Source organism: Dermacentor albipictus, unplaced genomic scaffold (assembly GCF_038994185.2).
Source record: "Dermacentor albipictus isolate Rhodes 1998 colony unplaced genomic scaffold, USDA_Dalb.pri_finalv2 scaffold_173, whole genome shotgun sequence".
Classification (NCBI taxonomy): Eukaryota; Metazoa; Arthropoda; class Arachnida; order Ixodida; family Ixodidae; genus Dermacentor; species Dermacentor albipictus.
The window spans coordinates 20,081-90,484 of record NW_027225727.1 but is presented as its reverse complement, the minus strand read 5'-3'; the positions used below and the strand labels follow the sequence as shown (position 1 = coordinate 90,484).

Sequence of the window (70,404 nt, the reverse complement as noted above, 5' to 3'; positions counted from 1 at the left end):
ACCGACGCCGGAGTTCTACGGCAGACATCCGTTATCCTTGCCTTGAACTAATCTGACTCTATCTCAATTACGTAAGCAAGATCATTCACATAAATAACCCCAAAGAAAGAAATCGAGTGGAGAGAGGTCACATGACCTAGCGGGCCAATTCACAGGCCTGTGCCTTCCAATCTATCGCGCACTGAAAGTCGCATCCAGCCAGTTTCGTGCTTGGCTGCTGCTGTGTGCGGGTGCCCTATCTTGCTGATACCACAGAAGTGGAAGAGGTGACAGCGGGACTTCACAGAGAAACTCATCCACCACTCCTTCAAGGATTTTGTTGATGTAACACTGTCCAGTGAGTATGTGATCAAAGAAGATGGGACCGATTATAGCACCAGCATAAATTCTGAATCACAATTTGGGCAACTACTGGTACTGGTGCCTATTGCACTTCACACAGCGTGCATTGGAGTCCCTCCACTAGTGCGCATTATGCAAATGTACCTAGGCGTTTCGGCGAAAATTGGCTTCATCTGTGCACATGATGTTGCTCAAAAGGTATGATGACTCATGGGCTTTTGCGAGAAATTTAAACGATTCTACGGGTCCCTATCTTCCAAGCATTGTTGCTGGTTAAGGTGGGACGGGTGAAAGGCTGTCATTTAGAATTCTCCAAACTGACTTGGAAATTGGTACCTGGGCGGCCACGTTCCGCATGCTAGCATGAGGATTTGAGGCCATAAATGCTAGAACATCCCTGCGTAGGCTAGGACTCAAACGTGGAGTCCTCAGCCGGTTTGTTGAAGCTGCCGGTTTGTCTCAGGTTTTCACAACTTCTGATGATAGTCGATGCATTTGGTCTACCGCCACACTTCCATTAGTGATATACATATTTGCAGTCTTCCTCTTGTTGCCATTTGCAGATGGCAAGGCGAGGATCATGCTTACTGGGTGCTCATTAGAGAAACACATGGCAAATGGGATGGAACAAAACGTACCTTTAAATCTTTGCACTGACGTCAATTCACTTTTGTGGTGACAGGTTCTGTAGCAAAAAAATAAAAAATCCGTGCACTTTATCTACGCTAAAACAACAGCTATCACAACTTTTTTCCAGGTAACACCAAACGAGACGTGTTACTTCAGCAGGGATGCGGCAGATGAGGCATTAGGTCGATCACAATGTTTTTCTTTATTTCCTTTATTGCATCCTGGACTACTCAGAGGGAGCATGTTCGAGGGCGCTGCTTTATGATGCAAGTGGGAGCACAGTCATGTGGTATTCTCCATATTTCACAGGGTTTATTTATCTATCATAAAAAATTAGTACGCAATTAGTACGTCGCTGAAAATATCGCAGTTAGATGTCCCTTGGCTGTGCCTTTAGATGCCTCATTTATAATTTGATAATTAGGATAGTACATGTCGACTTAGATAATTAATTAAATGATCAAATTAAATCTGTAACGAAAAAATTACTAGCAGCTACTGCAATGTACTGTAAACAATATTCGCTAGGTTTTCTTCGAGTAACGCATTGCTCTCTTTTTAAATCTTGGTGCATTATAATTAATTGGGACACTCTGTATATATTTACGTTTGCATGTAAGTGATGATGTTACCATCCGTAATAAATGTTGTAAGTTATTAGAAATGTTCTTTTTTTCATGAGTCGTTGACATTACTTACTGTAAAAAGAAGCAACACCGAGACACACAACATTCACGTGCATTTCATACGCCGTTGATAAAAGAGTCTGCTGACGGGGTCAGTGAAGTTTATAGGTTTCATTCATGATCAAAAAAGCACGCAAAACAATTTGAAGCGTCGTGAGCATACAACAACATATTCATTCTCTAGACATAGGCTATCCATACCGTTATAAATAATTCTTGATTGGCTGCCTCCATCTCTTTCAAAAATATTATAAACTTTGTCCTGTGTGTATATTTAAATATATTGCATATGTGCATGGTGTTTACAGTGGAAATTTAAAATAATGTTGAAGTGAGAAAGTATGGATAAGGCAGCCACCGCGAGTGCTTCTGATGGCCGTGTCGCCCTATTGTCAGGATTTGAAGAAATAAAGTGACCCGCCGTGGTTGCTTTGTGGCTATGGGGTTAAGCTCGAGATCGCTAGATCTCGAGCTTAACAGCCATGTTATCTCGTGTTAAGCTCGAGATAATATGGCTGCTAAGCTCGATATCGCCACATCTAATCCCGGCCACGACGGCCGCATTTCGATGGGGGCGAAATGTGAAAACACCAATGTACTTAGATTTAGGTACATGTTAAAGAGCCCCCCGTGGTCCAAGTTTCCGGAGTCCCCCACTATGCGGTGCCTCACAATGAGATCGTGGTTTCGGCAAATAAAACCGCATAATTTAACATTCTTTTTTGCAGAAATAATCGAAAATATTAATTAAAAGCCGTTCAAGTCTGCGCCAACAAGGATGCAGTAAGCTATTAGCCTCAGTAAAATTTCAAGGGAAAAAGTCGAGGAAAGTGAAAAGAAACCTCAAATGATGTGGGTGACAAAGCACTGGTATTGGCACTTTAGGTGTGTGTGGGGGGGGGGGGGGTAAGGGGGAGGGAGGCTTCGGCTTCGCCTAGGGTGGGGGGCTCAGCCCCCCCCTCCCCCGGGAAATCTCCGGAGGGGGCTCGGGCCCCTGAGCCCCCCACATAGTCTCCGCCTATGCTGCTATGTTAACATGGATGGTATTATATGTGCATTTCTCAAGTGAATAAATTAAACAAAGTACAAGTAGTTCATTTTCAGGGGAAGCAACACTGAAGCAATCAATTTTGCATCCTTCCATTTTAAGGTGAAAGCCTTAGATGCCTATGCTTCAAGGTCTCATTGTGAGGTACAGAAAATATCATGTGACCCAAGGAAGGCCAGAAGCGAACGAAAACATGTCCAGCCATGTATAAGACATGATTAATGATTATCGAAGTTATCACTATGTGGTACCTGTTTCCAAGTTCCTGTGATGATGTCAAAGGTTATTTCAGATGCACTGCTTCATCACTATCATTATATACAGTTCTTAGATATGTGAATGCATTGCTTGTAGAAAACAGGTAGGTAGAACCATAACGCAGAATGGACCATTTGTTAAAGAATTGGTTTTCTTCAAATGACGATCCATCTAGTATAAGATTTTTATAATGAGTGGGACATTGCACCAAACTGGTAGCCCATGACTGTGAGGTGCTCATTGTTACCAACCTTCTAGTGAAAAAAATATACTTTCAAAGAACTACCAAGAAAAGAAATGTATAGATATTGTTTTATGATGGCCCTTGAGAGTGCGCTTTATGCATGAGAGGGTGAATGTTGCAAGTTTACAGAGATGCTGAGTGCATAATTGAATCATAGTGTCCGTAATTATGTATGTTGATGCTAGTTTTTCATGATAGATATAGAATGGAGCAAAAGTGCTTAATAGCTAGTGCTGGGGTAGCTGAACAGTGAGAGAGAGAGAGAAGGGAAGACGGAAAGGCAGGGAGGTTAACCAGACTGAGTCCAGTTTGCTACCCTACATGTGGGGAGGGGAATGGGGAGTGAAAGAGAGAGAGAGAGAGAACATAGGTGTGGGATGTCTATAGTCGGGCACTCAAGTCTGTTCAGCGCTTTTTCACTGAACAGTGAAATGCACATTATTGCAAGGACCTGAACTTTAATCAAAGTGGTGACAATAGTGGTCAAAGTTTTCTTATTATTTGTACTAATGCAATGTGAAGTTGGGGATCACGATCCTGGCAACGAAAAATGAAAATTAATATGACAGCGGCCATTGTCAGCTTAAAGAACTGGGTGGACAGACAGACATGGGAAACCAGCACTTAAGTGGTGTCGGAGCAAAGCTGGAACTTATGGCTGAGCCAAATAACTTATAAGGGCTGTGGCGCACACGATAGCTGCGCGCGGGTATGATATACTAGAAATCATCAAGCAGTATCTGCCACATGGTGTTAGCACATGCTGCCTGCACTGATAGATCTCCCACCGAGCTCCTACATCTATACGAATACACAGCTACAAAATACATGCCGAGATGCAGGATCCGTCCAGTAAAGAGAACAAATTCACCAGTCGCCTAATATGACATTGACCGACACCTACAGAAGTCGCTTAATCATTTAAATAATTAGGTGAGAATGACTTGGTTCGACAGGCAAGGTTCTGACTGGTGTTGTATAAGTCGCAGGTCGCTTTTTAAGTCGCGACGATAGATTGGATTTTTTACAAGCACTGCTCCAGGAGGGCACATGCAACCGGAGGCCTCAGGAGAGGACCTGAGGTTATAATAAAGCAGGCGGCGCAGGATCCCCAGGGCACCCAAGGGGTAGTGGGGAGATCAAAGCTGGAAGCAGGATAGTCCGTAGATTGGAGTGGCGGAGGCCTAAGCGTGCTGGACTTAAAATAAATATTATTACGTCCAGCCGCCAACTTGTGACGCCAAGACTTCTGCAACAGCAGTCAGAAGTTTGCCGTTTGACATACTAAGGCAGCAGCGGAAGCGGACGAAGACACAGAAACGTGAAAAAAAAGGACCCCACGCTACAAGTTAGTAGTATTTTAAAGTTTAAATTATGGCAATTGAATAACGCGCAACTGAGCCCTCTCGAAGCGTTCGACGCATGGAAAAATTCGCGAGGACGGTAAGATACCAGTGTGACAGAGGCACAAGCAAGGAACGAAAACGCGCACACAGGGCAAACTGTAAAGATGCTATATATTTTGCTATATATGTAATATATGCTATATCTATCAAGTGACTAGTGCCATGCTCTAATCTTCAAAGGTCGCAATGCTTTCGCAATGAAATTGTTGACAGTGTGCGCTGTGTGTGTATCTTGTGTTCTGGCTCACCGCTGATCGCGATCACGCCCGATCCTGATCGAATTTCGCGGTCGTGATTGCCTCCTTTGGACAAAATGAGCGAGAGACCCAATCACAGTCGAGAATTTCGATCCGGATCGGTGCCGATCGCGATCAGAAGTATACGTGTGACACTGGTAGTGACAGGGCAACGCCATATCATACTCGCCTTCACGGGAGACCACTGACCAAACGACAACAATCGTTCGCGCCATTGCACTGTGCCAGCAACACCCAAGGAGACGCACGAGGAAAACTTGTACACGACGCACGGATCGCCAGCCGACACATGGCAAAATGCCGCCAAGCCAAGGCACGCCTAGGGACAGAACGAGCAAAGAAACTGCTCCTCCGTGGTACCTAGGTAAAGGGAGAAATTTAAGGCGCAAACGCCCCCAGATTTTCTCTCTTGCACCCGCTGAAACGACTGGCCAATCCCGTGAACTGGCGATTCCGCAAATGACCGTCTCGTGGCGTCACGCTTGCAGTGTTGCGATGTGTGCGTGCAGCCGTGTGTTTGGGCTTCATAAGTCCGTTCTTTTTTCTATGTTGCGGGATGGCGTGGGTGTGGTCCATGTTGGCCGTACAGCTGGCAGTTATGCAATCGAGGGATGATCCTGTTCACGTTTCCGGCGGTATGCGGTTTTCAGCGGTCACGCCTGTTGCAGGAGTGTCACTCGACGACGTTACGAGCTCGAAGCTGTGGTCAGATTCCTCGTTGGCGTTCCGTAATTCTCTTCGCACGGGCGCGCTATGTTGCAAAAGCCGCTTTCGCGATCTATCGTCGTGACGATAGATCAAGTTTTTTAATTATTATTAGTAATGATCCAGCTGTAGGGCACATGTAACCGACAAACGGAAGTCTCAGGAGAGCACCTGAGATGATAGTAGAGCAGGCGGCGCGGGAACTCCAGGGCACCCGAGGGACAGTGGGGGGATCAAAGCTCGAAGCAGAACGGTACGTAGGTTGGGGCCGCCGAGGCAGGTGTGTGCCAGGGAATGTTCGCACAGACAGCTCCCCTGGCACGCGCAGCCGTGCCTCGCAAGGTCGAGATACTTTAAAGGCACCTGCGCCCATTATCTTTCTTTTGCCTCGGCGCAGTGAGCACGATTAACGAGAATAATGTGGAGGGCATCCGGTGCAGTCGCGAATGCATCATGAGAAATGTAGCTCGCGTCGCCTGGCGTCTGTAGTAATATCAGAGTTGGTTGTATGAACTTTATGCATAATACGCTTTGTTAATGTACCTTAACGGAATGGGTCTAGAAGACGGTGTTGGTACATTTTTTCGTACCGCCCTAATCCTATACCCCCACTACAAACACACACATACCCCCTTTTTTTATGTATACATACAATTCCTTGCCATGACGGATCATAGCCTCCTTTATTTTTGAAAAATAGAGGAGGCTATGGACCGATCGACCAGTTCAAGTAGCCAACTTGTCAGTAACTGTCGTAGGAATCACTGTAATAAACACAATTCCACGATCGGATTGTTTACTTTCATTTTTGTTGTAACACTGAGGACTACATAGAACTTTATTTTGTATATGTGAGAGAAGTATGTGGATATCACGAGCTTAAGCCAGTGTGCGATACACAGACAAAGCAGCTGCTACAACATGAACTGCATTGAGGGCCACACAACACATACGTAATTAAAGGTGCGAAATATAGGGGGAAGCTTCAAAATAAGCTCTGTAGCACTGCAAAGTATAACATATATTGTATGTGTACAATAAATGTTCAAAAATACAATGCATCAATGTCCCATTTGCCTTCAAGTTTATTATGAAGTTCAAGTTTACTGAAGTTTATTATGAGCATATGTACAACAAGAATCCACTAACACACCCGCAGTCAAGGTGGCTGTTCGAGGTGTGCTGGCTGCCTCAGTGTAAGAAAAAGAAATTGGGTAAATGTCGACACCAGTGCCACTGCTTCTTGCCTCTGACCTGCACGTGTCTCTGCGGCATCTTTGTGCACAAGTGTGCTGGCGTGGCGAGGCGTAGGAGTCATCCGAGAGAAAGAGTGTTGTTTACATGGAGAAGTGGCTGTTCACATTGCCTGTCACTTTCCCTCAAATGTTTCCTTGGCGACTAGGGTGACACACCCGCAGTCAAGGTGGCTGTTCGAGGTGTGCTGGCTGCCTAAACGAAATAAAAAGAAATTAGATGAATGTCGATACCAGTGCTATTGCTTATTGCCTCTTACCTGCATTTGCCTCCACGGCCTCTTGGCTTGCGGAGTGTGTATGAGGGAGCTGCTGTGGCTAGGCGTAGGCATTGTCTAAGCAAAAAGAAAAGGCCATTTAAATGGGGAATTATGGAAATAAATGCAGTTGTTAGGTCTGCTTCTTGCACTCTTCTTGCCTAAAAGTTTTCAAACATAGTGTCCAGAACACACCAGCACTTTGACTGCTTCTGCTTTTTACCTGCAGGTGTTGCTGCGAGATCCTTAGTATGGCTGCGTGCAGCATTGTAACACTTGGTGGAGGCATTTGAAGTGGTAGCCAAAAATATAAAGAATCATCCTTGTCTGCACGAATGCTTTCAATTTCTAATTGCAGTGGTAACTATCACTATTGGTGCAAGGCCCCCCCACATCTATGCGGCAAGTGCCATAGCTCGAAACTGGATTGTTCCTTTAGTGTTTCACAAGGCATCTGATATGTCCACATTAGATGTGATGTGTTTGTTTTTATTTATCCCAGTGTGGAGACAGCATCATTAAATTGTTTTTTTTATTTTTGCGTGTCCTGTTTTTTGGTTTATTTCTGAATTTATCAAGCAGCAGTCTCATGATGCTAAAGTGACTTATGTAATGACAATCAGCTTTTGTTTTGCAGAAACACAACGGATTTCCTAACCCATTGTTTGACATCCCCTCACTCGCATAATTTTGCAGAGTATTCTACCTACATTGACTTGCTTGACCTCCACTAAAGAGTCTTGCATTTTCTAATACGACTCTTTCCTTAAAATCATTCGGCACTTCTAATAATGTCTGTACCTTGGGCTTCTGATACTCTGCATTCACCATTTTTGCTTGTTTCTGACTGGAAATGTCTTCTTTAATTTAGAGCTTAAATTTTACCTTTGGAACACACGGAAGGGCTTGCCATTGCATATCTGCATAAAAGGGAAACATGTTTCATTAAGCATTTGCAAAATCCAATTGAAGATTGATGAATGCAGCTTGCAGTGTGATATGACTGAATGAGCCATAAAAGTAACTCGTCTCACATGGTAAATTAAAGGACATATTATGGGTTTTCTTGCTTATACAGCAAAATAATCGGTGCGCGAGAAAAAGATTATTTTTGCATACCCCTTGTACACACTGATTTAAAGAAAATGAGTTGGAGCTGTCCACATGATCTACTTATTTTACCTGCGAGTATGGTTACAAAAATGTGTCCCAGCTGCTTAGTGGTATTTGAGATTATGTCAGTATTGCATATGTGCCTGTTGTCTAAAATAATTGAATTTTGAAAATGCTCGCAGGGATCTGATGTGCATATCTGCAGTTTATGGATACATGTAAAATACTCGGCATCAAGGGCAAGTGAACGGTCCCACAAGCCCGGAGTCGATCATGCAAATAGATTCGCTGCACAAATTTGTGACCAAGAAAGATATTCCACATGAGATGGCATGCAAGGAAGCGTTGAAAATATTGCACAGTTAATAAAACGCCTACGCTATTAATATGTGGGTTGATCCACGCGTCATGCAAAACGGAGGTGAGGCGTGCAGACAGGACACAAGAGTAGAATATTTACAAGCAAACAACACGAGCGCCGCCCACTTCTCTACTCTTGTGTCCTGTCTGCACGCCTCACCTGTTTTGCATAATGAATCCTTACCAACTAGTTCAGCTTTCTGTCGTTCTAAGTCTCGATGCACTCGATTTCGTCCGCATTATGCGCTCGCCTCTTGATTACTTCGTGGCACAGAAATACTCGGCATCATGGCTGTTTTTCTGCTGCGTCCTTTGTAGAAGCATGATTGTTCAAAGTGCAACAATTAAACAGATTCTCTGAGTTGCTTGTGGCTTCCAGTACAATTCCGGTGCGCTGGTCCGCCTGTCCAGCAATTTCCAACTGAAGGGAAACCAGCAAATAAAAACACCACTCCGCATGTAGAAAAATGCTCTACTGTGACGCTTCTCAAACGATTGTGATGCACCACAGGAGCTGCCTACTCGCGTGATATTCTCAACAAGGAGATACATTCGTTTACTTACATGTGAAGGTATATGCCAGAGCACTTCGGGGCTTCGGTGGCACATAAGGCACGAGTGTGCCATAGCGTCCGATGTCGACGCGCGATCGCATGTCAAACCAACGCCTCAAACCTAAACCGTACAAAACCACTACGCATCCAAAAAACAGATTCGAAACCGAAATTCGCGTCATCCTTTATTGCATGAATGCGTACATCATGTTTTACATAAGTCACGGACTCAGCGATCGCTTTCTGTAAACTTAATATTAACGCACCACCTTCATAAAGCCATCAGGTATGCGTATTTAGATGACAAAGTATAAGGTGACCTGTACTTGTTTTCAGCTTTTTCAATAGTAATTGCGCTGGCCACATTGACCAGTAGCAACAGGGCGGCGCCCTAGAGGTTACCACTTTTCCAGCCCAGCTTTTCCTCTAGAGTTGTTCTACTAACGCTATGTGGTCGACGACTCCTCGCGCAGCTCTATGGGCCGACTCGTTGAGGTTTGGCATAGCGCCCACGATCTGCCCGATGTGGGCGAGGAACCAGATAATCGTTTACTCATAGCCTCCGAACAAAATATTGCATGAAACTCTATGCAGGGTGACACAGTGGGCGGAAGTTGCAGAATACTCCTAAACCGAAAAAACGGAAGTTCAACCAGCCTCCTAGCGTCTACTTTTGGAGTCACAGACGTTGCTGCTGAGCGCCGACACTGGCAACCCTCTTTTCCGGCTCTCTTCGTGGGCAGGCAGAATGGTAAGGCTGTTGTATTGTATAAAATCCACTTTAATCATCCATTACACTCAATAAGATATGATGAGTGAATTATATTTGCCCGTACAACTAACCTGTACATTACTTAATTTGATTATTACGTTATTCAACTTCAGATGACAGATTTTTTGCCTGTTGTCCTCGCCATTCAGTCGCTGTTGATGTGTGCTCTCTGGGTGCGTGTTAATGTAAAGGTGGTGTCTACGATCAGCGAACTGTCTGTCTTTTCGCAGTAGGGTAACAACGTTTTGCTGTGGGTAATCTTGCTTATTGAATTAATGCCTCTTAGTACGATGCCGATGCTTAAGTCCATGACTCTTTGTTTCAGGCCGACTCGTCAGTTACAGTGCGCACCCGAAAATACATGACTAACCGTCTGCTGTGCAGAAAACAAATGGTAAGAGCACTCTTGCTGCATATTGGTCGTTTCTCGGCAGTCGTCCGAGCAGCAGACAGCTGTTGCACGCCTAGCCTCAAATGCACAGCCGTTAACATGGCGCAAAGCACGTGTGCAGTGCTGTCGAGATCGGAGCGCTGTGGTAGTATCGCGTCAACTACCGCTCCTGACTTGCATTGAAGTCGTTCAGTGCATGTCAGACACACGATCCGATCGAAAAAGAGAAGCATGGTGCACGTTCTTGGGGACTGGGTGGAATTTCTCTCGTGAACTACAGTAACTTCCCTCGCAGCTCGTCGTCGTTCAGGCCCTGAGTCGCGCTGATTTTGTTGAACAAGCCTAGGCGAGTGTCAGGCAAGCCCCGCGGTAAATGATTTCGCGCCGACGGCTAACCCCACTTGAGGTTCTTGAGACTAATGAGCCACGCCGAAATGCAAGTGAACGCTGGCAAGCGAGGTAATCGCGCTTAGTTAATTTTGCTTGCCCTTTTTTTGTTACATAATGGCGACATCACATTTCATAACACTTGCCTCGAAGCCAGCTCCGACGGCTGTAAGTGTACTGTGGAGGAAAAGTTTGAGAATGTCTAGTTTTCATTAAGTGAAGAGTTTGCAAGTGAAAAAAAAGTAGGCAAAGTGTTACGGCAGTGGTGCTTAATGTATGATTATGGAAACAAAGACATGCTGTGAATTTGCATTTGTAGTACTTGCAACTTGAAATCAATATAAGATAACGCACATGGAGAAATAAACAATTGACTGTGGGCATTTCGCTTATAAGAAATCATTTGGTGTTTTGTGGAGCATAGTAGTCTTAGAGAATTGTCACAACTTCGTCTTTTTTTGCAGCATGTATATTGTATTCCCATTATGTAATTTGCTTTATCAGCTGCTTTGATACTTGCCACATGAAATGGTGCAACCCTGCCATGCCTTCATGATTTAATGGCCTGCATAAACCTGCTGCTATTGCTCAGTGACTACCACTATGGTGCTGCGCACCTGGTCAGTTTAGATTGCTAGCCACATTCCTGTGGGGATAGAAGGCTAAAAAGAAAAGCATTTGTTTTGCAACGATTTCAGTACATAAAGAATCCCAGACAGTCTCAAAATTAGCCCAGTTGTTTACACGTCTTTATTCACATTTTCGCCCTTAAAGGGCTGCAGTGAATTGGCTTGGGAAGAGGCGGGAATGAGAAGGTAAGGGAAGCAGTAAGAAGGGGGACCTAATTATCTTAATCATGGTGTCTGGTGCTTCCGCTGGTACGCTCGAGATGAAGCCTGGTCCCAGTGGCTGGAGCCTCAGGATCATCCAGGAATTGGTACAGTGACCGCCAGAGCTCGTTGGCGGTCGCAGCACTGCAGTGTCTCGGTGGCGCCCAGGTCTGTAGGGAGGTTGGTCACCATATCATTGGGAGCGAAGCAAGGGCCCTTTGCCTGGGGCCAGAATACCGCGTGCATTCCCAGATTAAGAGCTCGAGGTCCGCCCTGGTATTGCAGGGGCTGCAGGTACCTGCACGCAAACATTCCAGGCCACGAGGGTCTTCCTTCCTGCAAAAAAACTGCATGAGGAAAGGAGTAAGGAGGCTGCCAGTCTGTACCTGCTGCCGATGAGTAGCAGCTAGGAGGGAAGGGGAGGAATGTCCATGGGATTGGACGTAGTGAAGAGATAGCTGCGACACTGGTGCTTGGCTTCGGCTATTGCTTCCGTGGGATCATACCGCTGACTGTGTATTTCCGTGTCTTCAGGTACGTTGTTCAGTAATTGTTCGGGCGGTTTCGACTGCATGGATAGTAGCGTGGCACGCGCTAGTCGATGGGCCCATTCATTTTCTGGTATACCCGTGTGCCTCGGGATCCAGTGCAACAAAAAATCATGACCTTGGTCACGCAGACTACGCACGTGGAGGCGGAGTTGTTAACCCTAAGCAATGGTTGTACGATTGTCCTTAGAAGCTCCAAAGGCATTTTGTGAGTCCGTAAACACTCTTGTGGTGCTTAGCATCTCTTATAAATTTGTTGGCAGTGTGCTCAGCTTTCTTGGCAAAGTCTAGGATGGCGTACACTTGTGCCGTAGAGCTGTGAACGACCTGTCTTGTGAGGTGGAGTTTACTGCCCCTTTTGGTTGCTTCCATATTTGCCATAGTGAACATTGGCTCCTTCTCTGGTCCTCCGATAGAAGCATCCACATAGACTATATGGCACCTGCCAGAGTGGTTTCCCTAACCTAGTTTGTGCGTATATTTCTTATGGTGTTTGGTGTGGGCCTGTCTTGCCAATTGATCTTGTCCCAGGTTCTTCGGCAGTGGCTTGGGATCCACAATTGGTACGTGCTCCCATAGGGGAGATATCCGTGGGAGTGCCGGAAAGGTAGACATGGCATACCCAATTTTAACCAATGTGGCCCTTCCTGCGTTTGTGAGCTTGAGGTGTGTCACATGAGTATGCTCGTGCGTTGAAATAAGATCAGCGATGTCACCCAAAGCGCTGAAGCTCTTGAGTGCGGGGAGTGGCGTGTACTTTGGCAATCCTGTCATTACTCCTTGCCTCGTTGAAGCGTTCTAGAGTATGTAGCTGTGTTCGAGTGATGGGGTGAAAAGGGACGCCATACAGGATGCGAGAATGTAGGAAAGCCTGCACGAAGTGTCCCATTTCTTTTTCTTTAATGCCCCTTGTACGCTTGGCAAACCTGTGGAGGATTTGGGTGTCCTGCTTGGTGACCTTTACTGTTTGATTCTGCCATGTTATGGATATACACTGCTCGTCTAAAAATTAGGAACAGCGCCAACTAAGACTATCACGAGAGGGAGAACAACACAGGACAAGCGCCAATGAAAATCCGATGATATGCTGTCACATAAAAAAGACCCTGTGTTTTCGAAACATAGTTCAGGACAACATTCATTTGGGCTAGACGCTGCATACTTGAATTAGAAAGGAACAGCGCCAACTAAGACGATCACGAGAGGTTCGTTCGAGGTCGTTCTCCCTCGTGATTGCCTTATTTGGCGCTGTTCCTTCCTAATGCAAGTATGCACCATCTACCCCAAATGAACGTTGTCCTGAACTATCGTCTAAAAACATTCCGAGTATGCAGATGACCTGCTTCCTGAGAATGGGTGTCTGTCCGATCGAGAGATGGACGCCGGCTTTCTCCTTGTCCTTTGACTTTGACCTTTTCTCACCATGGATAACGACAAACTCGGTCTTCTCTGGTGCTAGCATAAGCCCTATCTCCCTCTTGAAACTCTCGATGTTATTCAATGCCGTCTGCAGGGCCTCCTGTTGTTCTCCCCGGGAACCTCGCGTAGTCCACAGCGTCAAATCATCTGCGTAGATAGCGTGCTCAATGCCTGTGATTGTCTCTAGTTTTGCAGGAAAAGCTGCAAAGATGATGTTAAATAATATCGGAGAGATTACGGCTCCCTGTGGGACTCCAACCCCATTATGATGATAGGAGCTGAGGTCGTTGCCTACTTGAACTTGAAACTGTCCTGCAGGAACGCCGCAATAAAGTTGTGCATGTCGCCTTTGATGCCCATTTCTTGTATCGCCTGCATGATAGAGGTGTGGGGAAGCCTATCGAAAGCTTTCCTAATGTCCACCCCACTAACTATGCGAGGACACGACGAGGCATCGGGCACGTCCTCTTTTAGGCGGAGCATAATATCCTGAGTAGAAAGACCAGACCGGAATCCGTACGGAGTGTGAGGCATAAAAAAACTTACCTCCAACCACCATATTAACTTTGCGTTCACCGTGCTCTCCAAAAGTTTGCACAGACATGACGTGAGCGAAACTGGTCTCAAGTTTCCCAGGCAATTCGGGGGCTTCTTCGGTTTTGAAATAGGCTTGACAATCGAGTGGCGCCATTTTTGTGAGAGTTCCTTCTTTCCATATACAGTTAAGCTCTGCGAGAACAACAACTTTATATCCTTCAGTAAGGTTTTGGATGTGTGCTGCCATGATTCCATCAACCCGTGGTGTGCCACTGGTGTTCATTCTGCATATGGAGTTTTCGAACTCGCTGGCCATGAAGAGCTGGTTTAGATCGTGTCTGTCTTGGGCATCGTCCGTCGCATAGGTTCTATTTATCATACTATTAGACTGGGGAAAAAAAAGATACTGCCGCTTTTTCTGCGAGTTCGGCATTGGTGATGCCTTCTTTCAAGGCAACACGGGCTGCGGCTTTATGGTGCCCAAAGAGATAGCTCAATATAGCCCACGCCCTGCTTGAATTAGTCGATCCATTGATTTGCTCGCACACCTGTGTCCAATGTTGGGAAGCTAGCTTTCCCGTATACGTCTAGATTTCCTCTCGTAAAGAGCGCAGTTTAGTTTGTAGTGTCTAGGGGTGCCCCTTCGCTCCATAAGAAACCAGAAGTCTGAGCCTGCGGTTCCATAGATGCAGGAGGTGCCTATCCGGATCTGGATGGTCCAGAGAAACCCGCAGTGTCTTAGTTGCTGTGCTCTTGGCGTGCGTCATAGCTTGCGTTAAGGAGTCAAGAGTACTAATTGGGCCGTTTTCTTCTACCAGCATCCAATATTTGTCCCAGTGCGTAATTGTACAATCCCCTTTGTAAAACGTCGAGCAGCACCGGGAACCATGTGTTCTCACTGTGATGACAATTGGAAGATGGTCACTGCCAAGAGGGTACTCTAGAAGTTTCCATTGGCGGGTTCTGGGTCCTGAGGACCATGTTAGGTCTGGCGTCGTGTCTGCTTGCCTTGTGTCTTGTCTGAGCCTCTTATGGGATTGTGGCAGATTAAGGAGTGATAGTCCATAATGGTAAAACTCTTCCATGATACGACGACCATGTGGGCTGCACTTATTGTAGTTCCAGGCTACGTGTTGAGCATTGAAGTCTCCACAGATTAGAATTGTATCCTTGGGATAGATTTTCCGAAAATGTTGTATGTAGCTGCAACCACCGAGGCTTGCTTAGTCTTCCTTCGTGCATTTTCAGGACGTATGTACACGGAAAAAACAATTATTATTCTTTCAGGCACGAGTTGAATCCGGCATCCAGTAACATTAGCAGTACTCGAACACCAGGGCTCAGTGTCCAGCTTTTTGTGGGCGAGTCTTCGATCCACATACACAGCTGTGTACGCAGGTGTGTTGGTATCTTCGGGGAAGCCATAGCCCTCATAGGATGGTAAGCGTGGCATGAAGCAGTTCACCTCCTGCAATGCCAGGACGGCGGGTCTGAGACTGTTATGCGTCAGCTCCCTGCCTAAAATCATGTCCACCTTTTTCTTCTTGAGGGAGTGGCAGTTCCACTGAATCACGGTGGGGATGGCTCTCCCCACTTCCCGACCATGACCGCGAACGTTAACTTGAGTGATTAACTCAGCCATGTTGTGTGTGGGCCATATGCATTGGAGCTGTTTGCACAGACAGCAAAGGAGCCGTATTACCGATGCGGCCATGGTAAGACCTCCGAAGGAGAGCGGTCCATTGAGCATTAGGTGCTCCTTGACGGTGCGTACGCATGTTTCAATAGCTCGTTCTCATAGTTTGTCATGATGATGTGACATGATGTTGTGTTCCATTTGTGCCAGGCGTGCAGAGAAGAGGGCCTCGTAATCGGGCTGAATTTGTGGCTTTGACTGCGTTTCTAGCAGCTTATTCTGGCTCTGCTTTGGTGCCCCGACAGTGAGGGCTCGAGAAGTGGTTTCGTGGACTTGTCTGTGAACTCGTGCACCTTCATTCGCTGAGAGTGAGGCGGGGACAGATTGACCTGTAATTTTATCGTGACTCACCTTCACATGTTCTAACGCTTCGCTGCTAGCCATCTTGACATTAGGTTTGTTCGATTCAGAAAAAGGTGCACGGCACCTCAAACGAAAAAGTGCAGGGGTGCCGGGCTGCACCCACTCGCTGCAAGGTTCACGGGTGCAGTGCACCACGGTGGCACCTTGCCTTGCACCCCGTTCAATCGAGCACGGGGGTGCAGGGTGCACTGCTGCACCTCGGGGAATCGAGGCTCTAGGTGTGTGCAGTGAACCATGAATAGGTGCAGAGAAACTTGGCTGAATCGAATGGACCTATTAGCAAAGGTATATTTGCCATGGTGGAAAAGCGGTTTATTTTCCGCCGGCATCGCTAGAGTTGATGTTGATGGAGCGTGGGGAGGCCCAGTGTAAAAGCTGTGTCTCATGGTCACTGTCTTTTGAGGGCGCTCATGAACTTGTGGTTGTGACCCCCATGGAGTTCTGGCTTTGCTTTTGAGAGCGTTTTGACTTCACGCGGAGCTGTTTGTTGATCTTGATGCGCTGGGGGCAGTCTCGAGCCGTTGCAAGGTGTTTACCTCTGCAATTGCGGCATTTTGGCCCCTGGTTGGGACAACCCTCGTCACTGCCATGCTGCTTTCTGCCGCATGTGGCACAACGCGGGCTGTTAAAATTTGGACAGTGCTGTTTTCCATGTCCTAATTTGTGGCACGTCTCACAAGCATAGACCTGCTACTTAACGGGTAGACTCGTATTGTCCAAGGCTTGAGCCCGATTTTGTATGGAAGGTTAGTCCCTTTAAAAGTGACTACAGCTGTGCCTTTCTCCTCAATGGGGCGAGCGCTGATAATGTCGCATTTTCGGCAGTGCAGGTTCATCATAAGCTGCTCGGCAGTCATTCCTCCTGCGTTGCGGATAATGCCCCGGATTTGATCCTTTTGTATGGCCTCGTGTGCTTGAAATTCAGTTGGCTTGCCATTTATTGGAAGCTGTATTAAAGTCAGAAGGACATCTCGCGTAAAATGAGTTCAGCGCACCCTTCTTAAGTGTTCACTCAAATGCTAGGTGTAACTCTGGGGCATATGCCCCTTCACTCACCGCCTTCCATAAAGTTTGGGGTCATTACATGACTATTCTGCTAACTGGAACTTTAGCACATATGCTAATACACTGCCGCAACTTGCACTATTCTTTAATTTTATGGCCTCTCCTTAGTAGTGGCTGTAGCAGCTCTCCTTCATTTTTTTAGACGAGTGTGAAGCAACATATATAGCGCACATCCTTATACAGACTTCACTGTGACAAATTCACGTGTACGTGTGGGAGCAGTTACCTATGTTTGGGCAACACATGACTACATGCTCCGGAGGGCTGTGTGGGCCACATACAACACTTCTCTGGCCAGAGAGTGAGAACCCTGTTCTAACAGATTTTTCTAATTTCCTAATAAAATCTGTGCATAAGGTAGCAATGATGTGAATAAACCAAATCGCAACATAGAGCCATTTGCCAGTGTTGTACGGGTACCACATGGCACACTTTTAATTTTGATATAGCCCGATTAGAATCTAATTTTTTGGCAGTGATAGGCCCCTTTGCGCAATCTGCAGTAGGGAGCCAATCACAGTAAAAAAATTCTATCTGTATCGGGCTTGATCGCGATCTAGTGTGGACGTGTGACACCGGTATTAAGCACTGCTGTTAATTAGGCTTTGACACGATGTTGCAATGTATAGGGTGTTATGTAGCTCTTTTGAGAAGTTATTGTAATGCATATTATGGTCAGGATCTTAGAATGGGCACCACTACGCATAGTGGGAAAATTGCTAAAATATGCTGATTTATTACAATAAAATTCATCAGAACAGTTAATTGGGTGATGTTGTTTTGCTTATAAAATGTGTGGTGCAACCTAATAATCTTTTCTTCTATGTTAAGCACATCATGTCTCATTATGTTTGACCAGCTCATCATTGCCAGACTAGCTGTTTTCAGCAACATTATGTTGTGGTCTTGTGTTAAGCTGAAAGCACAGTTATAGTGTCCCAGCCTTTGTGACTGCATATGCTGCTTGTGCGTCTGACATGAGCACCACTGACATGAGCACCAGTTAAGGCTGAGACATTGTGCTCGCAGCTTTTGGTGTATTTGTCTCCCAAGAAAGAAAGTGCAGTTCTTATCTAAGAGCATATGCTAAATAAGCACTGTACAGCTTTGATGCTGTGATGTTCTCCCAGGGCCATGTTTGAACACAGAAACCTGTTAAACAGAAACCTGTTAAATGACTGTCCATTGGGCAAACTAGATGTCAATGAAAGGTTCTCATTTTCAGTGTTTTTATTTTATCGTTTAAATATATTCAGTAAAACATCAGTGGCCTTGTTTTTTTAAGCGTTATAGCAATTGGCTTGTATGCGTAGTTTTTTTTGCATAATGCACTTTTTGCACTGTTTTTTGCATAATGAATTTTTACCAACTGGCTCAGCTGTCTGTCATCCTAAGGTTTAAATGCCTGTGTTAGTTGTGTATCAGAAACAGCACAAGAGAACACAGATGACACATTTGGTGCTAAACGTGTCTGTGAGTGCCAAACATGTGTCGTGTGTGTTCTTCTTTTGTCCCGTTTCTGATGCGCTACGCCTTTTGCCTCCATCTGTGTTTGTAACTGCAGATCTTGCAGAAGTGGGACTCCTGCGCCAAAAGTAGCAAGTTGATCGAAATTGTGTCACGCTGCTTCAGAACGGCCTCGGCATATGTGCTCCGACAGTGGCCGCAAACAGTGAATGGATTTATTCTCTGAAAAAGTGTACAACCATTCGCATTTCGCAAACCGTGCAATGGCGCCTCCCGCACAGTTTCTTGTCATTTTCGAGCTTACAACATGACTTTTTTGGCGCTTCTGCCAAGTGAATGGCGTGCGCGGCCACTCCTGATTGTCGTCGGTGCTGCTGGAATGGCCAGGGTGACTGTGTTTCGAGCGTAGCAGAACATGATTGAGCAGGTGGAGCGGCACGGTGCTCCCTAGCTGATGTGCAGAACAACGAAAAATAGGGTGAGGGCGCTGCCAGTGAACTAAATATTGGGGATGTGCGTGCTGCAGTGGGTTCAGCGGTCAGGCCTCTTTGTTCCCGTGGTCGGTATAGCGTAAAACTTTCAACTTGACCTATGCCCATATGGGTGACGCCTGAGCAGTTTTCACCTTTCACGAAGGGCTAATGGTGGATTTGGAATAAAAACAAATTGGAATAGTTTACATTACACCAGAAAGTTCAGCATTAGGTGATTTGGGATCGCCCTGGTCTATTATGTAGAAATGGTCTTGAAGAAAGTCAGTTTCGTCCGAAAGGCGAAGCATCGATTGCAATAGCAAATTAGTAGGCAGCTGTATGGATAAAGATAGTTTTGTCAGCCATATAAACTTGTGAACATTCGCTTACTAAATTAACAAGCATGTGTCATGTGTGCACTCGCAGTCAAAACGCTGGAGTGAGGAAGCGCAGCAACAGTAGCAAGTGAAGTGACCTTCGTGCTGCCTCTCTTCAACGCGAATGAAGCGGGGGGAAAGACAGTGCATACGAAGCTACCAGCAGTCGACGCAAGCACTCTGGCCCCACGGCAGATCGCTTTCAAGATAGAGCCCATGCGCTCGCACCATACGCAGCAGCCTCTAGCCCTGGCGCCTTGTGCATCTGTTCGTGAAGCACATTTCCAGGCACTTCACCCACACTGTCGAGACATTAAAGGAGCCCTGAACCACTTTCCATCAAAGTTGAGAAAGGCATTTGAATTGAAAATAGGCTATTTCCGAAACACTTCGTGGCAAAAAGTACATCAATGCGTTCAGAAGTAGCGAGTTATTGGCAATCGAACATGACCTTCGCTGTGCTCAGGGCCCACGATGCGGCGGTCGGGCAAGGCCTGACTGTCCCAACGTGGGTGCGGCCCGCAGCGCGCTGAGTCGCGTACCTCAGGACCTTATTAAAGTTTTGCATCCATCCATCCATCCATTCGCTGTGCTCCCATTTCTTTTTTAGTGCCTTGCACTGCGAAAGCTACGGCGCAGTGGGGTGCGCTCTTCAAATTTCATTTTGGATGTTAATGTAGATGCAATGACATTGCCTTTGGTGCCTACGATGCGCTAAACATAAGCCAAACGCTGTTATCTTTAGCGAGCCGCTGTACGCTTAGCCAGTGGACTCGTGGCAGCACCCCGCAGTGGCTGCGGTATCTACGCCATGTAGCCGACCGCAGCTTAATGTCAGCTATCGGCCAATAGTAGCCGTCTAAGGAAATAACGAAATAGTGCATAAAGAAGAGAGTGAGGACAGGGCCTTCTGTTGAAAAGAGAGCGTTTCAGAGAAAGGTGACTTCGTGATCTGCTTGGAGCTCTGTGCATTGCATACAACAGCAAAACTTGTATGTTCACAGCAGCACATGCTATCCATGGGCTGTTATTTCACCAAGCCCGAGGGGTGGTTGAGGGCTCCTTTGAAGAAAATTGTGTTTATAAAAAATGTCTTTTGCTACATTTCGAAATTTTAGACACACTATTGCAGAATGCATTTTCTTTTTATTGTGATTGCTACCACAAATTAAAAATTTACAGGCACTACTACACTACTACCAATATTTGCACCAACTGGACGGTTTCAGTATCGGGGTGGTCTGTTTCAAAATTCAGCTGAAGACGTTGCTTAAGACAGTTGCAGTACTCCACTTGTGTTGGTTTATTCTGTTTCTTTGTGGTTTTGAAGTGCACTGCCTGATTCAAAATTTCATTATTCTACCAGAATTCAGATTGGCCTGCTCCAAACTGCTTCAACGGGAAATTTTACTGATTCTTCAAACTGCTCCAAAATGTAACTTTGCCCCAAAAATTGCTTCAAAATAACTTTGGGCGGTCCTACCCCTGAGCTTGTGACCGTGCTCTAAATTTTTCATTTGATACTACAAGGGACTTTGGGAGTAGTAATTGACCATCAGCCTATTTTTATGTCCACTGCAGGACGGAAGGCCTCTCCCAGTGATCTCCAATTGGCCCTGTCTTGCACTAGCTGATTCCAACTTGCACCTGAAGATTTTTTTCAATTTCATCATCCCACTTAATTTTCTGCCATCCTTGACTGCGCTTCTTTTGGCACCCATTCTGTAAATAATGGTCCACTGGTTATCTGCCCTGTGCATTACATGGCCTGCCCAGCTCCATTTCTGTCTCTTAATGTCAGTTCGAATACTGGCTATCCCTGTTTGCCCTCTGGTCCACATTGCTCTCTTCCTGTCTCTTAATGTTATGCTTACCATTTTTTCTTCCATTGCTCTTCGCCCAGTCCTTAACTTGGTCTTGAGCTTCTTTGTTAACCTTGCAAGTTTTTGCCCCGTATGTTAGCACCGGTCGAACGCAATGATTGTGCACTTTTAAACAACAATGGTAAGCTCTCACTCAGGATTTGTTAATGACTGCCATATGCACTCCAGCTGTTGGAGCTAGGGTGGTGTTCAGGGCGTGGAATCCACAAGGCCCATCGACTGCGATGTCCATTCGTAGAAAATGAAGGAAAAAGGGTTTATTAGCTTAGTTGCACGGCTCCAGTAAGGAAGCCCACTCCATCAGCTGCAAGTTAAACGTCTCAGTTCACATCAGGACCCTCTGTCCTCACTCTCGAAAAGTATCTGCTTTTAATCCCGTTGTCTTCTCTAAGCGAGTCGACTAGCGAATCTGAAGACTGTCCAACAGCAAATGCTATCGTCGACTCCGTTGCAGTACTATGCCCATGCTATCCATAACCCGCAGTAACTCTGCCTCGAAGAAACTGGTTTGGAGTTTGTGGAAGAAAGAAATGATCCGGTGACACCTGGTTCGTTCATCATTGCCCACCCCGTTCTTCGCTCAGTCGGGTGGGTGAAGCGCAGGCCCGAGAGCCTTTTATGGAATCCTGCAATTGCTGGTTTGCCTACTGTCGTCTTTGCTCAGCCTGCAAGGTGAAGCGCGGTCTGAGGTCCTTTTGTGGAATTTTGCAGTAGCCGGTTTACACGCTGTCTTTCTTCTTTGCTCAGTCGGCCAGGGAAAGGGCGGCTGACGTCTTTATGTGAATCGCTGCAACAGCCGGCTTACACGCTGTCTTGACGGCTGGATAAGTGCCAGGGGATGGGTGGTGATTTGACTCATCTAAATAACTGCACTTATCCATTCGCTGTGGTTCCCTTCCATTCATCCTTTTCTCCGGTTTCGAGGTAATGGTGGGGTGAGGGCTTTTAGTCCACACTGCGCTGACGTCTGGTTGGGAGGTACGGTGGTTTGACATGTGGCAAACTTTCAATTAACTCCCTTGGGGGTGTTGAGACGTAACATAACCCATCGTTATTATTCTCTAAATTTCCTTCTCATGATCAGGGTCTCCTGTGAGTATATTGACCTAGCTAAATGCACCTTCCCAGTCTAATGGCTTGAATACTGTCCATTTCGTCTACTGCTGTAGTTCTGATTGGCTGGGGTACGAGTCATAAGACAGCCCCCGCCCCTCCAGGAAGCTTTTCACTCTGCACTCAAAGCAGTCCAGGTGTCCTGAAAGCAAGCTTGAACTACTGATGGAAAATAGGAAACATTTCCCAGTGCATGCACCACAAGTACTTTTGGAGTGCACCTGTTTGCTTGTTGGTAAATGTGTAAGAGTAGTCAGCACCCCTTGTGTTACTGTTTGGGAAACTGACATTTGTTTTCTAGCGTGTGACTTAATTAAACTGTATATACAACACATTCTTTTTGAACAGCACAGCCCCCACTTTCTATAGACCGTTTTGTTGAGGGCGCCGCCATCTATCGTCCGGTGCCGTGCTTGTATGTGGGATCGCGCTGGAAGGTGCACTGCGAACATGCTGTTGATGACAAGTGGCAAGTTTTCTTGCTTTCCCGAGAGGTGTCAAGTTGTTTTGAGTTGGCAAACTCGTTAGCGTGTCTTCACTAAAATTTTAGCTTCAATATAGCCGCAATATAGAACTAGGACAGACCTAGAGGTGCTCCCGCAGCTCTGCCCACGATCGAAATAGGCGAGTTGATACGTAAACATTGTTGATACGTAACGTTTACATGTGGCCTGTTATTACTGTATGTCTCTATCAAGGTATCCCTCAGGCGACAACACTCGGAAGCGTCTCCATGTGTCATGCGGTATGCCGCACTAGCATACATCCCAATCCAGGTAACCGCGAAGCTTATGAGGAACAGCAGACACTTGATGTGGGCGAGTTGGTTTTGCGACCTCCCTCTCAATGAGATAGGGAGGTCGTGATGTCACGATGGGCCATTCTAGGTTGTATCTATTTAAAGTCCTGTTTATTCAAAAAAACATTTAGTTGGACGTAGTGCCTTGTCTGTCGTACATGTTTCTTCTTTTAGTCCGCGTCTTCGTAGCGCTCTTTTCTTCAAGAACTTATGAGGAAACGCCTTTTGCTAGCTTTTGTGCCCCTAAAATTTTTGCAGTACCATTTTCTAAACATTATCTGGCACCCGAGCATCAAACTTTACAAAAATAAAAAAGTGTGAAATAACTATGATCAAAAGAGCCCTTTCGATAAGCTCATTTTGTCCATGTTAACAGCCGCCTGTGAACATGAATAAAATGAGCTTATGATAGTGGCCGTGAATATGCCACGATCAATCAGACGCATGCGACGTGTTGAAAGGTTATGTGCACTCTTAGGTCTCGAATGGTGCCCGTGTGTGCAAGGGCACCTTGCCTACTCAAGAGAGATGAAAAACGAACCTCTTTGCAAAAGCAACTTTATTTTCGGCAGTAATACAGCGCGCTATGAGCGGCGTCGACAGATTGCCGGCGAGATTCGGAAGCAGGGGAGAGCCCTTGTGAACAGAGCCGGTCGGCACACGGTAGGCATGGCTTTGGTTATAGAATGGTAAAAAACACACTTTCATTTCTTAGTCGGCACATGCTGTTTCATAATACGTCCTTGGTCAACTTCCACCAAAACGTTGCTTGCCAAGCACGATAATCTTAGAGCATGTTTGCACAGAATAAGTTTAATGTACATGCACGAATAGTTAATAACATTCGCAATGGTTGATCGACTTGACTACGCACCTTTCTTTCGTATCCCAGTTTGATCATGGGGGCTGAGTTCAGAGTTCGTTGGGAGAGCTCACTGGGAACAAAACCTTCCGGACATAGACGTGATGGCATCAAGTCCTTTCTGTTTATGCTGGCAATACAAAGCAGACGCATCTTGCTATTGCAGCACGGCGTTCACGAAGTTGCCACGGCTGAAGATGCATTTCACGCTTGCTTCCAAAAGTTATTTTTGCAGCCGAACACAGCCAAGTGGTAGCCCGACCTGGAGTCATCTGACCTTGCAGAAATCCCAGACAGAACACGTTAAAATCGCACTAATTCGGAATTAAACCACTACCTTTCCAAGCTGAATCCACATATACTAGTGCAAGGAGGAGAGCGGAGCAGCGCGCTGGTTCGAGTCTTATGTTCCTCCTCACCGAAAAAACGGTATATAGTGCGGGAATGGCGTGCTTCCGAGATCCCTGCACTGCCTACAGGAGCAAGCTGCAATGACATACAGTCAAACCTCGATATAACGAACTACATGCAGTGAAAAACTTATTAATTCGTGAGTTTTGTTAATTCGAGGTTTTAAAGCTTCAGCATTAAAAACTTCACAAGTTCCCAGAGCATTCCGGGTGTATAATATGTTGTTAGTAAGCACTTATGAACAAATCGCAAGAAGGTCGGGCCATAATAGCACAGTTACTAGCACCAGCGCATGTGGTGCAAATCACACTGAGAGCAATGTATTGACGTGGCTCACGGCATCGAAGATTTACGCGTGTTGCATCGCACGCTGCCGTAAATCTTGGATGCCATAGCTGACCGCGCTTAGTGCCTGCAGCCGGAGCCCAAAAATTAAAAGCAAAAGTGTAAAGAGTTAGTTTCGTCGGTAAGATAGAGCATTGATGGCAATATGAAAGAGACTACACGAAATGAGGTTCGTAGTTTTATTAGTGCCACGCACACTCAGCAAACATTAACAGATTTCATTCGATGACCAGGAACTCAGTCGCAACACGAGCTAGCGCTTCGTACCGTGTCTCGTGTCTCAGAAACTTTGAGATTACGTGACCGCCAACACTAGATGCGCAGGAAACGGGAGCAACAAAGTGCGCATGAACGCACCAAGCACTTTCGGCTTGCTGCGTAGAAATTACCTCCAAGATCACCAGTGTGTGCTTGATCACGTTACCGTTCATTCACTCTCTCCCCATTCCTTTTGGCAGAAGGGATCATCAGCTCTCATCCTTCTTCGAGTTTTGCACTGCGACCAATGGCACAGTAGTGTTAACCTGCCTACTGCGTCGCAGCCATCCTTCCGCGCGCGCTTTGACATCTGTTTTGCCGCTCAACTTGCAATAGGACACTTGAAGTAACTTATGCCTCGACCGACATAGTTTTTTACTAAATTTACTAGCCATACAGGCTCCAAATACATGATTGAAATGGCCGAAAACTTCCTTAAATTGTGAAACTGTCGCGAAGTTACTTCGTTAAGTCAGGAAACGTAAATATACGGTTTTGAATGCAACTAAGGAAAACGAAACTAGTTCTTTACATCGCGAATTTCGTTAAATCGAAGTTTGACTGTAGTAGCTTCTGAGCATGCGCTCCCAGATGGACAGGGCTTCTCCAATTGCTGTCATTCCATGTGCTTTCAGCTCCCAATTTCTGATAATTTTACGCAATGATAGTGGGAGCCGGGGTAGGTGCTGGGCAGCAGGGACAGTTCTTTATGAGCATGCACATCCTGTCATGAAAACGTAACCCCTTGCCGCGCGACAAAAAAAAAAAAGTAACCATTCCACTCCGTGAAGATAGAATTGTAGCAAAAGCTGACAGTCAAAGCGCTTTCGCTGCCATTCTATCTTCACGGAGTGGAATGGTTGCTCGGACTCGCGCTTGTTTTTGTTCAGCATCGCGAGAACATTCCTCGGTGGTCGTTTTGTGCTGGCTCTATAAAGACATTCAGCAAGAGCAGATGCTCCCATAGAGCCCAGCGGCCGAATTGACTATAGTGCACCAAGCTGATGGGATTAACTCGTTTCGGTTTTGGGCATGCACGTTTTGAACGATAGCTGGCACGCACCATGCCGTCTGCGCTACTCGGCGCCTTTTTTTTTTTTTTGATTTTGCTGTTCAGTCGCGCGTGGTCTTGGGGCGGACTTGCTTATTTAATTAAAATGATTGCGAACGATCTTTACGAGCCTCCATCAAATCTGTGCCACGTGCAATTTCATAAAGTAGATGCAACGCGCCTTGTAAATGAGGAAATGTTCATTTCACTCTTCATAAATGATCGTTCCAGGCTTTTTGAGCATTCGTCCAATGTTGTGGCTCCAGGTAAGCAGCAGTAGTTCCCGTACGAAGCCCGCCCCACAGGACCGCGTCAGCTGAAAAAAAGTAAATTACAAGCATTTGTCATTTTGGTATTTAGCCCTTACAGGAATACTCTGTGTAGAGGGGAAATGTGCGAAAGTGTTGATTGGGCGGCATTACAAACAAAAGCAATTTGCTTTTACATTTATGGTGTCGAAAATACCCGACTCATTTCAAGTCGTGCGGTAAATTATGAAAACATCAGATTTCCTTGCATTCCCCCATTCCCAGGCATTATTTCCTGCACTTTTTAGAGCACACATGCACGGGCGGCTGCGCATGCGCATTTACAAAAAAACTTGGCCTCAGCCGACATATAGTACGCTACATACACAGAGCTGGCCACAGCACAGCCTAGGCTCTCAGCCAGACCATGCTAGACGCTCGCAGAATGCCATCTACTCGCACTCAAGACAAATGCGTGGGTGCAACACCTGTTTTCAGTCGTTCAGAAGACGGGATTTTCGAGTTCTTGGTTTTTGAGGTTATCGGCATAATCATTTGTGCGTTCTGCCGGCGCAAGCAACACACTCGCGTGTTATCACAATGGGCGATCGCTTGTCGTGTTTTCGACCAGCGTGAGTACTGAAAGAAGGTACACTCACTCACAAAATATTGTGGGGCACGTGGTAAACGGTCCTCCTAGCGGCGCACCCCGGGTGTCGAGACAGACGCCTTCGCGTCCCTCCGAGACTGCAAGCTTGCATGTTTCCGCGCTTCCGCCTTACGCGCCGGCGATATCCGAATGTAGCCGTGAGGTGCCCCTCTTGCGATTGGCGTTATTGGGCAATTGTCACGGGACACGGTACGTATTCCATCATTATACGCACGTGCACCCGCTGTCTCCTGTCACAGTACGAGTGCCGATATGCCAAATAAGTGAACTGGCAGGCCTTCAGAGCTTTTTCAGATGTGCCTGTGAGGATTGTGTAATGGGACATGCATTCATTTTTTCGGACTGCCCGATTTGATTTTTCGGATGTTTTCGTGGCCCTTAGAGTGTGCGAAAAATCGGACGTTGACTGTACAACTCGTCAAGAGGATACTTCAAATGGTCCGTGGGGCGAACGGGCGGCGGAATGAGGACAAGAACAGAAATGACCGTCTCATTGAGGAATGATCAGGAAAGGAACTGTGCGGCTTCTTCTTTGAAGGAGCTTGAGCTCAAAAAGCACTGTTGGCTGACGCAAAGATGGAGGTGACCCTCATCCAAGCCAAAATAAATTGTTAAAAGCAGTGAAAAACAATATGGAGGCATTGTGCATGCGCTAAGAGTATGTGAGGACAGTAGAAGTTGACTTTCCAACTGCTGAGAAAATCTCACTTGTGACAAAGTTCGGGCCTAATACCAATGATCTTGCTATTATTTGATAGAAGCAGCTCATTTTCGAAAATATTTGCTTCTGTATGCATCTCTTTATTTGTATTTGAATATGTTCGACTCAATGTACAATGGGATTTATCAGTTTTCTTTTTTGAAGATATATTATTTGCTGTGCATTTTACTATCCCCTACCTTCAATTTTCTATTTTGAATAAAATAAACCCTGTTCCTTACTGTTCGAAGTGGATTGTTTTTTCTTTTTAAATGCTTACTTGAGAGCGACAGCACTGGGCGACGTGGTGTCTGCCTGTCTTGACAAAGTTTTATGTCGCTCAGGGAAAACCTGGAAAACTCTGGGAATTTGAAAATGTCAACTTGGTAGACACCCTGGGGATTGGCATGACCACATGTGGCATCGCCGCATTCACCTTGCCGAGCATGCTAGCAAGGATGACGTTCCAGCTTTTTCCAGTAGGTGGTGCCAAGGTTCTCTGAAGCGGACCGCTCTCACACTCTTGACATCTGTGATGGGGGCTGTACTTGTGGCACTGCACAAGTGAATTGCAGTTATCCCTGCCCAGTCATAGGCCCACTGAGTGACATATCGCACTTGCTTTGAAGTATAATCTCCGTAGTGTGACCAGTGGCACTCGAGCTTTGCTGGCCATGTCACAAGGCCCCTTTGTGCTTTGATGAGTGGAACTCTTGTATACAATGCACTAAGGGCACTAAGGGCAACATTTAAGGCGAATCAGATTTGTAGATAGGGCTTTTGAATGCTGCATAAATGACTTCAATGAAAGGATATGCTGATATGCCAGGAAACGTCGAGTATGTGTGTGCACATGCTCTTTGTATGGTTAGTTAATAAGCACCAGATGCTTTCAGAACAAGCTTCACTCCACTGAAGGATTCTTGGATCACTATGGCACCTTTGAAGACTTCTTGGGTAAAGGCTACCATATAGGCACAAAAGAAAGCATGAAATAAAAAGAAAGTGAGGGAACTTTTTCATTTGGCTTATAATTAATTTTTTTGCATTGCTTAACTGCACGAGTTCCAAAACAAATTCACCAGTCTAGGCTGATTTATTGTCCTTATGATCCTTTAAGCTCACAGTTCAACAATTGGTGGACTAAGTGTGAAGTGTGTGTGATGTGGAATGGTTTGATGATTCATAACATTTGTTGGAAGTTTGCAATGGGCTGTTGCAATCTTTGAATCTAGTGACTGGTTTGTTTGTAATGGGGTCTGTTTTCAGTCTACAACTTGTAGACTGAATAGTGGTGGGTCATCTTGCTCCTTTATGCTGGTTGTGTCTGGATAGGTGGTGGACATCATCCATCCCAACCGTGGCACCGTCTCCAAGAACGAGGTGCGTGAGAAGCTCGGCACCATGTACAACACAACACCTGATGTGGTCTTCTGCTTTGGCTTCCGCACACAATTTGGCGGTGGCAAGACCTCTGGTTTTGCCCTGATCTACGACACTCTGGACTTTGCCAAGAAGTTCGAGCCGAAGTACAGGTTGTGCAGGGTAAGTGCTTGCATCAGCAAATACAGCTGGCATTTAAATATGCTTAAGTTTATTTAATTTTTGATAGCTTTTAACATGGCAACTACAGTAAGACCAGGTCAATACAATAGCCAAGTGCACTGTTGCCTTGTGCTTAAGAGGGCAGTAGGGGATCGAAACTAACTTTTTTGTTTCTTGACAGAGTACGAAATTTGGCACACACACTCCTAATTGCATAAGAGACAGTTAAGAATTTTTATGCGTATATATCAATTACTTTTTGCGTTTTAAAAGTTTAGTACAAATTCCCTGCTCATGGAAAGCCTGGCACAGTGATGAAACGTGAGGGCTGAAATTACTGTTCGGTAAAACGTCATGTTTACATCAAGACAGGGTTAGATTTCTTTTAAACTGCTTTAATAATGTTGTGCTCAATGTAATATGCATGCAACCATATTGCATTATGTAATACATCATAATTGTTACATAATAATATAATGTAGGTCTGAACAATAATGTGAAGAATGTCTATGTGCAGCACAGTATGGGTTATAACAAAAATGGTATCAAAATTGGTTCACCCGTCGTTCTGCTATGCTTTCCACAAGCAAAGTTTCTGACAAAAAAAAAAACGAGAAAATGGGACCCAATGTCTTGGAACCAGTTGACCTGAACTAAATTGTGTCAGGACTTTAATACGGCGTCTCCTGGTCAGTAGGGATCCCTTGGCACATGTGCTGTTCAATTTGGCATGGTATGGGGAAGCGCCAGGACACCCAAGTCATACGACAACATAGGGCACATGGGATGATTGTGCCATCTTTTGTGGCTCTGTTAATAGCCTGGCATTGGTTTGGCAAAGTGTCTCGATCATCTCTGGCAACTGCCTGTGCTTCAAAATGTTTAAAGTAAGAACCCATAGCCACATACAGGGCACATAATTACTTCTGAAAATGTTTGTAATAATTCATATTTTAGGCCTACTGCCCTCTAATTATCTACTTTTCTGGCAAAAAGAAAAATTACATTTATATTGCAATAGGATTAACGGCCAGATATATCATCACTTTATAACTGTGACACCATCACAAATACTCATTTGAGAAAACAAGGAAAAATGATTTACAATATAGTCATGGTGATATGGCAAAGGGTAAATCAGAGTGATATGGGGGTGCAGTAGAGCAAAAATGCTTTGCCCCAAAACATGTGAAAATATATTTTATCTAATTTCTGGGTTCAAGGAGCAGTCTTCCCCCTTAAATTTTGAATGAATATGTTACATAGTCGCCTCTACAAGCCTTTTTGAAAAGGGTTGAAGGCAATGTGCAATAAACCATAAGAACTCGTGTATACGAGGATTTCTTCCTATTATTCGCATCACAAATTTCCTCTTTGTGTACTATATGCGGATCGAAAAAAATTTCAGTTGGAAAGTTTAGCTTGATGTTTCGGTTTCGTAATTGCTGCGTGGCTGTGGCATCATTCCTTTGTTGTTGAGTGCACACCTTGGTAGCAAGTGTTAACCATGCTTTGCGAAGTACTTTTTTGAATGAGCAACAAAAACAACACTTGGCTGCTTTCAAGGGAAGGATACTTTTTAGACTTGTGCGAATAGTGCTTTCTTGGTTCGAAGCAAATAGTAATTCTCGAATAATTTCTAAGCGAATAAAGTCAAACCCGGATATATCGAACGCGCATATCTCGAATTATTGGCTATATCGAACACACAGATTACCCCCTTGGAAATACCGTGTAAAAGTATAGGACAATTGCATAGTATATCGAATTCCATTTTCGTCGGACGTTCGATATATCGAACGCTGTGCCGCACCGCACCCCTGGAAGGTGCGCTTTTCCCAAAGACATTCGTGTCTGGTCCTCAGGGGAACATTTCTGCAGTCAGTCAGCAGGCTCCTCCTCTGCACATGCGCGGCCGTCGCCTAGCGACAGAGACGCAGAGCCTTTCCCCCTTTCTTGCGCCCGACCGGCGCGAGCTCTCTCGCTCCTCCTGTACCGCCGGCGTGTGCATTGGGCAAGGCCATTGGAGCTGAACGAAGAGAGTGTGCGGCATTGAGACGCGGCGACGTTTCCAAGCCACGCTTCCTGGGGGAAAAGAAGAGAGAGTGAGGGGTCAGCACGGTCGCTGCCAGAGAAGGCTAAAAAAACGAAGCATAGCGAAGTGGCAATTGCACCCACAGCGCCTTCGACGGCATATTCCGCCGATCTTTTTCCCCGCTCTCTTCTTTCTTTTCCCTTGGTCGTTACTTCGCAGACGCGCTGACTGCCGCTCGAACGTTGGTTCTTCATTCTATGAACAGGCTTCGCTTGGACGGCTCCATCTGTGCATCGCGCGTTTTGTTGTGTGTACCTGTGTTTCAACGTGCCGTGTGTAGCATGTATGATTGCGGTCATCTGGTGAGCTATGGCATCCGTGGACATAAAAAAGACGAAGAATCTGCACTTTGCAAGAAAGTTTGAGGTAATCCGGCGTGTCGAGAATGGAGAAAAGTCCTCCGTGGCAGACGCATTCGGCATTCCGCGGAGTACTTTTAAGTTGTTAAAAAACGAGCAGGACATCAAGCTTAAAGCGGGTGAGGAAAGTCACTCGGGAGCGTGTTGTGTGCGCCCTGCTGCTTTTGACAAAGTGGAGAAGGCACTCTATACGTGGTTTCTTGAAATCTTAGCGAAAAATATTCCCCAGGATGGCCCGATGTTAATCGAAAAGGCCAAATGGTTGTCTACAGCTCTTGGCGAAGAAAACTTTTGCGGTGGCACGGGTGGCTACAACGGTTTAAAAACCGCCACGGCATTGTAGGAAAGGCCATTTAGACGAAAGTGGGGCTGGGCTGTCAGCAGCCAGGAGATGCAGCAGTGGCTTCTTGAGGAGTGGCCGAAGATCACTGCGAAGTTTTCGCCTGCAGAAATCTTCAATGCAGACGAAACTGGTCTCTTTTGGCAAATGTTGCCGAATAAGACTTGCTTTTCGTGAAACCTCATGTCACGGCGGTAAAATGAGCAAAGTGCATGTGTCGGTACTGCTTGCAGCCAACATGGATGGCTCGTGCAAGCTATGGCCATTCGTGATCGGGAAGAGCAAGTCACCGCGCTGCTTCAAGAACTGTAAACAGCTTCCCGTCCGCTACGGCTGTAATAGGAAGGCCTGGATGACACGTCAACTTTTTGTTGAATGGCTACAGGCTTGGGACGCTGAGTTGGGCAAGTCGGGCCGCCGAGTGTGCCTTCCGGTACACAACTGTTCGGCCCATCAAACGACTTGCAAGCTGCAGCACATCGAACTGAAGTTTCTCCCACCGAACACCACAGTGAGACTGTAGCCCCTTGACCAGGGTATCATAAAGGCATTCAAGGTAGGCTGTCTGAAGCGACTTATTCAACGGCTCCTCTTAAACCTCCGCATGGGAACCGATCTCAATATTGACCTGCTTGGCGCGATCCAGATGATTTACCGGTGCTTGGGGCGACGTGAAGCAGGCCACAGTAGCCAACTGTTTCGGCAAGGCAGGCCTTGAAGTGGCCGGAGATGAATGTCCGGAAGCCTTAGATGACGATAAGTGCTTGGAGGACGCGTTTCGCGACTTGTCCAATTTTCCCGGCGACGCCCCGTCCGAAGTTACTGTTGATGACTTCATTAACGCTGACAGCGAAGTTCAAGCGGTAGCCAACCTCGCTGATAAGGACATTGTGGCCGGAATAGCTGACGTTCAAGACGGCGAGGGCAACTGTGTTCTCTAAGAAACGCGTCTGTGTACAGCCACTGAACTGGCGTCAGCGTTCAGTCTGATTCGGTGCTGTTGCGGCGAAATGGAAGGCACTGGGCTCTCGCACCTGGGCAGTCTCAAAGATTGAGACTAGTGTTTTCAACTTCATTTCCCAGAGGAAAAATCAGTCCAAAATTAGTGATTTTTTTTTTCTGTGAAATAAAGCGCTTTCATATTGTGTGCACATGCTATGTGATTCGCAGCTGTTCCAATCGGTAAACCACAATTTTTTATGATTGCGAGTGCTTTTTTGGCCTATATCTGTATACCGAATTTTTGCTATATCGAACTATTTTCCGATCCCTGACGAATTCGATATATCTGGGTTCTACTGTACTTCGAATAGTAGCAAGTAAAGAACAAAAAAATGGCAGAGGGCTAAGGTCTGGGATTATTTATTCAAGGAAAGTAAACGACTTGATTATTTACGAAAATCTACAAATTTTCGTGCAAAAATACTAGCTGTTCCACATGCTGCGGTTTGAGGTGCTCGCTTCTGCAGCTTACTACAGCTCGTGCAGTTGAAAAAAGCCTTTCACCTGTCTGGGTAGCTGGTATCGAAAGATACCATCGGGCAGCTGCAACCAAGGTTGGGTAAAGGTGGCTGCCCTTGCTTTTCTACCACACAAGGGGGTTTTCAGACTGGGAAACAAGGGGGCCTTCAAGCACCCAGCAACCTCATGCGAGATTGTACGGCTTGACTGACGTGCACGCGAACTGAAGTGTGTAAAAGCACTCCACACAGAGTCCCCTGATGGGTCTGCAGAGCAGATGCTGTTCTCACTTGTTGCTGTACCATGTTGATCAACTGGCACAGTCTCGTCTGCTGCCGTTGTGAGTAGAGTGAACGCCCATTGCTATGCGGGTCTTTCAGGATAACAGACATCTTTGTATCTAGGATCGACCAACATTGCCAATGCAGGAAGGCATGACATTTTGATGTCAGGGAACCTGGTCTTGATGCTATGCAAAAGGCTTGAGGCAAGCAATGCTGCCTCACCACCTTAGGAAACATGTTCAGCTAGAACCACCTCGGTACTCTGCAACAGGGGAATGACTTGTGACAGCATGGGATATGTCCCCAGACAGTTCAGTTGTGGCATGGTCAAGTGGCTTCAAGACTTGCACTGCTGCGTTGATAAGCTTCCACTCACTTGCGTTCAAGTTTGGAACTACGTCAGATTCTGAAAGTTCTAGTGATGACCTGACAGAGCTTCACGAGCCTGGTCATCATGGCATGCTCACTGTTTCATCGCTTTGGAGGGTCCAGATGCATGTTTTCCTGAATTTCCTGAAGCCATCCTCGGGCTTTGGCACTCTGTTTGTATCTAAGCACAAACGCTCTGGCCTTAGCACAGAGCGTGTAAAAACCCCAACGCGCTGACACACAACTGAAGGGTGTGTCCGAAACACTGCACACCACTCCAAGACGACCGTGCTACTGCAGAAGTTCCTTCCATTATTTGTAACGACGAAGATCGGCACAGTATCATGGGCTGGAAGTTCCCCCTCCTAAATGACACCTGCGATAAATAGCTCCAGGTTTTCTGCAGTGTGGGAGTCTGTCATGTCCGTGCAAGCCAATGCATACACGTGTTGCATGATGTCACTGTCCATGACGTGACAAGTTACACAAACGTAGCTGTCATTTGCCCGCGATGTCAAACCATCAGTTGTGATTGAAAGCGACTCCACTCCACTTGCGAAAATGACCCTGAGCTTCGTTTTCACCTTCTCTTTGCTTGCTGCGTAGAGGTCCGGAATAATGGATCTCGAGAACGTCGTCCAAGACGGCACAGCATAATCCGGCATAACGAACTTCATCATGTCGAGGAAACCCGATTCTTCGACAATGTTGTAGGGGTGCATACCACAAGCTACAAAGCGAGCTATCATTTCTGTCATCTGTTGGGCTTTTGGGGCTGGCACTTTCATTTTTGGCTTGAAACTGTCGCCTATGGATGACTGTTGACCCCTTGCATTGCTTGCCCCCTTGAGCTTGGATGGCCTTTCGCGTGCATCCTGCTTCTCTTGGTAGTCCTTGTGCAAGTCTGGGTGCCTCCTTAAATGTGTTGCTAGGCTTGTTGTTGTAGTTGTCGGGGTCTTCAGGACTGCCTTGCATTTAAGACATTGAGCTTCGGTTACCTGTGGAATCTTTACAAAAAAGTTCCAAATCGGATTGCTGGCCGCATGCAAGTCCCCCATGGTGCGCTCTGGAGTGGAGTCCCAAAAATTTCACCTTTATTATATTTGGGTTCGTATTATATGCAGGTTTTTACAATATAATGCACAAGGGATTGCATGATACATATGCTTGCTGAAAGCTCACTTTTAAAATTTCTGTTCTTCAGAGTTCTTTTCCGACTGTCCCGGAGCATTCCTGTGCTCGGGAAGTAAGGAATTACAGTAGAACCTCGTTGATACGTTTTGGGGAAAACGTATGACCCAAAGTAACTAAAAATTTGGCACTGAATGTTAGTTAACAGCTACATAATGCAAAGTGCCACACTAATCGTTAATGCATGACGTGTTGTTTTCCTGTAGCGTAGTGTTTTGAGACGGCAACGGAAAATCAAAACGTTATTTGCATTGCACCACCTGCTAAGAGCATGCAGTACGCTTCCAACATCCATATGCTCCACATGCTCTACATCAAATGGTTATCGCAGTAGGGTTAGCTGCGATAGTTATGAATGCAGGGTGCAACGACTGGGAGGAGCTTTGCTGGGACGGGAATAAGAAATCGAGCGCACACGGGCATTTTGACTTGGGACGGTCGGGCAAGTATTGCAGTGAAGCTGCCACCATGGGCAGCTACTGTTCTTGATGGACGCTTCGCACATTTTCTTGTTTACATGGGATCTGACGACCAAAAAACGTAGCATACGATCACAGTTTGGTGGTATACTGAACATTAGGGCCAGAAGGTGGTGTTTCCTGGGAACGTATGAACTGGTAAAAAGCAGGCGTAACTCAGTTGTCATTTTTTGTTATCACGAACATTGGCACCGGGAAATCATATGCAACAGGATCGTATCAACGAGGATCTACTGTAGTAGGCTATAGGCATGCACAACCACCCTTGGCAGCAGAAATAGTGTTAATTTAGGCATTTCATAAATTAAAAAACAGGAATGTGGTGCAACTTGTTTCTGCAGATTGCACAAGTACATGTGGATGGCTTCAGCATGGGAGTGTTCATAAGTTAAAAGATGGCCTTCTTTTTTTAAAAAAAAGATTTGCTGTCAGAGAATTATTGGTACCTCGCCCACACCTTAGTTGCTCTTGCTGATTTATGCTGCTGATGTCAAAGATCAGGTATTGTCACAGGTATTGATGAGTTGCGTAACATCACTGGTGAAGCTTCAAAACCTTGGCCTGTTTATACGTGAAAAAAAAAAAAAGCAGTGTCGTACAGCATTATTTATGTTCATGTTTCTTTTACTCAAGTTTTGTATGCTGACACCGTGACCTTATAAATTTGGACAAGTGCTACCCATCTGTAATCTCACGTTAATGTCACTAAACCTCAACAGCCATTAATCACATACTGTGAAGCAATGAATAAAGGGAAAATCAGACATCCACCCGTACGTAGCAATTGCTACAAAGGAAACCCAAACGGGTTCCTCGAAAGAAACGCTTCATAGTTGAAGAAAAATTCGTCCTGGTCCGTTTGCTTCCTACAACAGAATGCTGTTGTAGGAAGCATTTCATGCTTACTCCTACAGCTGGATATGTTTCTTACGTGGCGATTTTTATGAATACTGTTCATGAACAAGTTCTTGCTATGCTGTTTTGTTCCACAAATCTATATGGGGATGTGCTCCCTGCTTCAGTGAAATGAAACTATTGTTTATTTGCAGAATGGTCTTGGTGAGAAAGGCAGAACCGGTCGCAAGCAGCGAAAGGAACGCAAGAACCGTATGAAGAAGGTTCGGGGAACAAAGAAGGCCAAGGTTGGAGCAGCCAGTGGGAAGAAGGTAAGCTCCAGGTCATCCTTGTTTGGCTCACACTGTGGCTTGTTGCACACTTTCGCTGGTGTACTTTTGCCCTTTCAAGTAGCTAGGATTTTTGAGTTTTGTACAATAATGGCCTTTGTTGGCCCCCATAACTTGTGTATATAATACAGTTGAAATAAACCTTGTCACATAGTAAATTTGATGGAGTTTGGCTATGATTGCACTGGCAGTGTCAATTTTTGTAATGATGTGCGCAAATTTAATTTCACAAAGCGTCGAGTCAAAATGTAAGGACTTGGAAATCTTGTTGCTAACTCTGCAGCCCTAAACCTTGCCACCATATAATCATTGCACTTTCCTAGTGGCAGTGAAATACGATTTGTCTGTTGGTGACTGTGGTGGGCACAATGCAGGATTCTTCTGGCTTTTTTGGAGATCACACTGTAGTTTCCACAAAGCATATAAAGAACAGGATACAGGAACACAAGGGCTAACTGCAGTTTTAGTCTGCAAAGTCTAAATACTGCCGTCACCTCTCATAAAAGCTAAGTACTCGCACACAACCAAGCACAGCAGACGAGCACAGTGAAACCTCATTACAGTAAAACCTCGTTAAACCGTACCCGCTTAAACAGTAGTTTCGGTTTAAAAGTAGTAAAGTCAATTCCCCGACTCAGTGGCCATTGAACATAACGTATTTTGTATCCGCATAAACCGTACCAGCTTATTGCGTACGCATCGGTTAAAACGTAGCGTTTCCACTTTTCGTCGCGCAAACACGGCGGTGCGTCGTCTCCATCGGGCGGCCCGGCAGAACAACAAGCCTCGGAGATCGGTACAACGGCCTCCAAGCGCCCTGTGCGTTTGCACGTGAAAAAGGCGCCCCGGGACTTATGCAGCACTACTGCGCGCGTTCACGGAGAATACGTAATGCCAACGAGGAATCTGCCTTGCGAGTGTTTGCCGAGAGGAGGGGAGCTGGCTGAGAAGCTGGAACGCAGCTTCAGTAAGTTTGAGGCCGCTGTCGTCGTGCTAGGCCGCCGCGACATCAAATGAAAATAACACTTACGTCCCGCGAAGTGAATAAATACTGCATGTTTTTTCCCCTTTCATCGCACTCTCTCTGAGTTCCGTTTTCGACAGGTAAGTGGGCGATCTCATGCTATTTCGCTTAAACAGTACTACCGTTTAGTACGTACTTTTTCCGAGCTCCGGCCGACTACGGTTTAACGAGGTTTCACTGTACTACGAACACCACTTTAACAAACTTTTCAGAAATCCCTTGCTGTCTTATGTTTCAATGTAAAATTATTTCAGTACTACAAACTTCAGGATACCAAACTTTTCAGAGTAACGATTGTTCTTCAGTTTCTCTGTGATGTTAACAATGCCTCAGTACTATCAAACTAATATTACAAAATCTGGGGATTCTTAGATTTCCGTGTATCCTTCCCGGCAGCTGAAACAATAGGCTAGCAGATAACAAGGCGCAGAGAGTGGCCGTGGCAATGCATGGGTTTCGAAACCTGAGACGGCGCCTGAGAAAGAAAGAATGTGGGCGAGCAGAGGCGATGTTGCATCAGGTATCGCGAGCACATGCTTGGCCCAGAAAAGTGTCACCGAAAAGGATGATGACTGTTACAGTAAATTTGCTGCCAATTCAGTTTGGCCATTTGTCACTGTTACCTGTTGATGTTTTTTTGCACTGTGCAAAATGAAATAAACCAGCTCCTTTGTAATCTTCTATGTTGAGCTTTGTGTATGCACATTTGGGCTTCCTTGCACTGTGCATGTTTGGCACTTTTTTGATGAAAGCTGTTGTTGGGCTCAAGCTAAAAATGCCTGGTTTAAATTTAGCTTGGAGGACATGCTGGCACTTGGGTTATAAAGGAGCTGAGTCCACTCAACTGCCATGGGTGCACCATCTCTTGCTTACACTTATTTCTCTTGCTTGTCTTGCAGCGCTAATGGGGCTCTCGCTCGCTCTGCTCTCTCATTGGCTTTGGCTGGTGTGGTGCTTGCAAGGTGTCTGCCACCTTCTCTCTCTCTCTTTTTCAACTGCTGCTGCTGCTTTTACCTTCTCTTTCAGCAATGAGTGGGCTGTGTTCAGCTTTTTGGCACAGGCTGGATGTGTTTTGGGTGTGCTGTTGAAATGCCAGGTCTCGAGGGTATTCTTTCAATGCCACATACTGTATCAAATGATTTTCCTCTCTGTGGGCTTTATGCATGTCTGTTTTGAGAAACTAGGCAGGTTCCTTTTAAGATATTTGGCACAGCTTCAGTGCGTTGTAAGCAAACTCCTCTGTGGAGCTGTATGGTTGTGTGCCGTCCTAAATACTGTGGAATCCCTCTAATACGTTTGTCTCGTAAGCGCAAGAAAATCAAATGTATCCAGGAATTGTATTATCTCAACATGCTGTTAAAGGGCCCCTCACCAGGCCCCATAGCAAATTTTGTTTATACGCTGGAAGTTACGTGTTCTCTAGGGAGCGTTCTGCCGCAAATATTTTTTAAATCGGCTCATTAATAGCAGAGATGGAAATATTTCAGTACCGTGAACCCATGATTTCAGCAGGTGGGCTCCACTGCCAAGTAAGACGCTCTCACCACTCGCCCCGTCTAGCCTATGCAAGCGAAATTCCTTCCCTGCGTTCTCTCATACTGGACCTTGAGGATCGCGCGTGATGCGTATTACGTCACAGGGGCCCGCGCCTTCGTTTTGTTTTTTTTTTTTTTTTTGCCGGCGCTACGCAGTTCCGCCAACGGTTTCGCGATCGAGCTGTTGTCTCGTCACTGCGCGATTTTGTGCGCTGTGCACAAGGAAACATGACTAGCGGTATAATTCAGTGCTACACAAATACTGAGGCAGAACAGGCGGATCGCAGAGCATGATCACGTGCTGGAACATGGTAGAAAATGACATAGTATCGGTACCTGCGCACGTGACCGCACGACCATGGGACAAGCAGACGAAGCGGAAGTACATCTCATTGCTTCGGTGAAAAGTAAAACAAAAAACACACAGACATTCTGTTTGTGTGTTTGATTATTTCTTTAAGGGGGGACACGGGTCTTTAGACCCAAAATATCATAAAAAAACGAATTTTGGAAAATAGCATTTCTCTAATCTACATCTATTATTCTCCCTATCTGCCAAGTTTCCAATCTCGTAAGGTCATATTTCAGCCATACGAACAATTTAAAAACAGATAGGGCACCTGATTTTTCGCGTGTGTCGACGCGAAAACGACACACATTCAATGTCGCCGCGCTCGCGTACTAGTGCCTTGAGGGCGGCCATCTTGGTCTCGTTCGAAAGAACGCGGTTTCGGCTTCAAATATCGCGCGCTGCCGCTTCGTTAGGCTTGCTTGTTCAATACAAAAACCGGCGGCAAAAATAGGTGAAACGCGCGTTCTCATTCGCTGTCGCATGCACGTGACGAGATAACGCCACGTGATTGGCTGGGCGCACTCCCGAGCTGTCTGCTAGCCGCAGCAGAGGCGCAGGCGATACGCCATGTTCGATACGATCGTTGTGTGAGTACGCGCGACGATGCCTCCTCCGCTCTGAAAGTTTGACTCCAAGCACAAGTATGGAAAGAAAAGGAAGAAGTCCATGCTCAACAACTTCAAAAAACGCCCCACCGCGTCGCAAGTGGTTGAGGACGAGCCACCAACGGCGTCAAGCGACGGAACTGATGGAGCCGACCGAGTGCTAGGCCTAGGTGGTGCGACAACGAGTAGCTGCGACGAAAACGCCAGCCGCGTCCGTCGTGACACCGTCATGCTGACGCCTTCAGATTTGGAGGTAATCGACATGAGATCCGACGAGAAACTACAAGAGCTCGCATCAACCGCAGCAGTGAGCCGTAAGTCGGAGATCTTGTCCGCTGGCGATGTCGCGGCCGGCCCGATTGACGACACAGTTTTCACCGTGGTGTGCCTGGAATCGGTGAACGCACTTCTGGAGCATATGAACTGTAATACATGCGGCGGTAGCGCGAAAATCAGCCGGAAGGAGCGCGAATATGGCCTTGCAGTAAGTCTGGTGCTCATATGCTCGAAATGCGGCGACAAAGCGTCAGCGTGGAGCTCGCCGCGTGTGAATGGGACTCAGAAAGTGAATCCGTTTACCGTCAACATTCTGGCTGCGCGCGCGATGCAAAGCACCGGCAATCGGCAAACTGCGTTCAATGATATTTTCGCAACAATGAATATATCGCACCGCGGGCTGCATACGAAAACGTGGCAGGGGTACGTCAAAACGAAGTTGACGCCCGCCGCGACCCGGGCAGCTGAGACGCTTACAACAGAATGCGCGAAGTCGGTCCGGCAGCTTTACAGCCAATTAAACTTCGGCAACCCGGGCAACGTTGCTGTATCGTACGACGGGTCTTGGATGACTCGCGGGCACAGTTCGCACATCGGTGTCGGCGCCGTCATTGAACTTTTCACGGGACTTGTCCTGGACTACGTTGTGCTGAGCAACTTTTGTGCCGGTTGTCAGCGTGGACCAAAAGTTGGTGACCCTTCATACGAAGAATGGAAAGCCAGTCATGAGTGTCAAAAAAATACGGATAAGAAGGCTGGTGAAATGGAGGTGGAGGCTGGCCTCATTTTATTCAAAAGATCGCTGGAAAAGTACAGCCTAAGATACACAACTGTGCTGTCGGATGGTGACAGCCGTACTTTCTTGGCCCTAAAGGAGGCCAAAGTATATGGCTTTATAGAAGTTGACAAAGAGGATTGTGTCAACCATGTCCATAAGAGGATGGGGACAGCACTACGTAATGCCCTGTCAAAGCACAAGGGGCCTGGCTCAGAGCCACTTGGTGGAAGAGGAAGGTTGACTGGAGATTTGGTCAACAAACTGAGCTCTTATTATGGATGGGCTCTGAAGTCCCACACTGGTGACATTGAAGCCATGGAGAAGGCCGTGATGGCAAGCTACTATCACGTAACATCAAATGACGTCACCTCGAATCATAGCCTTTGCCCAGAAGGTCCCGATTCCTGGTGCCGGCAAAATGCTGCAAAGGCCAAAGGCCAACCTGTGCCGAAGCACCGCTACAATTTACCTGCTCATGTAAGCAAGGCATTACTGCCAATCTACCAACGGCTCTCTGACAAGATGCTGCTTGAACGTTGCCAGCGAGGCAAAACACAGAACAACAATGAAAGCCTGCACTCGCTAATATGGGCGCTCGCACCGAAGGAGCAGCACGCATCACTCTTCAGCGTTGAGGCTGCAGTGGCGGAAGCAGTCATGAAGTTCAATGCTGGCTGCAGGAGAACCTCGGCAAGCATTTTGCAAGAACTCTCGATGAATCCTGGCGAAAAGTGTATGCAGCGCATGGCGGAAAAAGATCGGCGCCGATCAGCCGCATCTGAACACAAGCATGCATCGGCAGAAAATGTGCAGTGCTTCTTCAAAAAGCGCCACAGAGACACAAATGCCCAAACTGACTATGCCCCAGGAGCCTACTAATGTTTTGGGAATGTGTATGTGCACACATTTGTGACCCTTCACAATTAAATGTGACATTTATTTGTTTTCTTGATTTTCTCGAAATACTAATTTTACCCACCCAGCAAGACATTTACTGTGATATATCAGTAGCTATCATAGTTATAGTATTAATTTTTTTTGCATCATGAAGCTAGATGTTTGGAGCACCAAACATAGGAAGCAGTTTTTCAAGTTTCTTTGTTTAAAGTTTTTAAAATTTGTCTTTTGTCTGACTAATGCAAGGCCATGTTCAGAACAATGGAGTTCAGTGCACTATAAAGTAGGAAATACTGATCCAATCATAAAAGTTCTTCCTATGTTGTGAAGCTTGTGCTTTCTTCTATTGGACCATATGTCATTTGTCTATTTTTGTGCAGCGGTTATTTGTCTATTGTAGTAAGAAAAAAGGCATTGTAAAATACATTGTTTTCTTAATTATGTAATGAAATAATGAACCTACAAAAAAAATAACTGCATTTTTAGAATCAGGAGAAGGAACTAAATAAGCATGCCAATTTTTATCAAGTTTGGTTCATAAATAAATAATGATACTTTTAATCGCCATGTCCCCCCTTAAACTTCAATTCATCAATTCTAGCAACAGATCACACAGATAACCGATGTCTTGAATAATTCTCGGTCACATGTCACTACGAGCAACGTCACACTGCGGACATGACTACGTCACCGTCCGGCTTGTAGCGCTGCGGCCTCGAGAAGGAAAAATGGCTTTCGGCTTGAAATTTCAGATCTTTCCACGGTGCGTAGCGATGTAATACTTTGCAGGCACAGTCGTTATCGTTCAATGTATGCCCTGCGCTTGTCAGCTCAAAATGGCTAGACCTGGTGAGGGGCCCTATAAGGGGGGACCCTGTGCGGGAAAATTTATTTTGGATAATCGCCACCCTTGTCGGTGTGGACATCAAGGATGGAATTGGTACCACCTGAAACTGCTTGAGGTTGTCTAGGACCAGGTCACTATTTACATGTAAATGAATTTATGCTGGATGCTTAGAACGCTCGCTAGAAACAACGAAAGCATCCTTTGCAAGCCTGGCTTGGCTTGTTCTGGGATTAGGATGCAGTTATGACAAACGCCTAGGCTTCACTAGTTTCGGTTATGTAGATACAGTGGTAATGTTTTAGGGATGGCAGCATATCTTAGCAGATTCGATTACTTAGGTGTCTATGAGCTCTTTGCTGTGATCAGGCTTCAGTGACGTTATAACCTGGAAAATGTATGATCAACAAACGTATTAGCAGGGTTCTACTGTATCTACTGTGGCCAACACTGTACAAGCAACTGAACTATTGCTGTGTGCTCGGCAAGGTAGATAAAAAAAGTGCATTTAGCCAATTTCATTTATGGCTTTTGTGCTGGCCTTATTCTTAGTGTGACACATTGAACCTGTCTTGAACCATTAAAGCTGGAGCATGACAGCTTTTTGAATTAATATAAGCAAAGGATCTTAAAAGGCTGTGTGATTGTACTTAGCCACTCAATTATTGGACAATTCTAGCAGTGTTGGCAGTAGTTTGCTTTGTAAGGACTTTGATTTTACTTGCCCAAATGGCATTTTCTTCAATTTTAGTTGCCATTGAATTACATCACATCTTTGTGTACCGTGCTGCTCAGTTTACTTAACCAGCCAGCATTGGGTGCATAATGTTTGCAGTATGCCGAGGCCTTTCTTCAAAAGAATAAGTTACGTGCCAAAACCATGATTTATGAGGCACTCCATAGTGGGGGGAGTCCGGAATAATTTGGACCACCAGCGGTTCTTTATCATGCACATAAATCTTAGTACACTGGTGTTTACTGGTGTTTTTGTATTTCGCCCTTCAAGTGCATGGTTGCTTTGAATTCAAAGTTGCCTGTAAGCCATAAAGTCGTGCCTGTAAAGGCTGTTTCATATAAAACATTTTTATGTTAAAAAAAGTTTGGTGGTTTTACTTGGTTGATGGGGTTTTGCAATTGGGCTCTACTGTAGTGTAGTGCTGTGGTAGGTAAAATGATGTAAGAGAAAGCATGGCATCAGTGGCATTCTGGTGTGGCTTTCATCTTGGACTATATTCTGCAATGGTCACATTCTTGAGCAGCCACTCTTCCTGGCATTTTCACTCTTGCATGGCCTGCACTTATTGGTGTGGCACACATTGTAATTAAGTGTGCCCCTTGACATCATAAAAAATCGCACTGCCTATGGTCTTACTGAGTACTGTAGTCCGCCAAAGCTAGCATAACCTTAATGTCCTCCCTTAGTTTCCTACATGGTGCGGGAGCAGTGCACTCCCAGCCAGAAGTGTCTAGCAGATGGTGGTGTGTGTGCAACATGGAAACTGCATGCATTTGTTTGGCCAAGAGAAGTGCATGGTTTTTGCAGCATGAATGACATACCATGTTTACTCGAGTCTAGGCCAGCGCTGATTGTAAGCCGACCCATAAATGTCCAAAGCCAGAAAAAAAAAAATTGCCCCGAATGTAGATCGAACAAACAACTAACGGCAGTGTTCACAAAATGAAAATAGCACTTATTTACGAGGAAGCTTTAGCTCGGGTGCTCCAGTCTAAATATATGTAAAAGGAGAATTCGTTTTTCTCGGCAACCACACCAAACATGATGAGGTTTGCTGCATTTAAAAGAAAAACAAAATCCAGTGACTGTTGGTCTCAATGGTTTGTCTAGGTAGTCAATTTTTTACTAAAGATTGGCAAAAGTCTCACATTTTCAGGAAATGAAAGTATCAAGTTTACAACTCCGTAACTCGGCAATGAAAAATGATATCAATTCTGGGAATTGCATCTCGTAGTACATATAAAGCAGACAAAATCGATATTGTACTCATGAATCTAAAAAAATTTGGTTATGTATAACTACAGCTTTTGCAGAATCCTTGTTCATAATGTAGCGAATTCACATAATGTATAAACTGACACATTGAATTGAACTTCTCCACTTTGAATGACCTAATGGATGCCGTTTACAAAATCGAAATCTGTTTTTGATGCAGAGCTATTTGTTAATTTCGTGCTTCTATGTTTTTGAACTTTTTGAATTTTTTTAAAACAAAATGCAGGCCCTAAATCAAAATTACAATTCCAGTAGTCATTAGAATTTAACCTTATCTCTCAAATGCAAAAAAATTTCATTAAAATCGGTCCAGGGGTTACCTAAGAAAAGCGTTCTCGCGTTTTACATTATTTGAATAGGCTGCGTGGGAGTTGCGCCCAAGCTAAATCTTCCCCTTAATGTAAACATGCCGAGCTCATTTTACATAATCATTGCTGCTACCTCGTACGCTTGCAGATGCGCTCACGCATGCACAGACTGCACGGCTTGTACACGTCGAAACTCGGCGTGATCTCTGTGAACAACTCCTCTCTGTTATTGCATGCTTATCATCCTTACAGCTGTCATCTCCTCATTGCGGCACACGCACAAAGCGTCTGCCATTGTCCCCTCCAACGACGGATATTTTTCTCATCAATGCTGAAGTCCCACCCAACTTGAACATTTGATGCCTCTGCAGCTAGTACAACTTTTCGATTGAAAGTGGCAATGCAGTGGTATCGCCTGTTTGGTGCCATTATGATAACACCGCATTGCTCGTGTACTTCAGCTGGCTACTGGTGTGGCTAGTAGCGGCTGCGTTATTAACTGTTCTAGATGGCGCTAGCTATGCACCACATTTATCATTTTCAGTTGCAAATCGTCACATTTTGTGAAATTCTCAAATCTAAGCTGACCCAAGAGTTTGGTATATGATTATTTGAAAAAAAAAAAACGGCCTAGATTCGAATAAATACAGTATTTCGGGGAAAGACCAGTGCACTTGACAGATGTCTCTAAGTTAAACTGTCATATGGCAGGTAAATGCACAAACCACGTAGGAAGGTTTGGCACCTCAACTAATGCCCTAGCACTGTGCCACATCTATCTTTTTACTGAGATCCAGTCTACTGCCCTTCCATGTGCTTTGTGATGTGCTCTGTTCCTTTTTTTTTTTTGTCTAGCTCTTGGCACTCAAACTGCGTGCTGCTATATGGGCAGTGCAGCAAAAATACGCAAGTTGCTTGAGAATGGTGCTTGTTGGCTGGTCGAACCATGTCACTGTTGCGATATGATCAAGTATGTTAGCTTGTTGGTATTTGCAGCTGAGCCATTCCATGCGAAACCATTCCATTCCCAGACCCCACAAGCAGCTATCGCCCATTCCATTGGTAAAAAAACATTGGGTGAAAATGAGGATTTCCCCAAAGTATTTTAATGCAAAACTTTGCCTCTTTCTTCGACTTTTCCACCGCTGCTGCTGCTGCTGCTGCCTTGCACGCCACATCAGGGGTGATTGAGAGCTCATGATGCGCCCTCTGAAGCTTACTGGGGGACACAACAATGCCCTCTGACACCATAATTAGGCGTGACCCCCTGCAGAAGCCTTGCACGAGCCCTAGCCTCCATGCTCGCACGCAGCAGCAAGGGAGCAGGTAGGGAGAGTGTTAAGGAGTAGAGTGAGGAAGCAGGCAATGGGTACAACTGGATCACCTACTGCCGCAGTCGGGAAATGGGTAATTAATCTTACCCCTCTGTGCTTGTGGCAGTTCACCTAATGGGATAAAGAAAATGCATCATCAGAAAGCATTGCTCATTTGAGTTCTCTTGAGCGAAGGAACGAGTGAATGTATGACACATCTCTCCCTGTTCTGTGTACTGCTTGGACAAAGTGGTGCAGGCAAGGTAAAATTTAATATCGCATCAGGACTGCCCTGTGCCATCACCATCAAATACTGTCAATGAACGCAAGCAGCACAGAAAGCTTTGCTTGCATCGATTCCCAGAGTGCTTCGGATCTGCATATTATTTCAATCGTATAGCACTCTTTTAAGTCTCTGCAAAGAAGCAAAAGTTGGAAGTAAATTTAAGTGTGAAACAAGGTGCAATGAGAAATCCTATATTAGACGATTCCACTTGTGTTCGTTCTTGTGATGTTGTAATGAATGCATATAAAAATTTCCAAATTGGCTCAGTAAAAACAAAAACGTAGTGTTTTAGCCACAGTACTGTTTTGCTATAGTTTATGCTAAAGATGCTTAAAAAGTTTTTTCAAAGTTGACAGAAATTGACTTCTTTCGCAAGATGCAGACCTAAATTAAGCATTAAAGCCCTCCATATAAAAAAATATGAGATGGCTCCTTACATTCATCATCCTCTGAGCTTGTGAACTAGAAATTCTAATTGGGTAGGAATATATTTTGAAGTTTAACATTTTGCCAGTAAGAATTGTCTGTACTGCAGAACATGTCTATATGGCTGGTCCTTTTTCTTGCGTGCATATGCACTGTGGCTCTTCGCCAAGTGAACATGCTCTATGTCGCTTGACATTATAAATGCATCGTAAACGGCCAATTTTCGTTGGTTGCCTACTTTTCATTTTTGGGGCTCGGGGCGGTGAAGTAAGCGAACACAGCATTGATGTGAGCATTTTACAATGGCAGTTTGTGGCTAATTTTGCCTCATTCTGTCCAATGTGGAGGCAGAAGACTTCAGTCATTTATTTTTTGGTGTTTGACACCAGAACGATAACTGCTTTTGCCTTTGTGTCGGACAAAATGAGGTAAACTTGGCCACTAACTACCTTTGCAAAATGCTTGCATCAGTGCATTGTTTGCCTATCTGAATGCCCTTGAGCTGAGTCACTTAACCGCCAAATTTATACTGAACCACTTCGATGCAAAAAATTCTTGCATGCATTCACTTCAGGCGTCATATGGAAGAACAACGCAGGTAGAATATATTAAAGGGACACTAAAGGCAAATTCTAAGTCGGTGTGGACTGTTTAATAGCATTCCACAAACCTCGCAGTGCTGTTGTGCCAAGAAAAGACTTAGTTTACGAGAAAATTGCATCTGAAGGGTCCGAATACCTTTTTCGAAAGTCAAATCTCCCGCCGCCTAACTGAGGGAGTGATGACTGATGACGTTGCATATGCCATCACTGCCCTTTGCTGCTGTTGGTTAATAAAACTGCCCAACAGATGGCGGTACCGAGCCAAGATGGAGTGCTGAATTCGCCGCTGCAGCATCTTGTTAGTCGATGGGCGTAGACCGTTCGGGTATCCCACAATGGTGACAGTATTTATTGAAATGCTGCTCGCATGTGCACCTGGCCAAGTTTTTAGCGGTATCGCGCGACCATCGACCCGCGTGCTTGTCAGCACCTCATTAACGGCGCTGAGCAGCGAAACAAATGAGATACGCGCATATGTACACATGCCCTTACTTTCGCCATTTCGCCGCTCCGTGCCGTGATGACAAGGTGCTGACAAACACGCGGGTCGATGGTCGCGCGATACTGTTAAAAATTCGTCGGGTGTACAGTACATAGAAGGGCACAAAGTGCGCAAGCGCTACTCCGAACCAGAGCAACGCCTTTGATCAGAGTCGGATGACGAGTGCTTCTCGCTGCCCAGTCCATAGGCGCGTGTGATCTCTACCGCTTTCAAACGGATGCATTCGGCAGTCACAGGCAGCGATCTTGCACGCAACTCTCGGACGGACTCCGCAACTTTGCCTTCCAGTTCTGCAGTCCGCTGCGATCCGGCACGAAATGACGTTTTCTTTTGGTTGCTGCAAGTTGTAATACGTTGCTTTTGCCTCCGCCACTACCGAATGCTCTTTTCGGATACTTCAAGTTCGCGCTGTGCCGCCAGGTTGCTGTGGGCTTGTACTCAATCGCCTTTTTCTTGAAGGCGACGGTGAATTGACGCCAGCTTCCGCTCATTTTGAAACAAAATGAAAATGCAGCCTTTAATTAATATAACTTTGCGACAATGGAAATGCAAAATGCCAGTGCCACAACGTCGCGCTGCTGCTGATGGCGGCTGTTTACTTCATCCGCCCATTGTTGCAAGACTTCCGTAGTTTTTCCGCCAATGTCCGGTATATAAGTCGAGGGTGGACTTTTCGCGATGGTTTTTCGAAAAAAAGATCGACCTATATTCCGGTTTTTACGGTAGTACGGCTGTAGAAGTCTCACTCCTGCACTTTGCACGGTTGTTCTTATTCTCTTTCGTTTTCTATGGCACAACTTCATACCACATTCTGCATATAACCCCACACCCTCAAGCACTATAACCCGGGGGGGATCCAGATATAATTCGTGGAAATAACTCCATACAGCACACAATTCTAGTCTCCATACGAAGGTGCACAACTCGTCCATGTTGTATCTTTGGCTAGCGGCTATTCCGCCTCTCTTCAACAATGCCGACAAAGCTCAGTTCATGCAATTTACGTGATCATGGACAAATCAGTCACGTGAGATGCTATGTAAATCAAATCGCTTCACAGCTAGCATTTGCATGAGAGCCGGATTGATTTTTTTGCTTCAGGGTTCTTTAACGTGCACCCACTGCACGAGTATACACAGGCGTTTCTGGGCCGATTGTCCATTACAAGGCATACATGGTAATTGCATCAAATATCGTAACATTGTTAGACACTCAGAATAAATTACATAAATGCACAATAACAAGACCGAAAATAATATAGACTAAGAGGACAAAAACATATTTGATACATCAGAAAAAAAGGAAGTATGTGTGTAAGGGTTACGAAGGAAAAAGCTAACACAATTTGCTCTCGTATAGAGAATAGATGGTACAGATTTTAAAAGAAACATTCGATACACCAGAAGACAGAAATATGTGTGTATGGGTTACAAAACCAGTAACACAGTTTGCTCTGAAAAACGATAAACAATCACTGATCAGATGTTTACAAACTGCATTTGCAGTTCCTTGGATGAAGAAGTATATGTACCTTGATATTTATTTAAAATGTATGATAGATTGTCTTGTAATAACTGTAGGCTATTTTTTTTTTTACGAAACCACAGAACATATCACGTATCACTATTTCTTGTATTGAAAGAAAGGAATTCTGGCGTCAACGATGAACTAGACACTAGGAAATATTTGAGAAATAAAATGAATTTAGAAGGCGAAAAGTGTAGAAGTATTAAATTTTTATAATCTTATTCTTTAAGATTGCTGGCCGCGTTGTCTCCAGATAACCCATGTTGTCAATGTGCCGAATCATTTTCTTTTGCAAAGAAAGGATTTTCATAGTATTCGTCTTTCCTGTAGTCGCCCACACTAAGCTGCAGTAATTTTAATGGGAAGAAAATAAGGCAATAAATGTTCAGGTTTGCTTTGGTTGGAAGGAGACGCTGACATCGAGACAGAACACCTGTGAGACTTTTTTGTGCAGATATTTTCAATATGTTTATCCCAAGTAAGGTGTAAGGAAAAAGAAAAATGTTCATCAACTGTTTGCAATTCTTTACCAGCACACACTAAAGTTTGATTGCTAGTAAGAGCTTTATTTTTTGCACGAACTAACATAAGTTTTCGTAGGGTTTATTTTTAGGCAATTAGCAACTGACCATTCCGATAGCTTAGTGAGTAGATAATTGCATTTTTCCATTCATGTGTATTCGGACCAGCAATAAGATCAGTGTCATCAGCATACACGATAAATTTTACAGTTGTATCAATATTAGTGATGTCGTTAATGTAGAGGTTAGAAAGCATAGGACCTAGTACGCTCCTTTGTGGCACGCCATTTAATAAAGGAACAAAACTCATGTTTTATGCATACTGATTGTTCTCGATCAGTAAGGTAAGATTCAAATAATGCGATGGGAGTACCTCTAATGCCATTCTGTGATGATTTCCATAGCAAAATTTCATTATTTATACAATCGAATGCCTTACTGAAATCATTGAATAGTGCCAACGTGAAGAGATTTCTTTCTGTTTTTAGTACATGTTCCTTGAGTGTGAGCAAAGCAGTTTCTGTTGACTCGCCTTTATGAAAGCTAAACAGAGCACTAGACTGTTTTGTCGGTCGAAAATGTTTGACAAGCGAGAAAAAAATATTTTCTGATTGTTGGAAAATACTGGAATGATTGAGCTGGACCTGTAATTCAACAAGTCGTTTTTGTTGCCTCCTTTAAAAAGTAGTTACCATACTCATTTAAATTTTTTCTGGAAACACCCCAGACTGTAAAGCTAGATTAAAGATATGCGTTAAAGCAGGAGTGATGTATTCTAAAACTTACTTTATAGGTTTTATTTGGATATCATCAATGTTAGAGCTTTACTATTTTTAAGGTTCATAATAGTGCTAAATACCTCAGGTTCACTAGTGGGATTTAAAAATAAGCTGTTTGAAACTGAAAGAAACAATGATGTATCAGGCTGAGTTTGCTGTGGCACGGTTATGCTTGCAAAGTACTTCCTGAAATGGTTTGCAAGTGCTAAACCTGAAATTTCATATTTATTATAGATTATCTTGACTGGTGAGGTAGAATGCTTTTTGCAGGCAACAACCTTATTATGCTCCACAAGGTTTCAGGATGATTACCAGTGGTGTCTGCTAACAGATGCTCATGATAAACATTTTTAGCGTGTCTAAGTTCTGTATTTAGTTTGTTTCTGTGCTTTTTAAACAGTGTCAGTGTTTCAGGCGAGCGTGTAGTAAAAAATTTATGGTACATTTTTTCCTTGTGTTCTATCATTTTAAAGAGTTCCTGTATAATCCAGGGTTTTCTTATCTTTTTGGTTTGCTTAATATTTTCGAAAGGAAAATGTGCTGTAGGTTTGTAGAAACGCCGATAAACTTGGAATACGTGACATTTACATCACTGATTTCGTATAAGAAAGACCAATCATAATTGCAAACTCCGCATTTAAAAAGATGGATATTTCTATCAGTTATGTCTTGTATAGCAAACACATTTGACTCTTAACAATTTTTTCTCACATTGATACGATATGTCATAAACACAGGACAATGATCACTGACGTCCGACGTCACTCTTCCACTATGCTCTACGACTATCAATATTCGCGATAAGAATGTCAAGACATGTAGACGAAGACAGCATAAGACAAGTTGGTGTGCTAATTAGGTTGACAAATCTCGCACAGCTAAGTGTATTAGTAAAATCCAGTGTGGCAGCAGAATCATCAAGAAAATTTGTTAGTGTTTATGTGAATGTCTGGTGGACGTCTGTGCACTGTTTTGAGTTTGGAGCGTGCTGCCATGTGCCTTGCTGGTATGCTGTATTCAGTTAGGAGCGCTTGAAGAAATGACTAAGAATATGATGTAGGTATTTTTTGGGTGCCTTTGTGCAGAAAGTTGACACCTTTTACAAAATGTGTGTCTGTCAGAAAATTTTTCTCCTTCATCTGCTAGTTCTGTTAATTGCTTTCAGCTGAACATGGTAATGTGATATTTCCAGGGTATGACCCGGAGTACTTTTTGAGGTTGGCTGCAACAGTCGATGCAAGCTGTTTTCTACTCTTGCTTTTCTAACTTTGAGCCACTGGTTGTTTTATATTGAAATTTTCTGTACATATGTAATTAATTTGCTTAATGACGTTTGGGGTTTGTTTTCTGAACATGACTGACATCTGTAAGCACCTAAATGGTGCCATCTTTTTTGATTATCTAAATTAAAGATCTTTATATGAGATGTGTCAGGAAAATTGGAATTTGGGTAGTTAGTTGTAGAGGCATGTTTAGAGCCTCCTCCGTTTTGCAATTTTACCCATGATGAAAATTATTTACTGATTTTTCAAGCAGTTGCAGTACTGTGAGCCAGTAGTGCTTATTTTCCACTAACATTTAACTACACTACATTTCAAATCAGCTTCTCATAAAACTTATTTTCCCTCTTTGTGAGCAGGCAAGGCAGTTGAAAATGTGATATTTGTGGTGTGTTCACTGGTAATGGTTGCCATTTTCACTTAGAGCTCTTATGCACTAATTCATTTCACTGTGAGCTGGAATTAGGTGCTGTGCAATATTATTAGTGTGGGTAGCTGCTGCAGAATCTTGCGTTGCAAGCTGAGTAGAAAAACGCCGTCGAGTAATAGGCTGCAAAGACTGGTTTGCTGCCAATTTTAATGCTGTACAAAAAAAAAGTATGAGAACCAAACTTCTTGGGGCTTGCTGAACCAAGAATTGCACTTTAGCACAAATTGAGGTCGTCATTGTAGGGAAATTCTGGCTGCATGTTTAGGCAAAATGTTGAAATTGTTTGCAATAAATTAACTGTGTGCCCTCTTTTCCAGTAACCTCGGATCCCTGGAATGGTTGCGCCACCATGTGTACATTTTGGTCATCTCCAATAAATGTGGATGGAGCACAACACACATCTGTTTCTACTTCACTTGTAGAATAGTGTGCATGGTTAGGCTGGTAAGTGGCAGTAGGGAGGGTATGTAGTGCGACCATGTTGAAACTTGCAAACATGACCGCTCTCAATGGTTTGCCCCAAGGTTATCTTGGTGGCAAAAATACACAAATGCAGTTCATATGTTGGGATCTGTTGAGCGGAGTTTCATGGAGCAATCAAATTATGTACGACTAAATGCAATATAATTTATGCAGATGTACACTCGCCCACAAAATATTGCGGGGTGCGCGAGTGCGTGCCGAAACAACCCTTGTGTCGTCTAGCGGCGCACCCCCGTTATGAAGACCACCTGCGCGCATGCGTGTCTCTGCAGGACGAAGTGTGCATGTTTCCACGCTTCCTGCTTGCGCGCCGTCAATGTTCGAATGTAGCCGCGAGGTGCCCCTCTTGCGATAGGCGCTGTGGCAGCTTCGACGGGCAAAACTTAATTTATATAACGGAAATGAAGTTCATTTTCGTCTTGCCCGTCTCCTTCTATAGAGCGCATTTTCTGCCACGCTTTTCGGAGAACGCCCTATGCGTTTAAAGAAAACAAAGATTAACCACAAGAATGCGCAGTGCATAAAAATTGTTGCGTTCACTGGGCCTTATGCGTCCGCGCTCGTGACTCAACGAAAGGGGGCCACAGTGACGTGCGCAAGCTCGTGCTTCACATAATTTTGCCCGTCGAAGCTGCCACAGAGCTAATCGCAAAAGGGCCACCTCGCGGCTACATTCACATATCGCCGGCGCACAAGGAGGAAACGTGCGCACTTGCAGTCCCAAAGGGACGCGCATGCATGCAGGTGATGGTGGTGAAAAACTAATTGATGAGAAGGCCAAAAGTAAAAACAAATTAAAAAGCAGCGTTGTGGGCGGCCTTCAGGCTGCCGGTTGTGGCGTCCAGGCCATGCCTAGTCGCGACGTCCTCCGCCCAGTTCACCAGCCGGAGTTGGATATCCGGCTCGGTGCTGGACAAAGCAGCCTCCCACTGCTGCGGATTGCTTAGGCGCCAAGAGGCAGGCACTCTTAGAAAAATTTACACCCTTTGGGGCGAATCTTGTCCCACAACAATAATCGTCATCTGTGCTGCCTGCGTTTCCTTTCTCTAACGCTGCGAGCCCGGTACTTTCCAGTCACGAACGGCATGCGCCTTATGAGTGTGACACAGCATTCTCGACAGGAAAGTAGCCAGAGCCGCGTTTTCAAGAAAGGAAACCCCAGCAAGGCAGATAACGATTATCGTTGTGAGACAAATATACACCCCAAAGGGTGCAACCGTTTTAAGAGTGGGGAGCAAGTGCACTCTTAAAACGGTTGCACCCTTTGGAGTGTGTATTTGTCCCACAACGATAATCGAAGGTGCAGCGGTGGCGTAGAGGTAGAACACCCGCCTCGCGTGCAAGAGGTCCGTGGTTCGAATCCCGGTACCGGCAATTTTCCACCGGATTAAAAAAAAAAAATCCGCGTGTAGATAAAATTGCACAAACAGGCCTGGAGTGTGGCCTGATCCCGGTGACCAGAACCGGCAACGCACTCCCTCACCAGAGCAGGATTGGCCACCCTGGTGCAGTACTTGGCCACAACCTCCTATATGAACACAACAATCAAACCCCGGCCCTCAGTCCCCAGCAGCTGCGCAGCAACTGACCACGGCGGTGGTCAGACCTACGACGCAGCAGAGGGTTGTTACGAACTCCAACCGGTGCCACCAGTATTACGAACTCCCAACCGGTGCCACCAGTATTACGACATCCAACCGGTGCCGCCAGTATTACGAACTTGTACCGCTGCACCACGATTACGGCTTTGTGGTCCCGTAGCGCTCGTCACCCGTTTCGTGACAGAGCGTTGGTAGCGATGACTCCGAGCCTGGCGTCGATGAGAATAACAAAAGGGACTTTATACATTATATACAGGTTATCATACAGGACATGAACGGGTCGGCACTGGGGCCGAGTGCTCACAACAAACGCGACTGTTCTCGCACGACGACGTCCGGCGAAAACGCGTTACACATCTCACCCCAGTCGGGAGCGACACTCTCTCCCGGTGGGGTCGGCAGATCCTGTTTTCGAGCGGCGTGTCGCTGCTTTTATAATCCCCGAGGCCCATTGTCACTCAAACGGCCCAATACAAAGTCAGCACACGACGGTCGTCCGAGGGGTCCAACCAGCGACCGCGCTGGCCACCCGGTTCAAAGTTCGCGCGCGCGGTGACCTCCAGGCAAGGGAGGTGCGGCGCCGGGCCGTCTGGCACACGCGGACACGTCTAAACACGCTGCTCGCCGAGGCTTCTCCCGCACGACGGCGCAGCATCTTGTCTTGTGAAGGGAGAATTATGGCGCTCGCAGGATAGATTCCGCATCTTGCAGATTCGGAATCCGGGCTTGTGGTAATGGCACAACAGCATCCCCGCCCTCAGATAAGGCGCCGGGAAGACGAGCTGCCTCCACGTGGCTCGGATGCCAGGCGCGCACGTTCGTCAGGCTCGTCCAAGTTCACGTCCAGTGTCGGGACGCCAGGTAACATCACGTGCCCAGGTCCGACTCGCCAGGACAGGAGCTCTGCTCACCACGTCGTCGCCAAGGCACCTTGACCAGCTCCGCTCGGGTCGTTCCTAAGACCTTGCTTCTCGCCACTGGTCCCGCTTGGTCGTTCTGCAGCTTGCAAAACCGACCGGCAAAAGGCAACACCCAACACGAACAAGTGCCCTCTGTCTCCCGTCAAACACCAGACAAGGCCATAATTCAAATCAACCTAACTAAATTGTTTTCCCCTTTTTTCTCCCGCTGCAACAAGAGGCAGGTGTACGATCTAGCAAACAAGGCTTAAACAATCACTTTTCAAATCATCAACACAACAAAATAGAAACAATTATTAATCAGCAATAATAATGACAAATAGAATGGTCCCCTTGAAATCGCTTTGGACCGAAAACATACTTCTGAGGAAGCAAATGAGGTCATTCATTTTTCCCGGTGATATTTTCGCGGAATCCGAAGCTGCTTATATTTGCGACCCTGCTTATCCGTGTAGCGGCGGTACAATAAGCCAGATTCCTTGCCAAATGAAACCCTCTTTTTTTCCACTCCCCGTTTGACGCTCTTCCTCAGATCGTCTAATGAACAGCCTTCCTGTTGCTCGCGAATCAGACTTTCTCTTTCAACTGCGGCCTGCTCCTGCCGGCTGGCGGAAACCGGAGCGAGTGTGGAGCCCGCGTCGCCTGATTGCGGCGTCGAGTCTATATCGCGGCTAGCACTGCACGCGTCACTCCCACTCACTTCCAGGACCCGCTCGTCTAGGCCAGCCTCCGAGCTCTGCCTCTCCCGTGACTGCTCGCCACTCAAGTTACCGTGATCGGTCCGTGTGCCGCACCGCCTTTCGCTCACCGACGCTAAGTCAAGTTCCCTCGACAGCGGGCGCGCTTTGGATCGCGTGGGGGCCATGTACGCCACGTCGGCAAAGAATGATTTGCCCTGATCCCTCAGCAGCTGCTCCGAGCTATTTGAGAAGAGGTAGGAAAATTGCTCCGGGAGGGCGGCTGACACAGCGGCTTCGGTGTTAAGTTTCCCAAATTCTCCTTCAATGCTAACCGTTGCGATCGGTAAACAGACACTCTCCTTCTCGGCCACTTGCCGTATCCTAACGCACTCTCCCGTAAAATCACTCGAGGAGACGAAAGACGGGTGAACAACGTCCATAGTTGCTGCAGAGTCCCGCAGTGCTCGGCACTTCTTGCCGTTTACCTTAATTTCCTGCACATAGGGCTCCAATAGACGTATGTTTTTGTGAGTTTCCTGTATCGTTGCAAAAGCAATTCTCTCTGGGCAGCTTGCAGCGATGTGCCCTTGCTTTTTGCAATTGTAGCAGGTTAACGGTCTCCGTTTTTCAAAAGAACGCGTCATTTCGTTTCGCTGTTTCGGACCATCGTCATCATTCTGAGATGCATTCTGTCCATCCCTTACAGTTTCTTTGGGAAGGGACTCGTCGTCCCGAAACTCGCGACGCGTGATTTCCTTCCGTTCGTCGGGCTTCCCGTAAAACCCATCTCTTCTATCTGCTTTTTCTATGAGCACTGCCTTGCTGTGCAAGCTGCGGCGGGTGTAATACTCTTCCGCTAACTCTGCTGCCTTGTTTAGCTTAACCTCCTTTAGCCTATCTTGCAGCCAGAGCCGGACATCCTCATCAATGCAACGGTAGAACTGCTCCAACGCGATGCATTCGACAATTTTGTCGCGGTCGTCGTAAACCTCTTCGCCCTTCAGCCATTCCACCAAGTCGGCTTTTAGACGAAACGCGAAGTCAACATTCGACTCCTTACCCTTTTTTGCATACCGGAACCTCTGCCGGAAAGCTTCGGGCGACAATTTGTACTTCCGCAGTAGCGCTTCCTTCACATCACTGTAGCTCTCAAACGCCTCTTTCGATAAGCAAGTTATTACGTCTGATGCCTCCCCAGGAAGCAACGCTAACAGATTCTGTGCCCAGAGGGATCGCTCAATGCTATTCCGTTCGCACACGTGCTCAAATTTCACGAGGTATTTGGCCATATCCTCTCCGACGACAAAGGGTGGAAGTTGATCGCGTATTCTTGGAACGTTAGAAGTGAGACTAGGCGCTGGCGAGCTATTTCGGGTCTCCAACTCTTTCATTTTAAGCTCGTGCTCACGTCGCTCCCTCTCTGCCTGCAACTCCCGATGTTCCTTTTCTCTCCTTTCCTCCCTTTCCTCTTCGCGACGTTCCTGTTCTCTCCTTTCCTCCCTTTCCCGTCGTTCATTTTCCTTCCTTTCCTGCTCACAACGTTCCTTCTCCTCCCTTTCCCGACGTTCGTTGATACCCGCCAAGGCCTCTGCGGCTTCCTCAGCCGTTACGTCCCCAGTCCTCATGACCTCAAGGATCGCATTCTTTCTTTTGGTTGAGCCCAACTCAATGCCCAACTCCTCACAAATTTCGAGAAGTTCCTTCACCTTGTACTTCTCCATCGTTCACACTGTCCTCCTGCTGTTTACCCTTTTTGAAAATACCTGCCGTACGCTACTATAACACTACTAGTGAGACATATGCAAGTATTTCACACACTGCCCCGTTTTACCCCCTCAGCATCCCCTGGTTTTCAAAACACTCTTACTAGGCTTGAAACACACAAGGTTATCACAATGCAACACCAAATCCTTCCCTAAGCTACTATAACCTGTGTCAGAGAAAGTCTGGTGTTTGAGGTAAACTTCAGGCACTCACCGCGCCGAGGTAGCTGATGCCGGTCAATCCCACCGCTGCCACCAGTGTTACGAACTCCAACCGGTGCCACCAGTATTACGAACTTCCAACCGGTGCCACCAGTATTACGACATCCAACCGGTGCCGCCAGTATTACGAACTTGTACCGCTGCACCACGATTACGGCTTTGTGGTCCCGTAGCGCTCGTCACCCGTTTCGTGACAGAGCGTTGGTAGCGATGACTCCGAGCCTGGCGTCGATGAGAATAACAAAAGGGACTTTATACATTATATACAGGTTATCATACAGGACATGAACGGGTCGGCACTGGGGCCGAGTGCTCACAACAAACGCGACTGTTCTCGCACGACGACGTCCGGCGAAAACGCGTTACACATCTCACCCCAGTCGGGAGCGACACTCTCTCCCGGTGGGGTCGGCAGATCCTGTTTTCGAGCGGCGTGTCGCTGCTTTTATAATCCCCGAGGCCCATTGTCACTCAAACGGCCCAATACAAAGTCAGCACACGACGGTCGTCCGAGGGGTCCAACCAGCGACCGCGCTGGCCACCCGGTTCAAAGTTCGCGCGCGCGGTGACCTCCAGGCAAGGGAGGTGCGGCGCCGGGCCGTCTGGCACACGCGGACACGTCTAAACACGCTGCTCGCCGAGGCTTCTCCCGCACGACGGCGCAGCATCTTGTCTTGTGAAGGGAGAATTATGGCGCTCGCAGGATAGATTCCGCATCTTGCAGATTCGGAATCCGGGCTTGTGGTAATGGCACAACAGGGTGCTAAGAATCACTGGCTCCGGACAGGCCGCCATTGGAATATGAACCTGGCAACGTTTAACGCTAGAACGTTATCTAGTGAGGCGAGTCTAGCAGTGCTATTGGAGGAATTAGAGGGCAGTAAATGGGATATAATAGGGCTCAGTGAAGTTAGGAGGCCAAAAGAAGCATATACAGTGCTAAAAAGCGGGCACGTCCTGTGCTACCGGGGCTTAGCGGAGAGAAGAGAACTAGGAGTCGGATTCCTGATTAATAAGAATGTAGCTGGTAACATACAGGAATTCTATAGCATTAACGAGAGGGTGGCAGGTCTTGTTGTGAAACTTAATAAGAGGTACAAAATGAAGATTGTACAGGTCTACGCCCCTACATCCATTCATGATTACCAGGAAGTCGAAAGCTTCTATGAAGACGTGGAATCGCCGATGGGTAGAGTGAAAACCAAATACACTATACTAATGGGCGACTTTAATGCCAAGGTAGGCAAGAAGCAGGCTGGAGACAAAGCAGTGGGGGAATATGGCATAGGCACTAGGAATAGCAGGGGAGAGTTATTAGTAGAGTTTGCGGAACAGAATAATATGAGGATAATGAATACCTTGTTCCGCAAGCGGGATAGCCGAAAGTGGACGTGGAAGAGCCCGAACGGCGAGACTAGAAATGAAATAGACTTCATACTCTGCGCTAACCTTGGCATCATACAAGATGTGGACGTGCTCGGCAAGGTGCGCTGCAGTGACCACAGGATGGTGAGAACTCGAATTAGCCTAGACCTGAGAAGGGAACGGAAGAAACTGGTACATAAGAAGCTGATCAATGAGTTAGCGGTAAGAGGGAAAATACAGGAATTCCAGATCAAGCTACAGAACAGGTACTCGGCTTTAACTCGGGAAGAGGACCTTAGTGTTGAAGCAATGAACGACAATCTTGTGGCCATCATTAAGGAGTGTGCAGTGGAAGTCGGTGGCAACTCTGTTAGGCAGGATACCAGTAAACTATCACAGGAGACGAAAGATCTGATCAAGAAACGCCAATGTATGAAAGCCTCTAACCCTACAGCTAGAATAGAACTGGCAGAACTTTCGAAGTTAATGAACAAGCGTAAGACAGCTGACATCAGGAAGTATAATATGGATAGAATTGAACATGCTCTCAGGAACGGAGGAAGCCTAAAAACAGTGAAGAAGAAACTAGGAATTGGCAAGAATCAGATGTATGCGTTAAGAGACAAAGCCGGCAATATAACTAATATGGATGAGATAGTTCAAGTGGCTGAGGAGTTCTATAGAGATTTATACAGTACCAGTGGCACCCACGACGATAATGGAAGAGAAAATAGTCTAGAGGAATTCGAAATCCCAAAGGTAACGCCGGAAGAAGTAAAGAAAGCCTTAGGAGATATGCAAAGGGGGAAGGCAGCTGGGGAGGATCAGGTAACATCAGATTTGTTGAAGGATGGTGGGCAGATTGTTCTAGAGAAACTGGCCACCCTGTATACGCAAGGCCTCATGACCTCGAGCGTACCGGAACCTTGGAAGAACGCTAACATAATCCTAATCCATAAGAAAGGGGACGCCAAAGACTTGAAAAATTATAGACCTATCAGCTTACTGTCCGTTGCGTACAAAGTATTTACTAAGGTAATTGCAAATAGAATCAGGAACACCCTAGACTTCCGTCAACCAAAGGACCAGGCAGGATTCCGTAAAGGCTACTCAACAATAGATCATATTCACACTATCAATCAGGTGATGGAGAAATGTGCGGAATATAACCAACCCTTATATATAGCTTTCATTGATTACGAGAAAGCGTTTGATTCTGTCGAAACCTCAGCAGTCATGAAGCCATTACAGAATCAGGGTGTAGACGAGCCGTATGTAAAAATACTGAAGGATATCTATTGGCCGCGAGATCGACCCATAGGTGGCAGCACCGTCGCCCCGTTAGTGTGGATGCATCGCCCGTGCGGTGTGTGGAAGTGTAGGGAGCTACTGTTTTCATTTCGCGATTATGTGCTCCGTGCCCGCAGAAAACGCTTCATTTACCATCGTGAGATTTTGTTCGGCTCCGCAATGCAGCACATATTGCACAGAGCCAGGGATAAGCTTTCACTACTATCCCGTTGACGCGGCACGTCGCCGAGAATGGCTCGTCAGGCTTCGGAACGGCAAGGCGCCTTCCAAGTGTGCGTTGGTGTGCAGTAAACACTTCGACGATGGTGCGTTCACGCGTTCGCTGACGAAAAAGGATGGCGAGTAGTCCAATATGATATCACGTTTGGGAATCCTAATCGGCAACCTGGGCATTAATGTTTGCTGCATGCGCAGTTGCTGTGTGGTTGCTGTTCGTGTGAAGATCGTTGCAGTCCGCGAAAGTTCGTGTCGGCGTGGCCTGGGATGCCAGTAATGAGTCGCCTGTGCTTTTATATACTTCCGCAAGTAAATTAACCATGTGTCCACGCATGCAATTTATTTTATAAACTTCATGCGCCGCCTGCGCAGTGAATTCAAGGTTCGCGCTCAGCTGCGAGTCCGTTTAAACGACCGTCACCGAGCGTGACTAGTTGTCACGTTTTCCGTTGTCTTTCCTCAGCCATGGGAATTGTTCTCTGTGTTCGGAAGTGTAAATACGAGCACCGAAACACGGCAAGTGTGTACGCATGATCTCGTACAGATTAAACAGTGTCGTTTCGCGAGCCAACAGCGGATGGTCCATTAAGCGATGAACGAACATGCGCGAGCGAATTTGTTGCTACTGCTCATATTGATATATTTTTTTCGCTCTTCTATAGGGGGGCGGAAAAAATTGAAGCCCGATGCACTGCATTCAAGCACCACTGCAAATTCAAATGCCTGCATGCGAAAGTAATTAAAGGGATCTAATGATTATGATACAACATAAATTATACGTTGCATGCTTTATCTGAGCTTCGTGTAACGGTTGCAACTGGTTATAAAGCGACTCGAAAACATTTTACAATGGTAGTAACACTCTGAAAACTAACTCGCGATTTCGTAGGTCTGGCTAAAAACAAAAATTGATAAAGCGACATAAGATCTCTAAATTTATCGCATAACGTAAACACATCGCAAATCAGCGAGTCAGCTTAGTGTGATGTAATGTAAACAAATCGCGATACGCGCCGCGACCAACTACATCCGAACAACTTGAGGCCATACTTTACCCTGCAGGGCATGTGCAGTTCAATTCTGCTATTTTTGTCTCGTCGGTCAAATTCAGGTCGACTCGGTGTGGGTCTTTACTAAGCGCGGACGACTGCAGCACGAATGCGATAACGTGCACAGGACCGTCAGAGCAGCAGGTGGAAGCGATGGCACTACACTCAATGATGTGGCCCGCCGCAACGACTTGGTCGCCTTCGACGAGACACCTGACACCATCCCTAACATGGTTGAGAATTGTGCTTAGAGGCAAGGGTGCTGTAAAACGGGAAAAAAAACGCATGTTAACCTCACAACATGTTGAAAGGAGACGAGCGCACATGGTGTGGTCGCGTTGAGCAAATGTTTTTCGCATCAGTACACTAAAAACGTACAGCGATTTACTTTACGAATTTCCGTTGCAAAAATGAAAGAATAACAGGTTGAGAGGTTACTAACCATCGAACAAACCGTCCTCGTCAACATCCATCGTGATTTCGCGAACTACGATCGCTACACACTGCGGCTGGAGCGGCGACGGGCCACCGGCATCCACACTTGGGAGCTTCGTCACCTCGCCGCCAGGAGCCGACTCTGTTCGATCTCGAGGCCAATAGCGGCTCCACCAGCCACCGTAGTCCTCCATAAAGAAAGCAACACAATCCCAATAAAGAAAAGCGTCAGGCAGGGAGATACAATCTCTCCAGTGCTATTCACAGCGTGTTTACAGGAGGTAATCAGAGACCTGGATTGGGAAGAATTGGGGATAAAAGTTAATGGAGAATACCTTAGTAACTTGCGATTCGCTGATGATATTGTCTTGCTTAGTAACTCAGGGGACCAATTGCAATGCATGCTCACTGACCTGGAGAGGCAAAGCAGAAGAGTGGGTTTAAAAATTCATCTGCAGAAAACTAAAGTAATGTTTAACAGTCTCGGAAGAGAACAGGAATTTTACAATAGGCAGCGAGGCACTGGAAGTAGTAAGGGAATACATCTACTTAGGGCAGGTAGTGACGGCAGATCCGGATCATGAGACAGAAATAATCAGAAGAATAAGAATGAGCTGGGGTGCGTTTGGCAGGCATTCTCAGATCATGAACAGCAGGTTGCCATTATCCCTCAAGAGGAAAGTGTATAATAGCTGCGTCTTACCAGTACTCACCTACGGGGCAGAAACCTGGAGGCTTACGAAAAGGGTTCTACTCAAATTGAGGACGACGCAACGAGCTATGGAAAGAAGAATGATAGGTGTAACGTTAAGGGATAAGAAAAGAGCAGAGTGGGTGAGGGAACAAACGCGAGTTAATGACATCTTAGTTGAAATCAAGAAAAAGAAATGGGCATGGGCAGGACATGTAAGGAGGAGGGAGGATAACCGATGGTCATTAAGGGTTACGGACTGGATCCCAAGGGAAGGGAAGCGTAGCAGGGGGCGGCAGAAAGTTAGGTGGGCGGATGAGAATAAGAAGTTTGCAGGGACAGCATGGCCACAATTAGTACATGACTGGGGTTGTTGGAGAAGTATGGGAGAGGCCTTTGCCCTGCAGTGGGCGTAACCAGGCTGATGATGATGATAATCGTCATCAGCCTTGCTTGCGTTTCCTTTCCTGAAAACTCGGCGCTCGCTACTTTGCTGTCGAAAATGCTGCGTCACACTGATAACGCGCATGCCGTTCGTGACTGGGAAGTACCGGGTTCGCAGCGTTAAAGAAAGGAAACGCGGGCTACACGGATGACGATTATTGTCGTGGGACAAGATACGCCCCGTAGGGTGTAAATTTTCCTAAGGGTGTAGAAAAATTTACACCCTTTGGGGCGTATCTTGTTCCACAATTCACTCTGGGGAAAATTTACACCCTTTGGGGCTTATCTTGTCCCACAACAATAATCGTCATCTCCGTTGCCCGCGTTTCCTTTAACGCTGCGAGCCCGGTACTTCCCAGTCACGAACGGCATGCGCGTTATCAGTGTGACGCAGCATTCTCGACAGGAAAGTAGTGAGCGCCGAGTTTTCAGGAAAGGAAACGCAAGCAAGGCTGATGACGATTATCATCATCATCATCAGCCTGGTTACGCCCACTGCAGGGCAAAGGCCTCTCCCATACTTCCAATACTCATCGACAGTAACCGAGCCGTCGACGTAGATGTGGGAAGGGATAGGGCTGAATGGCGAATGAGGCTGTTGACTTCGTCTTCCTCGGTACGAGAAAAGTAGAGATACGGAAGAGAATAAATGAAGCGGCTGCGAACATAGGCCTGGACCAGGCGGCGGAGGTCGTGTTCGCACATGCCGTGGTGGCGGTTTGCAATGCGGCCTATGAGGCGGGCAGTGTGGTGTACAGTGTTTATGAGTCGAGTGATGAGGGTGGTGTGCTTGCCATTGGACTGAAGAAAGAGTCCGAGGATGTGGAGGGTAGAGGCGAGAGGAATGGGTGTGCCGTCAAGGTAGACGAGTGGAGAAGGCGACAGGGGGGCCATCCGCCCAGGCCGAAGGAGCAAATGCTCCGATTTGGTCGGGGAGCAGCTCAACCCGATGGCCCGGGCGTGAGTTGCTACCGCGTCCACACCTGCCTGTAGAGCGGCCTCCATGCCAAGATTGCCGGTGGTCACCCAGAGGGTGATGTCATCGGCGTAGAAAGCATGAGACAGAGCTGGGATAGCTCGTAGAGCAGGTGCCAGCGGGAAGAGGGTGATGTTGAACAGAAGAGGGGATAACACAGAGCCTTGGGGGGTACCCTTGTTGCCAAGGGAGAAGGAAGGATAAGAAAGTGGGCCGTATGAGATTTCGGGTGTGCGGTGGGCGAGGAACGCGGTGACGTAAGCATGGACACGGGGTCCGACATGGAGGGAGGAGAAAGCGTCCAGGATGGCGGTGTGGTGCACATTGTCGAATGCTTTAGTAAGGTCCAGCGCCAGGATAGCTCGAGTGCGTTTGTGGTGGGAGGGGTGTAGGACATCCTCGGAAAGTTGGAGCATGACATCCTGGGTGGACAGCTCGGGACGAAAACCGAATATGGAGTTCGGATAAAAGTCATGATCATCGAGATAGGTCTGGAGGCGGGCCAGGATGACATGCTCGAACAGCTTGTCGAGACGGGAGGTGAGAGAGATGGGGCGGAGGTGTTCGAGGGCAATAGGTTTGCCGGGTTTGGGGATGAATGAGACACGTGCATGGGTCCAGGAGGATGGAAGAGTGCCAGCCTGCCAATGTGCATTGAGGAGATCAGTAAGGGCTTCGAGGGAGGGGTTGTCTAGGTTGCGGAGTACCTTGTTAGTGATGCGGTCCGCCCCCGGGGCCGAGGTGGTGCGGAGTGTGAGTAGCGCCGCACGAACCTCGCCCACGGAGACGTCCGCCTCAAGGTCAGGGCTTCCTCCTCCTTCCCGCCTCAAGGCAGAGGTGGGAAGGAGACGGAGCGGTGGCGGCTGGCAGACTGGGCACCACGGGAGACAGAGTGGCGGCGGGGGCGGGAAGGCCGGGAGGTCTTGAGGATGGGCACGGTGGGTGGCGCTGGTGGGGGAGGCTGGTGCTTGGAGGTGGCCGGCGGCGATGACGGGCCGTTCCGTTCGAACCGGAGCCCGCACGGGCACGAGCCCGTGACGTGGGCTCCCTTGCACAGGATGCAGCAGGGGACACAGGTCGCGGGCTCGACTGGCTTGTGGGCCTGGCCGCAGCGATGACAGAGGGCGGACTTGGGCTTGGTGCAGACATCCGACCGGTGGCCAGGAGCCCAGCAGTTCGTGCAGGCCTCGGCTCTCGGGCAGACCGGGTGGCAGCGGCAGACCCCGCAGTTGAAGACGATGGTGGACGGAAGAGTAGAAGCGCCGACGAAGGTGATGAGGATGGACTGGGAGCGCCCCATCTGGCGTGCGTCAGCGATGGCGTAGGGGGTGTTCACGTTCATTGACTGGAGGTCTTGGACGATCTCGTCCTGTGTTTGGGAGTCCACTGCGTTGTGTATGATGCCGCGGAGGGCGTTGTCGGGTGCGGCCATGTAGGCACGCAGGGGGTAAGATGGCACCCAGGCGGAGTTCTGAGACCCGGAGGTAGAGGCGAGCGCGCGGCTCAGGTGGGGTGCTGACAGTGAGGGAGTTGTACGGATTTGTCCGTACACGGTCGGCGGTGCGTGCAGTGGCGTAGTCGATGGTTGCACGAGTGCAAAGGATTTGGAGCCGGGCTCCGTTAGTGGTTGTGCGGAGGTCAAGCCCTCCTCCCGGTCTGTAGACGATCTTGAAGTCCTCCGCTGGGAGGCGAGGTAGGGGAGCGTGACGACGGAGAGTGGTAGTGCAGGCATACTTGGATGGTGTCGAGGCAGGCGGTGGCGAGACGACGGGCTGGTGGGCCGCGGCTGCACGGTGTGCTTTCACGGCACGGACCCAGCGTGAGTCAGCTTCAAGCTCGGCAGGGCTGATGGAGGTGTCTGCGACTTGATATTCCATGTCGGCGTGTGAGCTGTATCGACGTAGGCGGCGAAATCGGGCGGCGTCGACAGCAGGCGTTGCGCGGAACGCAGCTCCCGCGTAGGCAGAGTCCGCTTCAAAAAGGCGGTCGGTGGGAAACGGCGAGAAGGCTGCTTCCCATATGACTCCCGAAGATAGTGGCCCGGGCGAGGGCGGTCGGTGAAGGTCGCTTCGTCTCGGTGGTTACGGAGCGCGCTGACGACACGTCCGTTCACTTCGGCTGACTCGTTGTTCTCCCTGCATGCAGGCGCCCGCCTCTACAACACCGGTGCGCCGCTAGATAACACGGAGGGCCGTTTCTCCATAAAGACCCTTGATCATTTGCAAGTAGCGACACTCTCCTCATGGCGCTTTCCTCCTATATTCTCTGCCGCTGGCAGCGCACGGCGCGCTTTTCCTCCTGGGCTCCCGCGGACGGGCCGCAGGATTCTATGGCGGCGCGTTATTAACGCGATAGCGTTAAGAGGAAGCTTTAGCTCGGGCCCAACTCCGACGCGGCCTATTCAAACACATGTAAAAACGCAAAAACGTTTTTCTGAGATAACCCCTGGACCGATTTTAATGAAATTTGTTGCATTTGAGAGAGAAAGTTAAATTCTAGTGACTGTTGGAAGCGGAATTTTGATTTAGGGCTTGAATTTTGTTGAGAGGATTTTCAAAACATCAGACGTTTGAAAAAAATAGAAGCACAAAGTTTACAGGCTAATAGCTCTACATCAAAAACAGATATCGCAATTCTGTAAACGGCATCCATTAGCCCATTCAAAGCGGACAAACTTGATATGTCATTTTACATCTTACGTGAATTTGTTACGTTGTTTACGAAGGTTCTGCAAAATTTGTAATTACACATTACTACATTTTTTGAGGTTCATGTGTAACATATCAATTTTGTCCGCTTTAGACGTGCTATTAGGTACAATTCACAGAATTGCGATATTATTTTTTCTTGCTGAGTTACGGAGTTGCAAACTTGATAGTTTCGTTTTCTGAAAATTTGCGATTTTTGCCAACTTTTTATAAAAATTTGACGACCTAAATCGAAAATTCGAAACCAACAGTCACTAGATTTTAAAATTTCCTTTTAAATGCAGCAAACCCCGTCAAATTTGCTGCAGTGGTTGCCGAGAAAAACGAATTCTCCTTTTACATGTATTTAGTTAGGAGCACCCGAGCTAAAGCTTCCTCTTAAGGAGCTCGTGTCGCAGAAAAGCCGGTGTCGTCGGCGTCGGCGTCAGCGTTTTTGCGGCGTTGACCGTGAGCGATAAATCACGGCAGGCACTCCATAAATAAAAAGCAACTTCCAAGATGGTCTGGGTGGGAATCGAACCAGGGTCTCCGGAGTGTGAGACGGAGACGCTACCACTCAGCCACGATTTCGATGCTTCCAAAAGGTACAAACGCGCCTCTAGTGAATGCGGTGTTGCCTTCGAAACGAGCCGTGGAAAGTTATACTGTGGTGTATATAGGTAATTATGAACATGTAACTTACAGAAGTCGCAATTACACGAGTAGCGAAGTGCGTTTCGCTGCATTTCTTCTGCGCTTTCCGCACACGGAGAGCCATCTTGCGGCAAACACAGAAGAGCCCCTCCTCTCCATGTACTGCGCTGCCCCGACAGATGGCGCGCCACGCGCGCATTGGAGCTGTCGCGGTTCGGACTCTCTCCCCTGACAACGCTTCGCCTCGCTCCCTCCGCAGAATCAAGCGTCCTTCCTTTCTTTAGATCACTATCTCTCTATCTCTCTGCCCGTGCCGATCACGGCGTTTGGCTGGCGTGCATCATTTCCCCCTCCGGGATACCGAGTTCTTTGGTTCGCTCCGCTTGCTCAGGCGCACGTTTCATTGCTGCGCCGAACGCCGCGTTGCTCGACCATATGGCTCGACGCTCACCGCGTCTGATGCGGGGCGCCTCGTAAGTGATGGCTGCCCTGTAGCCCATTGTCTTACACCCATTGGCGGGTCGACGGGAACGCTATCGCGTTCCACTCTTGAAGGCGAAGCTTAAGCGTCCTCCAATTTTTTTGGGCCAGTTGCGCGCCCCTGTGGTGCTGAAAATTTTGAGAAATGCTAAGCATCGATAATGCTGGAGGCAACGTGCATGAGGAGGTTGGTTTTTTCTTAAAGCCGTATGAACGGGGTATACCGATTAAAGGGAGCTTTGAGGCGAGTTCTTTATTCCAGACAATTTTTCTGCCACATGATCACATGCTTTACTTCGTGCGTCTGATCGAGTATTGCTTGTGACACATCCCTTTGTGTGGTTTATTAAGCGAAAGCCTTAGACCTGCTTCAAGGTCCCGTTGTGAGCTACAGAAAATATCACGTGACCGAAGGAAGGCGGGAAGCGAACCAAAGCATGTGCAGCCGCGTATGAGATGATTAATGATTAGCAAAGTAATGATTGATTAGTGATTGGATTAAGATGAATTCGGGTGTATTAAGTAGGATTAAAGTCGATGAAGGTGCATTAGGGTGAATGAAGGTGCATAAAGGAGGGCTAGGTTGGATTAAGGTCACTGGAGGTGGATGAAGGTGCGTTGAGGTTTAGTGCATTAAGGACCATTACAGTGGATTAAAGTGCATGAATGATAAGGGTGGATTATGGTGGACTAGGGTGAAGGAAGGAGGATTAGGGTGGACGAAGGTAGATGAATGTGGAGTCGGGTGGATTAAGGACGATTATGGTGGATTAAAGTGAATGAGGAAGCATTAGGGTTGATTAAGGAGGATCAGAGTAGATTAAGGTCGATGAAGGTGGATTAGGGTGCATTAAGGAGGACTTTCGTGGATTATGGTGGATTAAAGTGAATGAAGGAGGATTAAGGTCGATGATTGTGGATTAATGTGCATTAGGAGGACTATGGTAGTCTAATCGGTCTTAATACTCAATGAACCCTAATTCACCTTAGTCCACCCTAATCCACCTTAATGCTCCGTCATCCAGCCTAATACGCCCGATCCACCT

General features: G+C 46.5%; 1 protein-coding gene across 3 annotated transcripts; it reads left to right on the top strand.

The window, feature by feature from the left end:
- The first annotated feature begins 9,731 nt into the window (after positions 1-9,731).
- Positions 9,732-53,777, top strand: RpS24 (ribosomal protein S24). Of its 3 annotated transcripts, none has more exons than XM_070530524.1 (6): positions 9,732-9,864; positions 10,211-10,279; positions 29,114-29,323; positions 36,951-37,067; positions 39,009-39,071; positions 53,699-53,777. In XM_070530524.1, the coding sequence occupies exons 1-5, from the start codon at positions 9,862-9,864 to the stop codon at positions 39,012-39,014; spliced, it is 405 nt and encodes a 134-aa protein (XP_070386625.1). In that variant the 5' UTR covers positions 9,732-9,861; the 3' UTR covers positions 39,015-39,071; positions 53,699-53,777. The 3 variants fall into 3 exon arrangements, with proteins under 3 accessions (XP_070386625.1, XP_070386626.1, XP_070386627.1); XM_070530526.1 differs by lacking the exon at positions 9,732-9,864 and adding an exon at positions 10,111-10,135; XM_070530525.1 differs by lacking the exon at positions 39,009-39,071.
- Positions 53,778-70,404: the final 16,627 nt, after the last annotated feature.

Bases quoted from the DNA above. Each gene is read 5' to 3' on its own strand.
- RpS24 (XM_070530524.1), top strand. The intron at 10,280-29,113 runs GTAAGAGCACTC...GTGTCTGGATAG, and splicing joins TGCTGTGCAGAAAACAAATG to GTGGTGGACATCATCCATCC. The intron at 29,324-36,950 runs GTAAGTGCTTGC...GTTTATTTGCAG, and splicing joins CGAAGTACAGGTTGTGCAGG to AATGGTCTTGGTGAGAAAGG.